This window comes from Lampris incognitus, chromosome 10 (genome assembly GCF_029633865.1).
Source record: "Lampris incognitus isolate fLamInc1 chromosome 10, fLamInc1.hap2, whole genome shotgun sequence".
Lineage (NCBI taxonomy): Eukaryota > Metazoa > Chordata > Actinopteri > Lampriformes > Lampridae > Lampris > Lampris incognitus.
The window spans coordinates 19,101,378-19,173,466 of NC_079220.1; the positions used below are offsets into that span (position 1 = coordinate 19,101,378).

The window sequence follows — 72,089 nt, forward strand, 5'->3', positions numbered from 1 at the left end:
TTCCCTACCGTTGAGTGTTTCTTTTAACAAAGTTACATATGTTTCATTATTTCTCACTTGCAATTGTCCCTAATCGTTGCTTATCTTTTAAATTGTGTATGCATATGGATAGGTTTTCATATGTTTTGTTATTTACCTCTTGCATTTGTTCTCTAATGTTGCTTATGATTTGAATTTCTTCACCCTGGAAAGCGCTTTGTGCATATTGCTTGAAAAGAGCCCTATAAATAAAATTATTATTAATATGATCAGGGGTGGCACAGTGGCACAGTTAGCGCGGTCACCTCACAGCAATGCACAACCTCACAGGTCCTGGGTTCGAGCCCCGGGGTGGTCAAACCTTGGGGGCATCCTCTTTGTGGGGTTTGCATGTTCTCCCTGTGTCTGCAGTGGGTTTCCTCCGGGTGCTCTGTTTTCCTCACCCAGTCCAAAGACATGTAGGTCAGATGACTCGGCCATACTAAATTGTCCCTAGGTGGGAATGTATGTGATGTTTGTGTGTGTCGGCCCTGTGATGATCTGGTGCCCTGTCCAGGGTGTCTCCCAGCCTGCCGCCCAGTGACTGTTGGGATAGGCTCCAACATCCCTGTGACCCTGAGTAAGGATAAGCGGTTTGGATAATGGATGAATGAATGATAATATTATCAGTCATGCCACCTAATTGAAAGGAAAACATTGTCTGGGTTTGACAGTGGTTCCTGTTCCTGTAGTTAGGGGTGTGCCTGGTATTCATGTATTATCCATGCCATCAGCCGGCCTCAGAGAGGGTTATAATAGTAAGTGGTGCTGTGAGCCGGGCTGCAAGGCCACCACATGCCATGCTGCAGCTGTGAAGTGTAGACAGGCAAAGCTTATAGACTTGGATGTGTCTGGACTCACTGGATAAAGAGGGGAACCCACAGACAGACATATATGTAACATGTGTGCGAAAATGTTGGGAAACACACATCTCTCAGAAATGGCCTGTCTTCACAACCTCAAAAATCCATTTGCGTCACCAACAGTAAAAGCTACAGTCACGTAGATTTACATAAAAACAAGTGTTTGTTTAGACACTGCTTTCTATGGGGGATCTATTTAAGACAAAGGTGAATCTACAAATAACCATATCATGAATGTTTCTGTAGCTATTGGTGGTTATGGTAACTGTCAGGCTGGACTTTCCCTGCAACAATGATATGGTGAATGACGTTTTACGTGCACACCGTAGCAGCCAAATGGGGGAAACAAGGCTGAAGAGGTGACATAGTTGTGGCTAGCAAGCAGATGTGGCAGACCTTAACCATCTGGTGACACGGTGGCGCAGTGGTTAACACTGTCGCCTCCCAGCAAGAAGGTCCTGGGTTCAAGCCCTGGAGTTGTCCAACCTTGGGGTTCATCCCACGTCATCCTCTATGTGGAGTTTGCATATTCTCCCCATGTCTGCGGTGGGTTTTCTTCGGGTGCTCCAGTTTCCCCCACCATCAAAAAGACATGCATGTTGGGGTTGGTGCTCCTGTCTGTGCCCTTGACCGAGGCATGGCAAGACAAACTGGAGTTGGTCCCCGAATGCTGCACGGCGGCTGCCCACGGCTCCTAGCTACACAGCTAGGATGGGTTAAATGCAGAGAGGAATTTCCCCACGGAGATTAATATAGTATACCAAAAAAAAAAAATCTTAACCAATAGATAGTATCATTAACTTAAATGACAAAACAAAACCTTGTTTTAATGTTCAGTTGAGAGAAAGGTACTGAAACTTCTCCTGGATCGCCACCTTGGCATGGTAGAGAAGCTTGCATGTACCAATGATACCAAGAGCTATGCTGTCTGGAGCTTGGCTCCTGGTAGGGTCACCCAAAGCGAATAGATCAAGGCGGAGGTTCCAGACGAAGCGCGGTCCAACAAAGACCTCAACGGTGGGGCTGGTGGAAGATGTCTCCAGGTCACAATGGCAGTGAAGGTGGAAGAAGGCTGCAACAGAGGGGTGGTCCCCAATCGTCTTGGTTCTCCATACCATTGGACTCTGGCTACCCCCTTCCAACGACTGCGTGGTGGCTGCAGGTGCATCAGCCTCTCCATGTAAAAAGCTGTCATGTGCAGGCATCCTCGCATTATGTGGCTCCAGCATCGTCCTCTACACCCACCTGAGGACCCAGAGGGAGGAAGGTCATATTCGACCTCGAGTGACCGCCGATGATGATGATGATGATGATGATGATGACTGAAACAAAAGTCTGGGTAACTGTTTCAATTTGAGTTGATCTTTGGGACTTAAAGCGCTCCAACACTCATACTACCACATATACATGTCAGGAAGGGAAGAAAAAATCATTAGATATCTATACCATCATCTTTCAGCGGTGCTGTGTTGGGATGAAATTCGGATATTTTCTCGCCGTGATACATGATTTTCTTTTCTAAAATTTGATAACGAGTCACAAAATTACCTCAAAGTTAGGGCTAAAATATTTGAGGGAGTCTAATTTGAAAACTAGGTTTGGTTTGTTTTTTTTACTTTACCAAATAGTTCAGTGTGAAGAACAGAACCTCAGTTGGATTCTTAAACATATATTGTAGTATATACATATATATCACATAAAATACCCTTTCATTACTGTGATAATAATATTTTCCATCTTGTCCGGCACTACTTCAGCATGTGGCTGAGCTCTATAGGTTGTATCGCTGTATCTCTGCAACATGTTTCTGATGTGTTTTGTAAGAACAAAGCGCTATTGCACAGAGTCTTTGTACATTTTGCATCATATGGTCTAAATGAGAGCTAAATAGAGGAGAGACTGGTATGTGATTATGACAAGACTCTGTCCAAGTCAGTTTTGCCAAGCACTCAGGGTCATGGGGATGCTGGAGCCTATCCCAGCAGTCATTGGGCAGCAGGCGGGGAGACACCCTGGACATATACAGTGCATCCGGAAAGTATTCACACCCCTTCACTTTCCCCACATTTTGTTATGTTACAGCCTTATTCCAAAATGGATTAAATTCCTTTTTTTCCTCATCAATCTACACACAATACCCCATAATGACAAAGTGAAAAAGGTTTTGTAGAAATTTTTGCAAATTTATTAAAAATAAAAAACTGAAATATTGCATGTACATAAGTATTCACACCCTTTGCTATGACACTCAAAATTGAGCTCAGGTTCATCCTGTTTCCACTGATCATCCTTGAGATGTTTCTACATCTTGATTGGAGTCCACCTGTAGTAAATTCAATTGATTGGACATGATTTGGAAAGGCACACACCTGTCTATATAAGGTCCCACTGTTGACAGTGCATGTCAGAGCAGAAACCAAGCCATGAAATCAAAGGAATTGTCTGTGGACCTCCGAGACAGGATTGTATCGAGGCACAGATCTGGGGAAGGGTACAAAAAAATTTCTACAGCTTTGAGGGTCCCGAAGAGCACAGTGGTCTCCATAATTCATAAATGGAAGAAGTTTGGATCCACCAGGACTCTTCCTAGAGCTGGTGGCCCAGCCAAACTGAGCAATCGGGGGAGAAGGGCCTTGGTCAGGGAGGTGACCAAGAACCCGATGGTCACTCTGACAGAGCTCCAGCGTTCCTCTGTGGAGATGGGAGAACCTTCCAGAAGGACAACCATCTCTGCAGCACTCCACCAATCAGGCCTTTATGGTAGAGTGGCCAGACGGAAGCCTCTGCTCAGTAAAAGGCACATGACAGCCCACTTGGAGTTTGCCAGAAAGCACCTAAAGGACTCTCAGACCATGAGAAACAAGATTCTCTGGTCCGATGAAACCAAGATTGAACTCTTTGGCCTGAATGTCAAACGTCACGTCTGGAGGAAACCAGGCACTTCTCATCACCTTCCTTATACCATCCCTACAGTGAAGCATGGTGGTGGCAGCATCATGCTGTGGGGATGTTTTTCAGCGGCAGGAACTGGGAGACTAGTCGGGATCGAGGGAAGGATGAATGGAGCAGAGTACAGAGAGATCCTTGATGAAAACCTGCTCCAGAGCGCTCAGGACCTCAGACTGGGGCGAAGGTTTACCTTTCAACACGACAACGACCCTGAGCACACAGCCAAGACAACGAAGGAGTGGCTTCGGGACAAGTCTGTGAATGTCCTTGAGTGGCCCAGCCAGAGCCCAGAATTGAACCCCATTGAACATCTCTGGAAAGACCTGAAAATAGCTGTGCAGCGACGCTCCCCATCTAACCTTACCGAACTCGAGAGGATCTGCAGAGAAGAATGGGAGAAATACCCCAAATATAGGTGTGCCAAGCTTGTAGCTTCGTACCCAAGAAGACTTGATGCTGTAATCGCTGCCAAGGGTGCTGCAACCAAGTACTGAGTAAAGGGTGTGAATACTTATGTACATGCAATATTTCAGTTTTTTATTTCTAATAAATTTACAAAAATTTCTACAAAACCTTTTTCGCTTTGTCATTATGGGGTATTGTGTGTAGATTAATGAGAAAAAAAGGAATTTAATCCATTTTGGAATAACGCTGTAACATAATAAAATGTGGGGAAAGTGAAGGGGTGTGAATACTTTCCGGATGCACTGTATATACATCTCCCTCTCACCCTTTTTTTGGGTGGCGTGTGTCTTCCTTAAGCTCGGGTCCTTTACTAGAGACCTGGGAGTTTAAGGGTTCTGTGCAGTATCTTAGCTGTTCGTAGGCCTGCACTCTTCTAGACAGAGACCTCAGATGTTGTTCCTGGAATCTGCTGGAGCCACTCTCCCAGTTTGGGGGTTACAGCCCCTAGTGCTCCTATTACCATTGGGACTACTGTGAATTTCACCTTCCACATCCGATCTAGTTCTTCCTTCAGCCCTTGGTATTTCTTTCGCTTCTCATGCTCTCTTTTGCTGATGTTGCCATTGCTCGAGGTTGCTTCGTCGATCACTACTGCTGACTTCTGTTCCTTGCCGACCACCACAATGTCTGGTTGGTTAGCCAGCAACTGCTTGTCAGTCTGGAACTTGAAGTCCCACAGGATCTTAGCTCTGCCATTCCCAACCACCTTTCAGTCAGTCAATCAATCGGATTTTATTTGTATTGCACTTTTCATGCAAACAAATGTGCTTCACATAATAAAACAATAACATGTCCCACCCTCACAAAAAAATAAAAGTACAGGCAAATTTTATAAAAGTACAGACAAGTTTAAAACTGAGTTAGTAAAATAAATAAAAGTGCCATAAACATTGATTAATTAAAAGTAACAACAGAGCAGAATATATGAAAATAAAGTATATAAAACACACTCATACACACACTATGAATGTAGCTGTAGGCTGTTTTAAAAAGTAAAGGTTTTAACCTGCTTTTAAATGTGTCCAGTGTGGGGGCCTCTCCAAGGTCCTCAGGCAGGGCGTTCCATCTACTTGGGACATAAATAGAAAATGCAGCTTCCCCTGCTCTAGACCTAGCACTAGGGATGGTTGAAAGACCACTGCCATTGGACCTGAGAGTTCTTGCTGGTTTGTAAGGAATTAACATGTCTTTTATATAGTGTGGTGCAAGGCCATTTAGCACTTTGTATACATTAACAGAATTTTCAAATCAATTCCAGTTTTGATGGGGAGCCAATGCAGAGATCTAAGAACAGGTGTAATGTGCTCATACTTTTTAGTTCTGGTGAGAACACGTGCTGCTGCATTTTGAATTAACTGTAGTTGGCACACAACTGATATTGGGAGGCCGGTCCATTGCAGTAGTCTCGTCTACTTGTTATAAATGCATGAATTAATTTCTCACAGTCTGACATTGATAGAAAGCCCCTTATTTTTGAAATGATTTCAAGATGGTAGAAGGCTGATCTTGTGAGATGATTGATGTGGCTCTTAAAATTTAGATCACTGTCTATATCTACAACATGATTTCTAGCTTCACTTTTGCACTCCAGTGACAGAGAGCTGAGGTGAGCTGCAATTCTGTCTCTGAGTCTTTGCACCAAAAATAAGTATTTCTGTCTTGTCTTTGTTCAGTTGTAAAAAGTTCTCTGACATCCATAGATTAATATCGTCAATACACTGAATTAGGGAATGTATGGGATCTAGGTCATCAGGGGATAGGGATATGTACAGTTGTGAATCATCTGCATAATTATGGTAATTTATTTTGTGTTTCTGTATAACATGTGCAAATGGGAACATATAGAGATTGAATAGTAGTGGTCCAAGAATCGAACCTTGGGGTACCCCACACATTTTACCCACTTTGTCTGAGGGAAAAGTCTCCGATAGACACAAAGAACTGCCTGTCCTGAAGGTATGTTCTAAACCAGTTGAGAACCGGGCCAGAAAAGCTGACTCATTTTTCTAATCTCTGTAGCAAAATATCATGATCAACAGTGTTGAAGGCGGCACTGAGATCCAGGAGCACAAGAACAGACAATTTATTAGAATCTGTGTTCATATGCAGATTGTTCATAACTTTGATAAGTGCTGTTTCTGTGCTATGGTGAGCCCGCAAACCTGATTGAGAAATGCCTAGAAGGTTGTTAGATATTAAATAGTTATTAACTTGAGAACAAACTGTTTTTTCAAGGGTTTTGCTGAGGAATGGTAAGTTGGAGATGGGCCTGTAGTTGGCAATAGCTGTCGCATCAAGATTAATCTTCTTCAGAAGTGGTTTAATGACAGCTGTCTTAAGTGCTGCAGGAAATATACCTGCCTGAAGAGAGTAGTTAATAATTTCTAAAACATCATGTGCTAAGCAATTAAAATGATTTTTTTTTAAATTGGTAGGGAGAGGATCCAAGCAGCAGATGGAGGACCTGAGCTGCCTAACAATATCGTCTAGACTTTTAAGGTCTAGAGGTCAAAGTGAGACATGGTGCCAGTGATATTTCTGGAGAACTGGAGGGTAGGTTCATTACTGAATCTTGAGGCACTAATGTTATGTCTAATGGAAGTAACACCTTTGGTGGTGCCTCCCATTTGGACTTGGGGACTTTCAGTCTGTATTCAGTACAGAATGACTGCCTTCTCCAAAATGTGCATACTGCTTGGAGAACAATAGCTCCTTGTGTTGTATTATGAAAATGTACAAAATGAACAACAACCACTTCTTTCATCATTCACCAACAACGCAGTCCTTAAAATCTGGCTCCACTATTGATGTACCGTTGGGATTTGATCTGTTTTATTCCAAGCAATTGATCTGTTTTATTCCAAGCAAAGCAAATCACACTCGCCCTCCATCCCCACACTGCTTTTAATGAAAAAATTCTTCTGATATGAAATAAACAGACAACTGTCGCAACAACACGACTGAACCCCTGGTTGTATTTACCAGCCTATTGTACATCTGAAATAAATGACACGGGTAAAAAGGGAGAACTCGTTTTATTTTCAAAATGTGTTTCAAAACCAATAAGGCATTGACATTAACTCTTTCTCGTTTGTTTATGTTTTGGAAATAGAGACAACTTTTGACCATTTTACAGAGGGTTGGGATAAATCCTTGGTCAGGACTACAGCTAAGGCACAGCATGACTCCCACAGAGAGAGAGCGAGAGAGAGAGAGGGGGGGGGGTGGATGGACCAAATGAAAACGGCGAATGAGGTAGAATTAAACAGCACTTGGGGTAAAAACAGACAGGTTTGTCTTTTGTCAAAAAAAAAACAAGAAGAAGAGAGAAAGAATGATAAATAGGTTGATAAACAGTTTGAATAATCTGATAAACGTGGGCATAGAAACTGAAAAGGAGAAAGTTGTAGACGGGAACAAAAGGGGAGCGCGGTCGTAGGAGGCGGCAGGAGCTGACGGTCACTTTGCTCGGGCAACACATTTCCAGAGGAGCAAGGGTAAACCTCTCATCACCGTGTTTTGGTCCCCACGACAAGACTGGGAAAAATACCAAAGCTAACCTAACATAACCTCAACCTAACCATAACCCAACACTTACTGAAACCTAACCTTAACCGATGGCTAACATTACGCTAACACATGGCTAACCCACAACCGCCCTCGGAGTCGCTAAGGCACGACAGCGCAGCAACGTGATTGGTCAGTTGCAACGATAGTCCGTCGTAGGAACAACGCCAACCAACATGGCGATATCAGACACACCGCGGTGGCATTAAACAAACCCGATCTGTGAGCGCACACGTTAGTGAAACAAATCGGGTGCAACCCGGCAGACACTCTTCTCTTCCCGCTGAATCTAAAAACTCTGTCGTCAGACAAGACAGTGACGTCATCAAAACGCCGGAAAAAGGCTCCAGAAAAAAAAACAACAACACGCGACTTGTACTAACACAGCACTGCGTATTATACAAAGAGGTTGACCCTTAAATGTCATTACTTAAATTACAAACTATATATTATCTATAAAGAGACTTTTATTTATTTTACAAAATACCTATTTACACTAATTCTATTGTCTTACTAAAATACTGATTGAACATAAATTGCTTTGTGTGTTTTTTTAAATAGGCAGAAAGGAACAACAGATTTGAAGTGAGCTGAGGTCAAGCAGAAGAAATAATTTAAGTTTGAGCTTGTTTTGTTGAAACAGATGCCTTTCTGTATAGTTTTCTGGGATATGATTTTAAAACGAGATATCAATGCCCTCTGGTAAAATGACTGCTTTCATGGAAGTAAAATTCGTTACTTAATACTGACGTTATTAACATTATTAGTGAGGTGAGAGTCCTGCTTTAACACTTTTTAATACCAACATTTTCATGACATCTAATTATGAATTGTTGTTGTTTTTTTTAAAATTAACATAAATATGGGGGAAGGGCAATTTTAATGTAAAATAAGGTATATTTGAACAGAAAGTCTTTGAATACTCCAGACTGACTGACTGGGTGATTTCAGATCCCCTCACACACCCAATAACCATTATCCCACTACTCACAAGGTAAGAGGTAAGTGGCTAGGTTGGTAGTGAAAACAGCTGGCGAATTTTCAATTTCCACGAGCTAGTCTGGCAAGCTGAATAAAAAGATAAATCCTGACCTGTCTGCTAACTCATGAAAGGATGGACCGGTGATTCAAATTGAACTGTGACCACACTTGTCTCAAAACCTGCATCAAGACCCATTCTGACAAGGCAGTAAAGAAAACCAAGAGCCATATTAACCTTTCTCGTGCAGTAGAATTTTGCACCTGGGGTCCACAGACCAATTATTTTACAAATTGTTTGAAACAGACGGTTGATTTTCATCCCCCCGAGGCCAGCAGACCTACAGATGTATGTGGTCATGGTACAGCAGGATGCTGTGGATAGAGGTATCCGCAGGATGCTACTTGTTCTTTAGCTTTTTAAGATTCCACCACTTTGGTAAATATAGCCCACGACTAACATCCGCATCACGCATTTTCTGTCATTTCAACACCTGTGATCTCAAACTGTACGGCAAATCATAGCGTAAGTCCCATTTTAATATTAAAAGGGTTGTCTTGTAATCTAAAGACTATTCGTAATGCTGCCCTGCCCTACTGAATAGCACACTAAGTCAGCACAATGGTTTGTTCGCAGTTTTACAGCGATGCCAAAGGTAAGAGATGAAGAAACGGCACTGAACTTGGAGATTTTACACGTTAAGTTATCCACTTTACAGTTATTGGAAAACAATTCATTGTACTCATATATCTAGCAGGACCTTTTCCAACCACAATTATGTAAGTGGAGTTGAGGATCCACCTGCCTGGTACAACCTACACCTACGAGCATCTGCAGTGTATGGTCCACGGTGACCCTCTTCTGTGCTTCTCCCATCTGCTCCTCCTTACATCTTAGCTGACGTCTGCTACAGGTGGACAGAGTAGTGAAAGGGGGCTTCACGCAACGACTAAATCGCCACGCAACTCCGTTTTTACTCAGTACCCTCGAGCTTTTACAAACAATGTGCCGCCGGGTTGTTATAAAGCCCAAAATCTAGGGACGACGGTCCGATTTTCAATCCCACTACTGAACATCAATACGTGAGGTGAGGTTTTATGACCACTGTGCTTTGCATCTGAACGCAGGTGTGACTGAAGACACTGAACACGAGTGGAAACCCCGTATGTCTAGAAGGAAAACAGCACTCCTCTGAGAAGCTACTTCAGTACAGTAGTTGTCATCAGTCACTTATCAGCGAGACAAGGCAGAGCGGACACGGAGGACATCACCTACTGATAGACACATGGACAATTAGTCTTGAAGAGGCCTTTGGAAATCAAGGCAGGCGTGTTAACCCCCCCCCCCCCAAAAAAAAATTGCCCGCTGCATCAAAATCAGCATATCAAATATTAGTCACTGACTAAACAAAAATATAATTCGTTAATATATAAACTTCTAAATAAATAGTTGACATAGCAGGTTATTGTAGGCTTTGACACGTACGTCAGTTCCTCCAGTAAAGACCAGACAAGAAGTCATCTTAAAACAACGAGGAAAGAAAGGAGGCGAATCTCTTCGGAGTTTCAGCATAGTTGACTTCTCACAAACTTCAAGTCTCGGGTACTTCGACTGGGCACAGAGAACAGACACACACATGCACGCACACACACACACACACACACACACTCATGCAGTTCCCAACAACATGGGCATGGGGTTAAGAGATACATGAACCAGGACTCGGGGAGTTGATTTCCCTTCGTCTCCAAGCCAGTCCCTCAACTGTTCCTTCCATCGTCCCACATGACTATAAAATAAATAAACAGCCCGCTCAAACACGACACCACCTCATGTTTGACCAGTTATGTATTCCTCCCTCCTAGCTATCATCCGCTCTGTCCATCCAACGTGGCATCCCTCTGTCAGTCTGTCCAATCCATTCGCTACCTAATCCGTCCCTTCTCCCCGGGCGGGGCCAGTTCAGATTTGGGGTCTGGGCTGAGGGCGCTCCAGACGGTGAGGCGGCAGCGCTGCATGACGGGACAGGCGCTGGGGCCTGCTGAGCAGATGTCAGCAGAGGACCAGCGCCCCTCCAGCATTCGGTCTATCCAGAGGCTCAGGGCGGCCCCGGTCAGGCCGGCGTTGGCCTCGGCCTCCTCGACTGCACCCAGGCTCACTGGCAGCCGCAGAACCGGGTTGAGGCCATGGAAACTCTGCTCCATATAAGAGTTGCGGGCTGGACCTCCGTGGAGCCGCCGTGTGTCCTCTGTTTGGGGGGCGGGGGAGAGAAGGAGAGAAAAGAGGAGTAAAGTACCATTTGTATGGAGAGCAGATGCAGCTAAAGCTATATGAGGTCATAACTATGATTTCTTAAATCTTAGATAAACATACACTCACCGGCCACTTTATTAGGCACACCCGTCCAACTGCTCGTTAACGCAAATTTCTAATCAGCCAATCACATGGCAGCAACTCAATGCATTTAGGCATGTAGACATGGTCAAGACGATCTGCTGCAGTTCAAACCGAGCATCAGAATGGGGAAGAAAGGTGATTTAAGTGACTTTGAACGTGGCATGGTTGTTGGTGCCAGACGGGCTGGTCTGAGTATTTCAGAAACTGCTGATCTACTGGGATTTTCACGCACAACCATCTCTAGGGTTTACAGAGAATGGTCCGAAAAAGAGAAAATATCCAGTGAGCGGCAGTTCTGTGGGCGAAAATGCCTTGTTGATGCCAGAGGTCAGAGGAGAATGGCCAGACTGGTTCGAGCTGATAGAAAGGCAACAGTAACTCAAATAACCACTCATTACAACCGAGGTATGCAGAAGAGCATCTCTGAACGCACAACACGTCGAACCTTGAGGCAGATGGGCTACAGCAGCAGAAGACCACACCGGGTGCCACTCCTGTCAGCTAAGAACAGGAAACTGAGGCTACAATTCGCACAGGCTCACCAAAATTGGACAATAGAAGATTGGAAAAACGTTGCCTGGTCTGATGAGTCTCGATTTCTGCTGCGACATTCGGATGGTAGGGTCAGAATTTGGCGTCAACAACATGAAAGCATGGATCCACCCTGCCTTGTATCAACGGTTCAGGCTGGTGGTGGTGGTGTAATGGTGTGGGGGATATTTTCTTGGCACACTTTGGGCCCCTTAGTACCAATTGAGCATCGTGTCAACGCCACAGCCTACCTGAGTATTGTTGCTGACCATGTCCATCCCTTTATGACCACAGTGTTCCCATCTTCTGATGGCTACTTCCAGCAGGATGACGCGCCATGTCATAAAGCTCAAGTCATCTCAGACTGGTTTCTTGAACATGGTAATGAGTTCACTGTATTCAAATGGCCTCCACAATCACCAGATCTCAATCCAATAGAGCACCTTTGGGATGTGGTGGACCGGGAGATTCGCATCATGGATGTGCAGCTGACAAATCTGCAGCAACTGCGTGATGCTATCATGTCAATATGGACCAAACTCTCTGAGGAATGTTTCCAGTACCTTGTTGAATCTATGCCACGAAGGATTAAGGCAGTTCTGAAGGCAAAAGGGGGTCCAACCCGGTACTAGCAAGGTGTACCTAATAAAGTGGCCAGTGAGTGTATATGGAAACAGATGCTAGGACCGTTAGGTTTCATGTCTGGTGAAATTGGTGGTCTGGATACCCGGGATACCTTTTGAACCCGGTTAACTACATTTCGGCAACACAAGCCTGGTAGACAACTGTAAATTGTTGCCTTGGTTCTTTTCTATCACTCTGCTCAGCTGCTGAAAACAAATGATAGTGGTAGCAAACTTAGTTACTATTTGCTACAAACTAAATGGGGGAATTTTTTTGACCCCCCCCCTTTTCTCCCCAATTGCATCCGGCCAATTACCCCACTCTTCCAGGCTGTCCCGGTCACTGCTCCACCCCCCCGCCGATCCGGGGAGGGGCTGCAGACTACCATGTCTCCTCCTCCTCCTCCAGCCGCTTCTTTTCACCTGACAGTAAGGAGTTTCACCAGGGGGATGTGGCGTGGGGGAGGATCATGCTATTCCCCCCAGTTCCCCCTACCCCCTGAACAGGCACCTCAACTGACCAGAGGAGGCGCTGGTGCCACGACCAGGACACATACCCACATCCGGCTTCCCACCTGCAGACACGGCCAATTGTGTCTGTAGGGATGTTCGACCAAGCCGGAGGTAACACGGGGATTCGATCCAGCGATCCCCATGTTGATAGGCAACGGAATAGACCGCTACGCTACCCGGACGCCCAGTGGGGGATTTTAAGTAGCTCTCCCTTTTGTAGGAGGGGGGATTATTTCGGCCTCCCGAGTGCTGTTGTTTTCTCTCCGACACACATAATGTATGTGCTATGTATGTATGTACGGCACCTTCCCTCTTCTCAACACTCGACGTTGATCGCAAATAAATTTTCCCAAAATGGATGAAATCAGGAATCCAGACGGTTGCCCTGAGGACAACCATGTGTATTTTTCATTTGTCCACCCTTACTTACCATCGCCAGTGATGTGGTCGATCGATATGATTTTGAGACAACATCTCAGAATTGGGGTTTATTAGTCACCAAGGCCCAGGCTACCCTTACATAACCTACACCACACGATATAACCCCAAGTCTTTAAACCTGTGCCGTCTAATCACTGACTAAATTCGACATAAAAATCATCCCAGGGTCTGACACTATTACTTATTTCTTGCAAACGCTCTCTGTTTTTCTCTCTCTGTCTCGGTCTATCGTTCACACAGTCATGCACACATTCATTCTATTTACAGGGGGTCATCCAAGTCAAACGGCAACCCGGTGGAGGTTAATTTGGACAGAAGTGACCCACTAAGTTTGTGAGTGTCTGTGTGAGCACAGGTCTATATATATATGTGTTTGTGGGCGAGTGGATACTATAGCTATATATATCAAGGTTGTTGACAGCGGTGTCAGGAGGTCTTCTGCTGTGTGTGTGTTTGTTTGTCCCCATGTGTAATCCGAGTATCCCTATAAGCACTTGTATATTATTTCAACAGGTGTCTTAATACACAAATACAAACACACACTCACACAAACACACTCACAAACCTCCTCCGCTCACCTTGGCGTATGGGCTGCTGTTTGTGGAACTCCAGCGGAGCCACCACGAAGGTGGTCTGGGCTAGGAGATTCCAGTGGTGCAGCACCCTGAGTGTCCACACACCGGGCCTCAGCGGCAGGTTCAGCGGCGGCCGATAGTGGGTGAACTCAGCGGTGGCGTCCACCAGGATGTCATAGGTAGCGGCGATGACATTAGTGGGGTCAATCCACACTATGGTGGCCGTCAGGTTGCTCTGGCCCCGGCTCCAGCGCTGCATGGCCACAGGCTCGTCCTCAGGCCCCAGCAGTCCCCCCCAGTTCCTGAAAATACGTTCCTTGGGATCCCAGTCTGTCCCCACCTGCAGAAAGAGAGAGAAAGGTTGTATTTGATATTTGGACACAATGCCATGGGTGTAGTATGTTTATTTAGCATACTATATATATATTTATATGTGTGTGTGTGTGTGTGTGTGTGTGTGTGTATGAGTGATTGCTTGCATTTGTATGCGTGAATCGGACCTGAATATACTGCAGCCTGTTAGCCGGGTTGGGGGGTGTAGCCAGTGTGAAGTGATCTTTGGGTGTTACCCAGGTCTCAAAGGTTTCCAGCTGCATGGTTGCCAGGTTGGTGGCATGATGACGAACTAGGTACCCCTGGAACTGGTCAGACAGGAAGTAAAGGTGGACTGACACTGGGTGACCCATGGCCATGTACCTGAAAGCACGCACGTACGCAACACACACACACACACACACACACACATGCGCACACATTTAGCTGCTGTTTGGCTAAAGTCACATGCCATGGGGAGAACAGAAAAGCCTCTCTCTCCTATACCGTTCCCATAAGACCTTTCCCCATTACACCCCCCCAACTCCCCAGACACATTTCCCGCATACCCATCCATCCTGCAGCCACACCCCCCTACCTAGACACACATCCCCACCCACACACCAACAAGTCATTCCTTGTGCCTCCTGTGGGTCTCCACCCCAACCCAGCCTCTATCAACACAGACAAATACCCACGTCTGGAAAAATCCAGCCTGCCTGGACACTGAAGCCTGATTGTACCCCAGGACAAGCTAACGTTATCTTCATATTTAATTTGGAATGGCAAACATACACATAAACACACCGATGCTAGGGGGTGTAGTCAGAAAGGCATGTATACATTCCATCTGTTGGCTGTTCACCACCCCTGGACAAGTTGTTGCCAGCAAGCTCAGCAAAAAACCAGCAAGACAAAGTTTACTGGCTGAACAGCCAACTGAATCTAGTTTCCTTTACAAACCCTTCTAATACACATAGTGAATTAAGTTGCTTCTTCACATACTCCCGTGTGACACACATGCGTGTGCACATTCAATGGGAAGCGAAGGAGCTCCAGGAGCAGTCAGGTGATCAAGACTGTCAATCCGAGTTGTAACCATCCGGTAATGGGATGCTCTCTTTAAACAACCACTGTGCTACTTATTCAGAGTGCTACCTGAACACAAAATACACATTTTCAAAAGTGTCTAATTAGACCTTTCTTTTTTGGACCCCCCCCCCCTTTTTTTCTCCCCAATTGTACTTGGCCAATTACCCCACTCTTCCGAGCTGTCCTGGTCACTGCTCCACCCCCATCTGCTGATCCGGGGAGGGCTGCAGACTACCACATGCCACATGTGGAGTCGCCAGTTGCTTTTCACCCGACAGTGAGGAGTTTCACCAGGGGGATGTAGTGCATGGGAGGATCACGCTATTCCCCCCAGTTCCCCCTCCCTCCCGAACAGGCTGACCAGAGGAGGTGCTAGTGCAGCAACCAGGACACATACCCACATCCAGTTTCCCCACCTGCAGACACGGCCAATTGTGTCTGTAGGCATGCCCAACCAAGCCGGAAGTAACACGGGGATTCGATCCAGTGATCTCCGTGTTGGTAGGCAACAGAATAGACCGCCACGCAACCCGGATGTCCTAATTATACCTTCCCGAGGGCCAGTGATATCAAAACACTAACTTAAAAAAACCAACCGACATGTCCGGTTGTTGAAGAGTAGGGTATGCAGGACCTTGTACAGACCAGTAACTCAGCTGTAGCAAATTTTGTTTCAGGGTAGTAAATTGAATCTTTATTACAGGTAGCCGACATGTAGTGATCCGAAATTGAGTATTTTTCAAGACATCTGCTTTTAAAAAGGCAGTTCGTGATGAAAATCTGAATCTCTAGTCACCGTGGGTAGTCAACCATGATGTCGGTGTCATGATCCGGTTATCAGTCTATTTGCCAATGTCAAATTGAGGCTAAATTGGAGGTGTTTGGTTTGCGAAACTGTGCTATAGAATGATTATGTACATTCCCAAGCTTACCAAATGACCCGCTGAAGAACATTATGCACATGACAAATCTACAACATGAACCCAGTTCCTGTGAGTTATCTGTGGACAGCAGGTGAGGAGTGACTGATGAGTCGCTATATTCACTAAGGATGTGATAGGGACAACACGGAAAGCTGGAGATAATGCACAATAGCATGAAAACAGGAGTCTCTGTGGCAGTACAAATGTAAACAGGTCTAGAGTGCCCATCCACTCCCCTGTATTCCTTCATACAAATCCCAAATTCAAACATTTGGGCAGCGGGTATTTTCTAGATGTATTTCTATGAAACACATCAGCATATCAAAACTTGAGGTTGATTCATCACAATTCAAATTTGAATCTTTCAAGGTGATTTTGTTTGATTCATACATTACATCATGGACATCTACCTGATGCTCTTATGCAGAGCATCTGAGGGATGAGTAGGGAGGAATTCAGCATCATGTTCAAGGACACATATTCAGGACAAATGAGCTCTTGCAAATTTTTGGACTTTTTCATCCAGGGGATCTTTTTCTGTCCACCAGGCTACCTAGCCAGTCATTTATCTACCTGCAGCTCTTGTCATTGGGGCGGCCCTGCAGTGAAGTGCCGGCGCGGGACAGGCCCATACGGGCGAAGGCATGATAGTGGCTGAGCAGGGCATCTGATAGGCTGGCGGGGCCATCCGTCTCCTGTTCGTAGATGTTCTCCCAGAAGGCCTGGAGGCCTGGAGTCCCATGGGGATACGATCCAAACAGGAAGGAGTCCAGCTGGTTAATGATTTCCTGGCTTATACTGGCCTCAAACTTCCTGGCAAAGAAGGTGGGCCTGGACGCTTGCTGGGGACGATAGGGAAGACAGAGAGCACAATGTGATAAAAGAGTTTTTTTTTAACAACGATTAATGATTTGGTGTGGGAAAAAATGCATCTAGCTCAGCCTCAAAGAACTCTCAAGAGGAAGGAGGGTTACACCCACACCCACACCCATCACCCTCACACCTATGACAGGCCAAGCACAAATAGAAACTTTACTGTTAACATTTCACCTAAAGCAAATGGTGTTTGAATTCCTTATTCACAGGCAATACGATGGTTTTTTTTTTGGACCCCCCCCCAATCGTATCTGGCCAAATTACTCCACTCTTCCAAGCCATCCCGATCTCTGCTCCACCTCCTCTGCCGACCCGGGAAAGGCTGCAGACTACCACATGCCTCCTCCGATACACGTGGAGTCGCCAGCCGCTTCTTTTCACCTGACAGTGAGGAGTTTCGTCAGGGAGACGTAGCATGTGGGAGGATCATGCTATTCCCCCCAGTTCCCCCTTCCCCCCGAACAGGTGCCCCGACTGACCAGAGGAGGCACTAGTGTGCCTACCAGGACACATACCCACATCTGGCTTCCCACCCGCAGACACGGCTAATCGTGCCTGTAGGGACGCCTGATCAAGCCGGAGGCAACATGGGGATTCGAACCGGCGATCCGTGTTGGTAGACAACGGAATAGACTGCTACACTACCTTGACGCCCACGATGGTATTTGTTATGAGAAGAAGTGAGAGGAGTAGTGATGCAAAAAGAAGATTTTCAGAGAAAACAATGGTTGTTCACCATCATAGTTAGTGTCAGTTGTCCTCTCAATCATAACTGCTCCAGTTAAACAACAGCTCTCTCTGCAGTTCCACACAAGAGTAAAAAACAGGGACCGAATTCAGCAGCTGTATAAGCCTAGCTGTAACCTAAGCATTTACTTAGTCTATATTTACACCACAGCTAATAAGACATGCTTTGCGCCACACTTATTGGTTGTTACGCAGAGATTAGTTATTTCTAACTACTTCACATCTACTAACTGCCAGGTGTGGCCATAGTGTTGATAGTTGCAAGCTAGCTCGTTGCAAAACAAATTATTAGCAATCAGCAGCAATAACAGCAACACAACAGCAACAACACAATCACATGGCCCGCTTAGAACGTTTAAAACAAATATTATTAGAAAACAGAAAAAAATATTTGCATTCAAAGGATTTCACATAATTGTGATAGTCTACAACTCCTGGACATATACGATGCTGAACATCTCTTTCTGATATCGGCTTGTGAGGCCTGTGTGCACTTCTATGTTTACATGGATGAATGGTTTTTGATTGTTTGGCTGTAACTGTGTTTGTTTAGTAGCCAATTTACTCATTACCACAACTCCCATAACTGTAACATTCATTCTGTTTGAGTGGTGCGACCCAAATTAGTAGCACAAGTTTACAATGGACTTATTGACTTAGTGATGTATGACAGGACTTAACAAACTAAAGGATTTATGAATAATCAAACTATTATTCATAAATCCTATGCCAATGTATCTACATGGCAATGTGAGTCCCTACTACAAGCAACATCCCTCCATCCATCCATTGTCTTAACCGCTTATCCTGCTCTCAGGGTCGCGGGGATGCTGGAGCTTATTCCAGCAGTCATTGGGTGGCAGGCGGGGAGGCACCCTGGACAGGCTGCCAGGCCATCACAGGGCCGACACACACACACACACACACACGCCCATTCATTCCTAGGGACAATTTAGTACTGCCATTTCACCTGACTTACATGTCTTTGGGCTGTGGGAAGAAACCGGAGCCCCCGGACGAATCCACGCAGACACGGGGAGAACATGCAAACTCCATACAGAGGACGACCCGGGATGACCCACCAAGGTTGGACTACCCCAGGGCTCGAACTCAGGACCTTCTTGCTTTGAGGCGACTGCGCTAACCACTGCGCCACCATGACTACAAGCAACATTTCTACCAAATTCTTCTCAAACCAAGTTACCACATGGCAACCAGAAAGACATTTAGATACAGCCAAACATTTTGTCAGAGTGAACCTGAGAAACGAGGAGGAAAGAGCAGTCCTCGCCTTTCCTGGAATAGGGCCCTAATCAAATGAAATAGCTTGACTAGATGCGCTGGATGTTTCCTGATAAAGTGATCCAAATGGATCTGGAGAGCAACAGAATTCCCAATAACACACAAGATCAGGCATGGTGGGCGGCACGGTGGTCCAGTGGTTAGCGCTGTCGCCTCACAGCAAGAAGGTCCTGGGTTCGAACCCTGGGGTTGTCCAACCTTGGGGGGGCTCATCCCAGGTCGTCCTCTGTGTGGAGTTTGCATGTTCTCCCCGTGTCTGCGGTGGGTTTTCTCCGGGTGCTCCGGTTTCCCCCACCATCAAAAAGACATACGTGTTAGGGTTAATACTCCTGTCTGTGCCCCTGACCAAGGCATGGCAAGACGAACTGGAGTTGGTCCCTGAGTGCTGCGCGGCGGCTGCCTACTGCTCCTAGCTACACAGCTATGATGGGTTAAATGCAGAGAAAGAATTTTCCCAAGGAGGATTAATAAAGTAGTAAAAAAAAAATACTGGACTAATGGTGGGAAAGAAACAGAGAGATTTAGAAACAGGGAAGGGAATGTGGGAGTCCAGTTTAGCATTATCTATCTTATATTTATAACCACACAACAATACTATTGTCAGCTTGTTGCCATGAGAAACCTCATTATGAACACGAGTGGATCTTCCTTATCTCCACATTTGCAGCTTACCTGACATCCACTTAACGTTTATTCAAATCACACAAGATCCCACTCTCTAACACAAACTGGCAAATCATTAACATGACTTAAATTGCATTCACATATGTAGATGTGTGCTATGTGTGCTAGAGTTATCTGACGTAGCCGGGGCTGGGTGATGAAAGGCACTGGTTAATGATGGTGTTAGAGGGGTGTAGCTGCATCGATTCAAGCAGTTTGTGGGCTACGACAGGGCTAGCAAAACCCCAGCATAATGACTGCCTTCGGGACTTCACAAGCTCCGCATGTCTTTAGTTTTGAGGGCACTGACTGTAAGTGTTTTTACATGTGTGTGTGTGTACGTGGGTGTTCGGCCATGGGTCTGCGCCTATACGTGTACATACTTATGTTTGCACAGCTAACCATTCAGCAATATGAGCGAGTGGCCTTGCTAGCTGGCAACCCCAGCATTATGATAATGACAACCTTCCGAACCTCAGCCGCTACCAGCTCCACAGCTCTAAAAATACACACTGCCTTCCTTCAACCTGTTTCCAAGATCAGTTTCTTTTGGCAGGGCTTCTTAGACAACATCAGTAGCTTGACCACAAACACAGTCCTCAAGTCTTTTGTTAGGTGCAGCAAAGCAACCGCCTGTTGCATGTAAAAGCAGCAGTGCTAATTTGTGAATGCTAAGCTATACTGGTATCTGGCCCACATGACATTTGAAAGGGGGGCTTAGGTCTGATCTTTAGAATTAGCTAGTTTGTGATAACATCTCAAGGCCATTGTCCTTCACAAAACTAACCAGTGGCCATTAAGCTAGCACCTCATAGGTATTCCAGTCAATACGGTTTGCTGGCTGATGTGGTTTTTTTTTGTTTTTTTTTTAATCTGCATGACCGGAATGGAAAGTTAGCCAGTAAGAGCTGGATCTAGGGCTCGGTCAGAGGAAATAATGATGTCGGGGGAATATAGTGGCTTTTTGGGAGTAATTTTGGGCCACGCCACCCTGAAAGTGATGCTTTTACCTCTATGACTCAGATGAAACTACATGTATAGAACAGCCATTAAACCACATACATTGATGAGGTTTGGTCAAAATGAAATAGCCAGTTAAAAAAGAAAGTCCCTCATACTTACATGTGCTTTTGATTACTGTATATAGCTGATCTTGGTATATTATTATCAAGTTATAGATAAACTCTTTTGGCTAAAAACGGACTTAAAATGTAGAGCCAATATATTCCACAAAATGAGCTGGCTCCATTTGGAATGTAAACCAATAAATACGACTCTCCTGATCAACAGCTGATAGGGGGAAAAAACAGCTCTTTTCTTTGGGTCTCACCTGGAATCGGGGCAGGTCAGAGGGCTTGAAGTCATTGGGTGAGCAGCCACACCAGTCCACTATGTGCTTGTACTGGCACTTACAACCCAGTTTCCTGTTCCAGTTGGTGAGCCTCAGGTTGTTGTCCACCATGCTCTCACAATAGGCACTGTTCTCCAGCACTGTGTGGAAGAATGACTGATGGACGAAGAAGACGGAGAGGAAGAGAGAGACAAATAAAGAGAGCCCCACAGACAAATTAAGTGTTTTTACATCATATATCCAGAAAATATTAACAAACTGACTCATTTTTGGCTAATTTATAGTTAAAAACAGCCAAATATTTGGCCGCATGGTTTTGATGCACCTAGAGCAACGATCTTTTGAGTCTTGTTTGAATCTTTATATTATAAAAAATATGTGTGGGTGACGTGTTGCTCACAGAGTAAACTTATGGACATTTTACCTCGGCAGGCAGTAGTGTGTAGGCATAGAAGCGCTTCATGCTGCTGACCAGCTCATCTTTGGAGTTTACCACGTAATCAACAAATGGCCGGTTGAGAAGGAACCAGTCGGAGCCTCCATCCACCGTTATTCCCTCTGGGATCTTCCGGTCCCCGAGCCGCCACATGTGGTTGTCACACTCATAAAAGAGACGGTCCAGCCCTTGCTTGCGAATGAAGCTGTGTGGACACAAAAAACACCCACATACACTCAAGCAAACATCTAATTAACATAAAATGCTCGTGAGTGTACCCTAAAATATAAGAACTGAAAAGCTAGCAAGTAAGAGGGCGTATGGAGGGAAAGACAAAGAGGAAGAAACAGCAAGGAATATAGAGATTCAGACAGACAGAGATTTGTGTTACCGTGCGTTGTCTCTGCCATGAGATTTGATGAAGTTCATGTTGCGGTACTTGGACAGGAAAGCCACCAGGTGCTCATTGGTCCTGAGGGGAGGGAGAGAGAGGTCAATCATCAATATGGCCAGTGATTTTTTTAATATCAGAATCAGAAACACTTTGTCATTTCATTTCATACACTTGCGCACATGAAATGATATGAAACATCGTTTTCCCCAGCCCACAGGCAGCAGTGCAACACAAAGACAAAAACACATGTCCAAAAATAACAAGAACTACAAGAACACATATATCCAAACTAACACATTTATCTAAACTAAAAAAAAAAAAAAAAAATTCACTGTCCATGAGAACGAACGCCAGCCAGGATGACTGTCAGAACTGCCAGTCTGCATGAGCTAGCAGTTAGCTTAGCCTGCCCCGCTTCCGTGTCCTGTCAGACCACCCTTGGTGTTTCCTCTTTGGGCGCAGCTCCGGTCAGGGCTGTGGTCCTTGGGCCCACAGGATGCAGCAGATCAAGCTCCCTAAGCCAATCCAACGCTAGTTATCCCAGCCAGACACCTTTGAGACACCTCCCTGCACTCCACACGATGACACTAAAAACACAGTCAAGGCTAGACGAGGCTGCCGCCAGACCGCCCTCAGCATTATCCGAATTGCCAGTCTGCATGTGCTAGCAGTTAGCTTAGCCTGCCCTGCTTCTGTGTCCTGTGAGACTGCCCTCGGTGTTACCTCCTCAGTCGCAGCTCCAGGTAGGGCCGTGGTCCCTGGGCCCACGGGACGTGGCAGACCAAGCTCTCCCAGCCGATCCAGCGCCAGCTCTCACAGCCATGAAATGAAGACAAACTTAGATGCAGATGTGGACAAAGACACTGCATGGATGGTACTGGGTGAGGCCGCCGCAAATGTGAATTCTCACCACCATCTTCCCACACCGGTACTGGGTGAGGCCACTGCAAACGTGAATTTGCGCCACCATCTTCCTATCCTAAGATAGGATATATCTTCATATCCTAAGAGATCTGACTTAGAGCTCTGATTCACATCCCATGTGCACAGGTAAACACACACGCACGCACGCACGCACGCACGCACGCACGCACGCACACACACACACACACACACACTGCACAGAATGTTCAAACAACCTTCTTACTCCATGAAATTGACTGGCCAAGTAATTCCAGGGTGAGAACAGAGGACACATTTAGATGAAGAGGAGGACGGAAGCATTTAACAGAGATGGATTGAGAAAGAGCATGCAACTCAACAGGGAGAAGGTGGTTCTGATGCTCCCACAGTCCCCTCCAGTAACATTTTAGAGAGCCTACTTCTTTCATTAGAGAAACGCTTTAGTCCCCGGTCCTTGAAGTAATTACACTTGCCTAAAGTCTCTTTAATTAGCTGAACATTAGTTCTTTCATTAAGGTCAACTCACCACTGTTGCCTGGCGCACAGTGCTTACATGCTATACTGCAGCTAGGATCAGTATAATGGCAAGCCTTCAGCCACTCATCTGCCAGCCACAAACATTAAGGCAATTAGGTAGGGTTTAAGCAGTCAGGTGGGGTTAGGAAGGAAGACAAAAAGGAAGGAAAGCAAGAAAAATACCGCAGGGAGAAAAAAGAATGGTTGTTAAGTTACCGTATAGATGAAAAAAAAAACCCTGCTTATGTGGGTTGAAAATTAAATCATATATAATTATTCATCTCTTTTTTTTTTCTCCCCAGTTGTACTTGGGCAATTACCCCACTCTTCCGATCTGTCCCGGTCACTGCTCCACTCCCTCCTCCGATCCGGGGAGGGCTGCAGACTACCACATGCCTCCTCCGATACATGTGGAGTCGCCAGCCGCTTCTTCTCACCTGACAGTGAGGAGTTTCACCAGGGGGACGTAGCACGTGGGAGGATCACGCTATCCCCTCCAGTTCCCCCTCCCCCCTGAACAGGCGCCCCGACCGTCCGACCAGAGGAGGCGCTAGTACACCTACCAGGACACATACCCACATTCGGCTTCCCACCTGCAGACAAGGCCAATTGTGTCTGCAGGGACGCCCAACCAAGCTGGAGGTAACACGGGGCTTCGAACCGGCGATACCCGTGTTGGTAGGCCACGGAATAGACTGCCACACTACCCAGACGCCCCAACTATTCGTCTCTTGAATACTACAGACCATTTCCCCGTCAAGAGTGATTAAAGTTACTAAATCTTAACATTTTTTTATGCAACAGGAGCATTTTGATTAGCCTTAACTTAAAAGCAAGCAAATGAAAAAAAAAAAACAGAAAACAAAAACTAAGCTCTCCTCTGGATGATCATGCAGGCAGCACACACAGACCTCTCCTCTCTTTATGTACCATTCTCTTGTCTAGCATGGGATAAGCCCGGTGGAGGTGTAATGAATAGACAGGGCGGGAGAGGATGAGAGAGACAGCCAGACCTCTGTGATTACCGCTCTTCATTTTAGCTGCTCTGCTCAGCCAGTTGTTAGACAACCAAACCACAAGTGTGCACATGAGCCTTCGTGGGCATGTTCACGTGCTCGTGTAAGCAATTCAAATTAAGTAAGAACGAGACGTTCTTACTTCTTCTTAGTATTGTGTTTCAATGTTGTATTATGTAAATTGTGTGAACACAACATCCATTGCACGCTGTCCGTCTTGGGAGAGAGATCCCTCCTCTGTTGCTCTCCCTGAGGTTTCTTCCTATTTTTTCTCCCTGTCAAAGGGTTTTTTTTAGGGAGTTGTTCCTTATCCGATGAGAGGGTCTGAGGACAGGATGTTGAGTTGCTGTTAAGCCCACTGAGGCAAATTTGTAATTTGTGATATTGGGCTATACAAATAAAATTGATTTGATTTGATAAGTAATCATATGTGACTTGCACATATGTGCATAAGCATGTGCACGCGCACGCGCGCGCGCGCGCACACACACACACACACACACACACACACACACACATACGCCTCCCCATTGACCCACAACCCATGTGCTCTGATGACGTGACAACTATTGACAATGCTGCCCTAATGCAGCTGCTGTTTTATGGATTTTGGCTGGAAGGGTGTTGAAATGGTCAATTTGATGGGAGGACAGAACACAATTAGTGTGTGTGTGTGTGTGTGTGTGTTTGTGTGTGTGTGTACAACCATGTACATGTGCATATCAAACACTATCAAGGTAAGGGGGTTCACTAAATGAATTTCAAACAGTTCTACAGCCTCCGTTTCCCAGCAGCTGTTGAAACCGATGTCATTAGGCACAAATAAGGCAGACTAATTTGTCCACAGCCGCCTCTAAAATGCATTTTCCCCTCCACAAGCCTCTTTTCCTTACTACTGCAGCCTGCGATCTACTACTGTAGATCACAGGTTTGTTTTCCCACTGATCACATGAAAGCGCCCTCCTTTACAACCCATTGTCCTTTATTTATATATTTATATAACCCACTGTCCTTCACGTTACTAAGTAATTGGGCAGCCAGTGAAGGACTCCACTTTAAATTTATAGACTCCCAACCTATTAGGTGTCAATGGGTTTGTGGTCTATTAGTCACGTAACCTGAACCATAAGACCTCCACACAAACTAACCAAGGCCCAAAGGTCCTGCCAGCTATTGGTTAGCAGCTGTTAGCCATCAATCTGGTTTAACCAATCAATATGCTGTGGCAGCAGCTTGACATTATCGGTAAATCTAGACTCCTCTGAGGCTCTGTGGAGAAGGTTACAATGGCAGAAATTATGATTCAATTTTGTGGATTATGTTAAGACTTATCTCTTAACGTTGAAACCCAAGCTAAAATCCAATCTTCAACCATCTGAGTGGCGTGGTAGTCTATTCTGTGCCTACCAACACAGGCATTGCCAATTCGAATTGCCGGTTCGAATCCCCGCATTACCTCCGGCTTAGTCGGGCATCCCTACAGGCACAATTGAATGTCTGCAGGTGGGAAGCTGGATGTGGGTATGTGTCCTGGTCGCTGCACTAGCGCCTCCTCTGGTTGGTTGGGGTGCTAGTTCAGAGGGGAAGGGGAACTGGGGGAACAGCGTGATCCTTGCATGCATTAAGTCCCCCTGGCGAAACTCCATGGTGGACCGGTGGGTGTATTACATGCTTTGGCGTGATACTGGGTTGCACTGTCATGTGAAAAGAAGCGGCTGGCGACTCCACATGTATCGGAGGAGACGTAGTCTGCAGCCCTCCCCGGATCAGCAGAGCGGGTGGAGCAGCGACCGGGATGGCTCAGAAGAGTGGGGTAATTGGCCAAGTACAATTAGGGAGAAAAGGGTGAAAAAAAAAATCAACCTTCATTCAAAGCTCTAATATCTGCTTCCACTAGCTGACTCTACATGCAAGGCCTCACCTGATTGGGTAATCAGCAGCACTGAGGTTAATGAAGAAATCCCATGACCAGTCAGCCATTTTGAGAAGGTCCTCCATGCTGCGCAGATACATACTCAGCAGGCTGGCGCCACCCCAGATAGTAGCCATGCGCCAGGAAGTCACGCGGACATTAGTGTACTGGTGGGCTAGTGCTACCACCTCTCTGTGGAGGTAGTTGGATCGCTGTGAAAAGAAAAGGGAGGGTAGAAAGGAAGGAAATATAGCAGTCCTGGTTAAATCAAATCTGAAAAATGACCCAAAAAGAAGAGAAACTGCATAGTGGCAGATAGGCTGCTGGGGTTGCAAAGGTAAAAACATGCCCATCCTGCTCTCCCGAATTGTATCCAGTCAATTACCCGGCTCTTCCAAGCCTTCCCGGTCACTGCTCCGCCCCTTCTGCTGATCCGGGGAGGGCTGCAGACTACCACATGCCTCCTCCGATACACGTGGAGTCGCCAGCTGCTTCTTTTCACCTGACAGTGAGGTTTTCACCAGGGGGCTGTAGTATGTGGGAGGATCACGCTATTCCCCCCAGTTCCCCCTCCCCCCGACAGGTGCCCCGACCGACCAGAGGAGGTGCTAGTGCAGCGACCATGATACATACCCACATCCGGCTTCCCACCCGCAGACACGGCCAATTGTATCTGTAGGGACCCGACCAAGCCGGAGGTAACATGGGGATTCGAACTGGGATCCCCGTTGGTAGGCAACGGAATAGATTAATATTTCTACCCTGACTGTGCTCCTGATATCACTTTTATGTCCTGTTTGAATGTGTACACGCTCATCAGAAGTGGATTTCTGCATGTGACAGTCACACAAAATGGCACAACAAACAAATTAATATAATTTATCATACTTGCCACAAGTTCTAATCACAGTGTTAAATGAACCTGAGGCTATACTGGTTCCATAATTTTCCTTCAACATGTTTATGAGGATCTAGTATGGTAAACAATCTTCGAGGAGAGAGACAAGTGCAGCGAGGTGGGTGACTGAGAAGCACTTGGCAAATTACATGTGTTACAGTCTATGGCATTCGATGGGGCTTTATGTTGGTCTCACTTGGTCTACGTGGATGTAGTAGTAGTGGGAGGTGTGGTAGATGGCTTTGAAGAGACGCTGAAACTGACGCGAGGCCCGGCCATGGACTACTAGGACGAAGGCGATGCGCACAGGCGTGGCCAGCGAAGCATCTGAGGGGTCCTCATCCCACTGCACATTCACACTGGCCTTTCCTGGGAGAGAGACAATGTTAACTGGTTTAGTGTATCAGAGTGCTACGGACTGTTTAAAGGGTCATTACAGGGCTGGGATTTTGTGGCAGCAGCACCATGATAACTTTCTGATGGGATAACGCAGTATTCAATACAGTACACACACAACAGCTCCTTTTGTCCCTTCACTATTATGTACAGGTCTACTCCAAAACAGCATCCTGTCCTAAACCAGAGCCCTTATGCCTTTATCCAGGTGGCAACACTGTCTGACAGGACTGATAAGAATGAAATGAACGAAAGCCACTTTATTTAACATTGTATTCTTACAACGAACTGTATTCTTACAATGAAATGTGTTCTCTGCATTTAACCCACCCAATTGTATAGGAGCAGGGGGCAGCTGCAGCGCCCGGGAACCAACTCTAGTTCTTCTTTCCATTGCCTTGGTCAGGGGCACAGACAGGAGTATTAACCCTAACATGCATGTTTTTTTGATGGTGGGAGGAAACCCGCGCAGACACGGGGAGAACATGCAAACTCCACACAGAAAGGACCTGGGACGGTCTGGCGTTCGAACCCAGGACCTTCTTGCTGTGAGGCAACAGTGCTAACCACTGGGCCACTGTGCTGCCACCAGTATCACACCACCAGTATCACATGACTGATACAAGTCCTTAATTACGATAAGTTGAAGATTTTGTTCACAGACTACCTTTCTGTTTGCTTTTGGAAAAGCCATGAGTATTATTTGTTGGTGAGAGGTGAGCAGGGTTTGAGTGAGTTTCAGACATGTAGAAGGGATAATACTAATGTAATTTCATCCTGGAGGAGAATTTTTAATCTTTTACTCTTGAGGATCCATGGGAAAGGCCCTGTGAGTAGTCTATTTTCTGTTTTTTTCCCCTCTGAGCATAGGTCTCCAGCTGCTTTGGGACACAACCTCTTATTAACTAACTCAAAGAGACCATCACTTTTTAATCCAGCTCACTCACTCTATCGTTCCATTTAAAGTTCCCTCTTTCCAAGTGATATTCTGTGATCATAAGCTTCCAAATTCAGATTTTGTCATCTCCTTTATGTGGTTGGCTGGGCCACATCTCTTTCTTCATATGTATGTATATATATAAAACCCTTCAACAGCCAGGCAGGCACATGTCTGTCACAGTATTCACCCTAAAGATGGCGTCGGCTGAGGACTTCTGGGAAATGGAAAGGGGCTGTCGTTGGCAGGGTCTAATTAGTAAGCATCCTAGTTTGTGGGGCATGCTGGGATAGATGCTGGAAGAGAAATGACTGTAATCAGCCATCTGAAAGAAACACTGGTGCTCAGACAGAGAAGGAGGGAATGGGAGCAATTGGTGCACACCCATGGAGTGGTCACTGAACAGAAATTCAGACGCACGCACATGAAACTTTTTCTTTTTCAACATGCACTTTCCTTCTTTTCCTCTTGAAAAGACTGAACCCAAGTCAATCAAACTCAGTCGACACCCCAACCCGACCCATAGCCTCCTTCATCACCTATCTAGCCAGGCTTCAGTCTAGCGGTATAATGACTAAGTGCATCAAAGCAGCCTATAATCATATAAATTAAACCCCAAATGGCTCAGGGCAGCTCACAAAGCTCAACTACAACTAAATCATTAGTCAGCCATTCCAAATATAAGCCTACAAGCTTTTCGTCTAATTAGGGTGTAATTATACCATATGAGTAACATCCTTATGGTGAGTAGCATAGCTGTATCCAGTTATGCTGAGAGGCCTGGAATGTATGCTGAAAATAGAGCAGGCACCGACCGGGACGCCTCACTGAGAGCAAACAGGTCCTGTCTGCCTCAGCACGTGCCAGGTTAAAAATGTTTTTTAAAAGGGTAAATTTAGAGGCAATAACCTTTGATATATTGGCGGCAGCATTCTGCCTTTTTCAATCCTTCAATCTACCCGTCAATCTCGCCCTTTCATTTGTTCAGTGGCTCGTTCAGTGATTCCCTCCTCTTTCCTACCGTTCCGTGTCTTTGCTCTTCAAAGAGAAACGGATTAACGTGGGCCTATCCCGACAGCATTCAAAGAACAGGACCAGCGTTCGCAAAGCGCCTTCAAGGATCAGGATCCTAAGATGCTGATAGGGTGTAGGGGTTTGAGTCTGCAGTAAAACATAAACCATTCCCTGAGCCTGGTTCTCCCCCTCCACCATGAAAATAACGTATGACTATCAGTGACATGATGGGTGCTTCATTTTAAACTGGTTTGGCTTTACACAACTTGTCATTGGTTTGGTTTTGGAACGTGGCCTGTGGTGAGGAAGCGGCTGCTACTGTTACGCTCACCTTCAATGGGGCAGTAGCGAGGCACTTTCTCTGGCATGAGCACATTTTCCTTGTGCTTGCAGTAAATCTCCACAATCCACTGTCGACACTCCCTGCTCTTAGCTCTGGACAGAGCTGAAATGGCCTCCTTCCCACTGATCTCACACTGTGGCTGGACCTTCTTCTGCTCTGATCCAGGCGGTGCAGTGGCTGACTTGCTTGACTGGTAGGGGCTGGGGGCTCCTCGGGCCGGCGCCGGGTTGGTTGGAATCTGTGGATGGGGTTTACGGAAGTGGGTGTGGTTGTGGCTATGCTCCGCCCTCTTAGGTTGGATGGCAGGGAACTTGAGGATGTCGTTGGCTGATTTTCCTAGCATGCTTTGCGGCTGGGCTTTCTCCAGCTTGCGCTTGGCGTTGGCGGCCAGCGCTCGTTGGTGTTGGGAATGTGCTCCCAGGTTGCTGTTGCTGTCAATGGTGTCGAAGTCTTTGGGTACAGAGTTTTCATTGTTGTTGCTGTCTGGGTGAATTTTCTCTTTAGGCCGATGGAAATGAAAGCCATCCTAAAGAAAAAGGAAAAAATAATTAACTCAGAAGCTATCACAATTTCACTAGGTCCATATCCTAAAGTCTGCAGTGTGGACATTTCTAGAGGGCCTTTCTCTCTGGAAGACATGTGTTTGTTCATATGTATTCCCTCACACTGTAACTAGCTACATGTTACAGGATGATTAAAATATCTATATGGCTTTATTAATGGAATAAAGTTTAACTTTTAACAACTGAGGTATGCTAAGTACCACAAAGACTGCAGGGTTTTTTCACTGAGAAGGCATTATCTTAAGCTGTGTTTTTGCCGCCTGACCAATGAATGCCATTTTGGGAGTGCTGCAATGGGACAGATGATAACAGGTTCTAACCCCGGGGAGGATTACCTCTCCAATTCCCTTTGATTCAATGCTTACAACCTGCAAACCGCATTTTCCAACATTTCTGGTTGCCCTCTGTAGGACGGGCCATTATATAGAGGTGAACAGAAACAGAGACACTGATGAAAGGACATGAAAATGATGGATTACTATGTCATAAAAGTTTTATGTTCAAAACACACAAATACACTCTTATAATGACCTTTGCCAGCGATCATGTGTGATTTACCATGTGTGTGTCCCCCACATCGCTGCACCCTCTGACTTGACCAATAAGCAAACCTTCCACCAGAGAGGCGAAAACCTCTCTGGTGGAAACCAGCCGGTGGAGTGTTCGGTTGAACACCAGCACACTTCAGACCCTTTTATGAAACTGCTCTACAATACATCAATAGCCAAGCTAGGTTATCCTCATAACGGGCCTGTTTTTAATTATCTTTCTGAATAAACATAACTTGTTCCAAGGCTATGAAAAAAAGCTTCTGACAGACTTTTAGGACGTTATATGACCATACTGAGAACTACTGTGAATCCCATGCATGTTGCATTAAAATAACTGATACACACACACACACACACACACACACACACACACACACACACACACACACACACACACACACACACACACACACACACACACACACACATGCACGGTGCAGGAACAGGGAAAACAGCTTGAGTCAGCAGCATGTCAAGGCATGTTACTGCCAAGACTTGCTGTATCAAACAAAGTGTCATTTATGCCTGTTTTATTGGTAGATTGGAAGCTGGGAACCAGGGGTACAGAAAGACCACAACTGACAGGGAAAACAGGGGGATTGAGATGGAAAAACCTAACAGCAGAGGGGGATGGGGGAGGAAAGCGGGCCCTATGTATTGATGGAGTTTTTTGCGAGACCAGACATTTTGAAACGCTTTGATACATTGGCTCGTTTTCGTGCCTCATATAAGCGTCTGAACTTGCGTGGTTTTTGACAGCTGGTTGTAGAGAACAGGAAGGGCTGAGTAGACATGCTAGGCATCTAAACAGCAAGCCGAGGTTGTATTGATTGAGAGATATCTGTCATTTGGTTCAGTGGCTTGGGACAGGGGACTTGGCAGGGGGATGAGATCATCTGTCACGAAATCCGAGGCCGTTTTTTTTCACATTCAAAAACTCCTGTGCACACAATCAACTCATTAAAACCCATATGAATGGGCATCCAGGTAGCATAGCAGTCTATTCCATTGCCTACCAACACGGGGATCGCCGGTTCGTATCCCCGTGTCACCTCCGGCTTGGTCGGGCATCACGACAGACACAATTGGCTGTGTGTGCGGGTGGGAAGCCGGATGTGGGTATGTGTGCTGCACTAGCGCCTCCTCTGGTCGGTTGGAGCGCCTGTGCGGGGGGGGGGTAGCATGATCCTCCCACGCGCTACGTCCCCCTGGTGAAACTCCTCACTGTCAGGTAAAAAGAAGCAGCTGGTGACTCCATGTGTGTCAGAGGAGGCATGTGGTAGTCTGCAGCCCTCCCCGGACCGGCAGAGGGGGTGGAGCAGCGACCGGGACGGCTCGGAAGAGTGGGGTAATTGGCCGGATACAATTGTGGAGAAAAAGGGGAAAAAACGTATCCAGATGAACTGATTCAACCTTCTTTGATCTCCTATAGAAAGTGATTTAGCTCTAGCTTAAACAAAACATTAACACTTCTTTTTTTGTACAAGCTTGTTAATAACAGGTGTGTATGTGTGAACAAAGGTAACTATGTACAGACAGTGTGTGTGTGTGTGTGGGGGGGGCTCTTTTATTTTCTTGAGGCTGAAAGATAGAGTACCCAAATTACCTGACCTGATCTCCCACAGAGAAACTAATCCAGTCTGAATAAAGGCTCAAGCCACATCAGACCAGGGCCTGAGCAGGGGCCCTGTGTCCTTTGGTGTTGATCCAAACTCAAAAGGACTCAGCTGGACCTAAGACATGGCACATAAGATGTTAAGACGTCGGCCATACAGCTTGGGTCAGAGTTAATAATGCTTTAGAAGTGACTGATGAAGTAAATTTTAGGAGCCAGTGTTAAAAACTGACAAGGAATAACTATATGGACACTGGGGTTGATGTGGGGTATATCAGTTAAAGTCAGAAAAGCTGCATCTTCACCGGCCTGAGACAAGAAAGCTGCAAAAGATTTATACTACGAATTTGTTACGGTCTCTAAGGTTCTACTAGTTTATGGGAATTATTAAGGAAATAAATTACAATTTTTTTTTGGATTCCCCCTTTTCTCCCCAATTGTATCCGGCCAATTACCCCACTCTTCCGAGCCGTTCCAGTCGCTGCTCCACCCTCCTCTGCTGATCCGGGGAGGGCTGCAGACTACCACATGCCTCCTCCGATGCATGTGGAGTCGCCAGCCGCTTCTTTTCACCTGACGGTGAGGAGTTTCACCGGGGGGATGTAGCGTGTGGGAGGACCACGCTATTCCCCCTCCCCCCGAACAACTGCATTAACCGATCAGAGGAGGCGCTAGTGCAGCGACCAGGACACATACCCATATCCGGCTTCCCACCCCTCTGTAGGGATGTCTGACCAAGCCGGAGGCAACACGGGGATTCGATCTGGCGAGCCCCGTGTTAATAGACAACAGAATAGACCACTTCACTACCTGGACGCCCCCATAAATTGCAAATTTTGCATAATTTTATTCTATTCAGAGCAGAAAACAGCAAATATGATTCCTCTGAAAAGAGTTTGCTAAAAGGCACTGAAAAATTAATTTCCATAAAGCCGGTATAAAAATTGAATGGGAGAAAATTCCCATAACTGAACAGAGCTATATATATATATATATATATATATATATATATATATATAAATATAAACAAAGGTAAGAGGAAATGAAAAAATGTTGAAAACATCAAGAGGGGTGCTTAGAAGGATGAATGAAGAGACACGAGAAAGAAAAGAGGAGGAGAAAGTTTTATGGTGTTCAAGAGAACGCTGAGCCCAGAGACACTGTCTCCTTAAACTTGACCCCGGAGTCAGGTGGTGTGTCTGTGATGTGTGTGTATGTCTGTCAACTATTTGATCCTCTGTGTGTGTCTGGGTCTAACTCATTCATGGGGAATGCTGGGGGTTATATGAGCTGTCTGGAAGCCGAATGCTGAGGGGTGTTAGTGTGTGTGTGTGTGTGTGTGTGTGTGTGTGTGTGTGTGTGTGTGTGTGTGTGTGTGTGTGTGTGTGTGTGTGTGTGTGTGTGTGTGTGTGTGTGTGTGTGTTTTACAGTATCAGTATCATCATACAGTACAAGTCCACATTCTATCCTAAATATGTCTAGTCCAGAAGCACTGCGTATGCTTGAGTGTGTTTTGCAAACTATGTAACACCCAAACACAAACATGGATATATACAAAAAGTCAGTCAGTCGTCTCATGCGCATGTGTGCACAGACAAACACTTATATTAAGACACATGTATGCACACAGTGTCTTTGTGAAAGCCAAAGTAGCAGGTCGTCCCACCTGCATGCCAGACAACCTGTCATTATCTCATCTGTAACATCAGCTTAGGAGTACTTATAGGCTGTAAAGTGCTCTGCATCCATCACACGCGCGCGCGCGCACACACACACACACACACACATGCATGCACACACATGTACAAAACACAGTTTGCAGATATTGAAGCCATGTTGCCAATTTAAAATGACACAAATTCAAAGTGTCTGACACACGCAGAGACACTGATCAGTAGGGCTAAAGCCACTTTCCCCATCAGAGACTGGAAACAAAACATCCTCGGTACAACCCTGTATGACTGGGCAACGGGGGAAACTGACCGAGCCTAAGCTCCTTTTTCCCCCACAATGGTCCAAATCAAAGTTGACCAAGCTGCTGCCAGCCATCACAACCTGTTTCCCCTCCCTGAGCACCGTGTGGCCGAGCCATACTTGTTAATGAGGACACAGTAGATCCAAGCTGGTTGAAACATGTGCCCGGGAACATGTGGCAGAATGATCGAGATATTGCCCAATAGGAGAGAACAAGCTCCCAGACTGTGTGAGAGACCCCTACAAGCAGCCTTTGCTTCCAGGCAGAGAAAAATCGAGTCTATTTAGGGAGGTTTACTAAATTTTTGATACCCGTTTAATAGAAACATTAACATTGCAATATGTCATACTGTGTTATCTGGAATATAATGCGACCAGGTAACCAATCACATGCAACAACAGTGTGAGAACATATGACGACTATATTGTATGTGTGTGTGTGTGTGTGTGTGTGTGTGTGTGTGTGTGTGTGTGTGTGTGTGTGTGTGTGTGTGTTAATGGGGACCCCTGTTCACACTGTGCTCAGCTTGGTCAACAAGTCACTGGAAGTCCTTTTCGTTATTTATTCAACCATCAACTATCTAGTGGGCTGAGGAAAAGGTGAACGATGCTCACATTCTGGCAGTCATTGACGTTCAACAGCCAGTAAGATCCTACTTTTGTATATTTTTACGCAGAGTGACGACCATTCAATGAATAATAGTTTCAGCCCCAGCGCAACAAAGGGTGTTTGTTGCTGTATGAGACCAAAGTCTGTAAATCAGGCACGTCCCACAATGCAACAGTGATCAACCCATTGACAACGTTGACGAATGGTAAGACAAAGGGAGAGAGAGAGAGAGAGAGAGAGAGAGAGAGAGAGAGAGAGAGAGAGAGAGAGAGAGAGAGAGAGAGAGAGAGAGAGAGAGAGAGAGCGCGCAAGTAAGAAATCTTAACATAGAAAGCGGTAGAATGTGAGAGAGGAAGTGAAAAGATACAGTTAATATGAAGATACTGGAAGATGAGCAATGAGAATAGGAAGAACTGGTTGCTAAAAAGCCAAATTTCTTTTCCTTTCTCTACATGCAAATGGTTGCCCCCCCCTGCCCCACCCCCTCCCATTCCACAAACTGGTCACATCTAAAATACTTAATTTTTCTTTAACACACTCACACATTGGCATACATGTATACAACATCAAACATGCACGCACGCACCCAAACAATGTGACAGTTGTTCTTCTACTTAAGCTGTTTTCTTGCTAACCTCCATTCTTTTTTATTCTGTTCTTAAAGTCAGGCAGTTACTCTTCCCTCGGGTGATTCAGGGCTGCTGTCAAACCTCCTACCGCTTGCTGAGAAAGAGTCACACAAAGAAGGATGTGAAAAGGAGCTTCCTCTAGGCGCCCGCGGCGAGCGAGGATGAAAAACCTCTCGAGAAAAAAAAAAGGTGTGGGAGGAGAGAAGCTTAGAGTGAGACAGACAGAGGGCTCGGTTATGGGAGACTTGTTGCTTTTGACATCCGTTGTTCTGGCAGTCAGATTTCAGAAATAAAAATCAAGAAAAGTGTAGACGGAAGTGCAGTTTCTCCTGTTAATCTGAAACTAGGTGAAAACAACAAGGATTTGGACAAATTCAGATGCAGTTGTATTTCAGTTTTTGGCTGGACCGCAATAGCGGGGCCAGCCAGCCCTACACATGCGGTTGTCCGCGAGAGAGCGATGGAATTCCCCCATTAGTCGGACGGCCGAGTTCCAGCTAGCTGCGACCAACGACTTTACTGAAGTTACACGATTGGTCGACCGACCAACAACGTCACTGGTAAACACGGAAGTGGGAGTTTCCATATTCACAAGTTTCCTGGGGGGGTCGCTAGGAAACGATTATGGGTAATACTTCCGGTGTTCGACGGAAGCAGTATCACGGACCGGCGGCAGACTTGGCTGAAGAAGTGTTAGCTATTGCTGTATGTCACCTGTCACTGATGCTAGCACCCTTATGATGCCTTATGATAAGATACGTGCAGGTTCTGACTCGGCTCTGTGTCTGCTTTTAGGTAGACAAGGCAGTTTCCAACATCCTTAGATAACACCCCGCCGACTTTATTGCTGTGTAGATATTGATACGCCTCTGAGCTTTTTAAATTGCTCATCGCCTTACCGTAACAGGCAACGGACTCAACAAAATAGCTAAAAATGCTACTGTAAGTGATACGAGGCCACTTATTCGCGTCATATTCCCAACCATCTATTACGGACGGCAAAGTATTCTTATTTCACCCTTTTTGAGCTCCGTGAGGTTGTGTTCCCACATCATTAGCTAATTTGCCTGGTTAGATCTTCATGAATGAATGAAACGCCGTAGAAATCGCTCTAGAAAGAAGGTTAGCGGACCTACCATGGAAAACGCCTGTTCCGGTTCAGTGACAGGACGCGCCGGAAGTTATCATGGGGGATAGGAATAAGGTGGATAGGCCGTGAATCAGCACAGCGGTTCGCAAGCTAACGAACACGATCTATTGCTGCTCTTGGATACAACTGAAACAACTCGTTGCAAGAAAGTCCAATTGACAAACACCAGCGCTAATAGCAGCACGCAGTCAAGAGTGAAAATTATTAGCGTCTTCAGACAGTTGGTGGTGACTGAAGCACGGTCATAACCGGTATCACGCCAAAACTTCCCAGCGATGATGGCAGATTTGTAGCCAGGTAATTATTTCATAAAAAAAATGGCGGCATTTAACTGTATATGTAACCGGGGTTTGAAAACTGCTGTCCAGTACAGCCGCTGTTCACGGAACCGATGTAAAAACAGCCGTTTTTTAAACGTACTCGCGGTCCAGCCGTACACTACTAGGTTTTTAACCTAGTCTTGTTTCTCCAGTTCAGGGGAGATCATTTTATGCCTCTTCATTGATGAAGAGTACTAATTTTCTTTCATTAAAACACCTTTTTCCATTGACAAAGAGGTTTGACATGCAGTTATATCAGCTTAGCTTGTTTTTTTAAAAATTTGTGGCGTCTTTGAAAAGAAGCGGAACAATGTTCAGAATATTCATTTTAAAATTGTAGATTTAAATTTTTTTTAAAACGTGTCCTTGCCTTCAGAATACATCTATGACAGGCCAAAGGTACTTCAGCATGTTACTGAGAGCCTGAATAATATTACATGAGCGACAGCACCTTTAAATAAAACAAGGAAACTTTATTTTTAAATTTTTTTTTTTTACATATTTTGGTGTGCAACATCATTGGGGCTGGCAATGGATGTGTGTGTCCAGGCAACTGTGTGGGTACACACTTAGGCTGTAATCTGTACTCAAATCTGTGTGTGTACGCCTACACAAACTGCTGTCTCTGTGGGACTACCTATACATTTTCCACGCTTAAGTTTTGTTTTATTTTGTACACTGAACAAAAGTTACAGCTAACCATCTCATTCTCTGTAGTGTGTTTCGTCTGCTCACCAACTACGACGCAGCAACACCTGGCTAACCCCTGGGCATTGGAGGAGGCCCTGTGGACATCTATTTGGGTTGTGCATGGGGATATTCACAAGTTTCCTGTGGTGCCAGAGGAAATTAGACTCCCAAGAGCAAGAAGCAGAGAATAAAGTCCCCAGTAAGATTGGCGTGTGTTCAGAAAATAGATGACAGAACCCACAGGGCAGTGCTAATGACATGCAGGTATGTTTCACGCTGCGCTCAGCAGGGAAGTCATCACAAATGAGCTTGGACCAGAGAAACAGCAGGAGGCAAGTTCTCGTGTGCTGGCATCCATGTAAAGTCGAGACAGCTGAATGACGTCTCACTGCTCCAACTAGGGAGTGTACACACCCACATCCAAGATGAGGATAGCAAGGTAAATATCATTGATGTTACTTATTGGTATTATAAGATATTTCATATAACGTACTAGCATGTCCTATATTCTATATATATATATGTATGTATATTTGTGTGTGTGTGTCAATACAATTAGGTTTTTATGTGTAGGTCTTATATATTCATATTCAGGGTCAGCCTTGGGGTAGGCCTAGATTTTCTGTGAAAGACTAGAGTTTTATGTAATTCACCTTTTCAGAAGTTGTGATTGACTGTCGTAACGAGCAATGAACAAATCCAAAGTATAAGTAAAGAGGTGACTGCCAAGAGATTTCTTAAACATTTTGTGCTTACACTTCACCGATAGTATGTGTATATATAATCCAGTGAGTCAAGTAAATTCTTTATGAGACAGTACAAGCCTGTTTCATGCCATAAGCAATCATCAGCTGTCAATAAAGCAACTCGGGGAAAGGACATACCATTTACTGCTTCGTCATGCACATCACGTGCACAACGTCCAATGGGAAAGTGCTCAACAAACAAGGAGCAAAATAATCCAGTGATTCAAGTAATTCCTTAATTGACAGTACAAGCCTGTTTCATGCCATAAGCAATAATCAGGTGTCAATAAAGCTACATGGGAAAGAACATCCGATTTAAATATAGTGTATGTATATGGACAGCTGTGTGAAGCCTCATACTGTTTACACTTTGCCTCATTGGTCCATTGGCTCGTCAAATGGCTTTTCAGTTTGACTCTACCTTTCACAAACACACACACACACACACACACACACCATTCTGCAGAATTATGAGTGTCTCTGCTAAAATTTCACACGATCCTTCACATCAGTGGGCTACTAATGATTTTCACTCGAACACTGCGCGAGCATGATAATACCCTATGTTATCTTGGAATTGTTTTGAGTCATCTACTAGTTTATCAAATCCCAGAATCCTCCCTCTCCTCATTCTTCAAAGGACATCTATGGGAAAGGTACTGTTATAAGTAGCGTTGCTCCATTAAGGAATAGGGGGATTGACCGGCGGGAAGAGTCATGTCGAGTCCATTGGATGTTTTCGTTAGGGCAGGATTGGCATCGGAGACGGAGAGCAAAATTCAAAATGAGAATGAGGACACGAGAGGGTTTGAAAATAAGAAAAGGAAGAGGTATACATCGAATTGCTCAAGCGATTCTAGTCAGTCATTGGGAATGGAGAAGTGATGATAGCCGCGACAAGAGAAGATGGGATTTTGAAGGACTCGCATGAGGTCGGAAAGTTTGTAGGGGGAAAACTTGGAGACGTATGATCGATTAGGATAACTAGAAGTGGGATGGTGTCCATTGTTTTATTTCAAAGTGTAACAGAGACAGAGCCCTTAAGATCATGGTATTTAGAAGTCTCTGTGTGACTTGCTTCCCACTCAGGTTAAGAGCAAAGAAGAAGGGTGACGTGCCACTGTCAGTAGAGGCTGAGTCATTTTGGGATGTTGCAGGTGTGTGTGAGGCAAGAAGAATGACTAGATTCCGAGAAGGGGAGAAGGAGGACAGTAATTCTGTGTTTGAATTTTGAAGGGGAGTTGCAAGAAAGAGTGTACCTTGATTATGTGAGTTACAGGGTGAGGCCATATGAGAGAGCTCCTCTCAGATGTTTTTGCTGTCAGAAATCTGGACATGTTGCTTAAGTATGTAATGGAGTCAGAAGATGTGGGTGATGTGGGACGGACAACTGAAATGTAGAGAAAGCACAAGGAAAGTGCCTGCACTGCAAGGGAAATCATGATGGGGTCAGCACAGTGTCCAAAAAGAATTAAGGAAGTGAAGTGAATAAGATGAGAGCAGAAAAGGGATTGTCATATGCTGAAGCTGCTAAAAGAATTGAGAAACAATGAGAATGATGTGAGACAAGAACCTAAGGAGGACAAGTCAGTCAAAAAGCATGCTTAGTTTTGCCATTTTAAGGACCTGATGAAGTTTTTGGCCTTTTTGGCAATGGTAATTGACTGTACTACTGGAGTAGAAAGAAAATCGGAGAGAACTGACATAATTGTAGATGCAGGAAGGTAATTTCTGGGTGTTGTAGGAGTTTCTGGAGAAGGTGTGCAGAAGCTGCTCAGAGAGGCTTTTAGTCCCTCTCAGAAACCTGTGAAATTGAGAAGACATGAGTTTTTTTTCTCAAGTAAATAGACATTTTAATCAACTCTCCATTACAGTTGGTGGCAGTAATGCACCAAATCGTTATTTGCCATCTGCCAATATGAAGTAAGGTATAGAGCAGCGCGTTATGTGTGCGCATAGCGTGTTTTTGATGGAGCAAGTGTGAGAGCGAGTGGCAGAAAAGTGATGGTGAATGCGAGCGGAGTAGAGGAAAAGGTTAGCAGTAAGTTGTCAGTTGAGCAGTAAATGTACAGTATAGGCTAAAGTGTGTCAGTTAATAAATACTGCAGCTTCTCAAGACTAAGAAAAGTCTAGTCTGTCGTTTCCCCAACTGCTGGAAAAGTGAAGGGGGTTAGTATTTAAGTCCCCAATATAGCACTTCTCAGACGCCATGTTTTCTTCATTGGGAGCTAAAGCACTTGTGTGCTAGTTGGTTTGAGTGTTAGTGTGCATTTTCTTTTTATTTGCATCTGAATGTGTGTAATTCAGCGGCTCATGTGGAAGCTGCTGTAGAATGTTCAGGCATTTTTTTTCTCTGTAGATTTTCTGTTTGGACTGTTTCAGTGGTTATTTTCAGTTCTTTTTTTTTACATTTCATATTGTATAGACCTTGTTACGTTTGTTAGATTAGCAATATGTGTTTTCCATTTTGAAAATAACTACTGAAACAGTCCCCAACAACATACAAAACTTAAAAACTACTAGAACGACCATGGGCGGTCAAAATGACTGCCCATGGTTTTTAAACTCTTATATTCTGTCAAGATAAATACCCAATTTGTATATGTTAGTATGTCTGTTGAGAAACGACTGACACCAAAATTAACATTTTAAAAACTTTAATACTATCTTTCAAACAATTTAAAATCGCTGCTACTAAATTGTTAATTATTAATCATTAGGCTGTACTAATTTGTCACTAGGTGTGTGTGTGTGTGTGTGTGTGTGTGTGGGCCCTGTGATGGCCTGGCAGCCTGTCCAGGGTGTCTCCAAGCCTGCTGCCCAATGACTACTGGGATAGGCTCCAGCATCCCCGTGATCCTGAGGGCAGGATAAGCGGTTTGGATAATGGATGGATTGTTATTGGAATACTAAATTTGCTTTCACTCTCACACACACACACACACACACACACACACACACACACACACACACACACACACACACACACACACGGAGTTAGTTTAGAGACCTACATTTATTTTGACAGGCTGTTATGTTACGAAGACTATCGGACATTCGCACACATTAAATTTTTTGTCGGGCTTCACATAGGCTTAAATTTGAAATTATATGCGGGGCTACACTCAAAACCTTCGGGGCTTAAGCACCAGCAAAATGACCTGGCGACGCTGATGGTATCACCTGCTCGTGGACATAGAGTGCCCACAACAGCACCGTTGAAAAAAACTCTAGGGGAAATACTGTTACATTCCGGATAACACAGTACGAGTTGAAATGTATTTTTTATTTATTTTACTACTTTATTGATCCCCGTGGGGAAATTCTTCTTTTGCATTTAACCCATCCTAGCTATGTAGCTAGGAGCAGTGGGCAGCCACCGTGCAGTGCCCGGGGACCAACTCCAGTTCGTCTTGCCATGCCTCGGTCAGGGGCACAGACCCTAACATGGTGGGGGGTCTTTTTGATGGTGGGGGAAACCGAAGCACCCAGAGAAAACCCACGCAGACAGGGTGAGAACACGCAAACTCCACACAAAAAGGACCTGGGATGACCCCCAAGGTTGGACAACCCCGGAGTTCGAACCTAGGACCTTCTTGCTGTGAGGCGGCAGTGCTAACCACTGCGCCACCGTGCCGCACCGTGCCATTGCCATGTATTGCAATGTTAATATTTCAATTAAACGGGTATCAAAAATTTAGTAACCCCCCCTAAATAGGATGGATTTTTCCCTGCCTGGAAGCAGAGGCTGCTTCTAGGGGTCTTTGACACAATCTGGGAGAGCTGTGACCCCCTCACTACCCTGTCAATAGCTTGTAGTGGTCATTTTGATTGACAGTGCTACAACAAACTACCAAGGCATGCTGTGAAGAAGTACTTTATTTATTTAAACTATGTTTTTTCCAGCAACTGCTCTCAAAAGGTGTGGCAGAGAGTGACAAGTGTACTGTTCAGATTCAGACTTTTTTGGCAGAACAGTAATGAATGGGGAGGAGAATGCAAACAAACCAGAGGCACAAAAATATATTAGTACATTTAATGAGGTCTCAAGAGGCCCAAATTGGCCTTCTCTTTCTACGGCTCCCTCAAATGTCAACACCAGTCGTGCAGCGTCGTCAAATACTTCTTTAGCTAGCATTAGTGTTTGTTGCTAACTCCATGACCAACCAGTTACAGACGTGTAATTTTTTAGAAAGACCGGGAGGAGACAATTAGGCAAGGCGTTTAGTGTTTTGAACACAATATTCATCCATCCCCACCCCCTCGACTTTTTTTGTGTGGCATTTTTGTAGTATTGTGGATTGAGTCAAGTATTCAATGCAGGTTTTGACCCCTAGTGGCGCCATAAGCATAGTTAAAAAAGTGGGTCCCTGTATTTTTTGTATCACATTTTCTTCTAGTATACGCACAAGGATGCATATGCACGCTACATGCACCTGTGGGCACAAGACAAAAAAACAAAAACAAAAAACAACTGACTGTAACAAAGAAAACAAAAGCCATGTCAGGTCAATTTTATTTGTATAGCCCAGTATCACAAATTACAAATTTTCCTCAGGGGGCTTTACAGCAACACAACATCCTGTCCTTAGACCCTCGCATCGAAATAAGGAACAACTCCCTAAAAAAACCCCAAACCCTCTAACAGAAAGACAAAGAGATATATTCAGCCGAAGTATTGCTGAGGTAATTCAACATGGTGGCAGTAACGCACCATATCCGCCAAGAAGATGACAAGCCAATGTAAACAACACAACTTTCAAAACATACCAGCAAAAGGCTCTGCAAAAGCTTTATGAGGTAGGAAATGCATTCAACATGTTTGATCGGCCTTAGAGACATGCACAATGTGTTGTTTTTATGTAAACAAAACCAAGTTTTCCACATGGAAAAACTCCATTTGATACGTACCTTTAAGGTACAAACAAATCGCTTTCAATGTCCTTGTTTCCACAGCTTGACTAGAATCTACCTGTGGGATTTCTACTGATTGTACGTGACTGAGAACAGACTTGTATATGATGCTGTGTAGTATTGGAGCAGAAACTAAGATGAAATGCAAGTAAAGCTCAGAGACAGAACTGTGAGGAGGCTTTGACTAGGGGAGAAGTATTAAAAAATTTTTTTGTTTAAACTGTTGAGAACCGAGGAGACCATGATAAGTTCAATCATAAGAGAAATGGATAAAAACTGGATCTTGCCAGACTGCTCTTAAAGTTAGATGCCCAACTAAACTGTGCAGCAAGTGCAAAAGAGCTATTGGTCAGGGCGGCAACCATGAACCACAGAGCTCCACGGTGGCATATATGGAGATCCAGCCACGTCATTGCGGTGCCTCGTATATCTGGGCTATATCGGTCAAGGCAGACAGAAGGCATGCAACCTCTTGTGAGAAAAGGCACATTTAAAGCATGCATATGAAGGGACTCCATAAATGAGAAATGAGGATGGTGGAAACCCTGGCACAGCTCTACATCCATCTAACACCATCCCTAATACAGAGCTGTGGGTTTGGTGGGACTACATCGACAGGAGAGTTAAATGTGTGCTGAGAGGAGGCTTCTAAGCTATATGTGGTAGAAGAAAAGTCGTGTGCTACCTGTCTTGTCTACAGGTGTACGCCATATCAAAATAATGAGCGCCATCATAATCTAGGTAGGGGCAGCGATAATTTTCTAAGAGGAACTGATTTTCATGCACTATTACAACACAAACTCAAAATCAATTGAACCTAATTTTCTCTGAACTGCTGAACTCTGTGTATGAGATATACCTACAAGTGTACAACTGATAAAATGATTTAGAGTTTAATTTCAAAAAGACATTGTTGTATTTCATTTCGTTTTCAGCAGACTTGCAAAATCTTTTTCCTGCATTTTCATTGTCACACAGTTGTTATTTGTGCAATGAAATGTGTAATGTAGCGTGTAATGAAAGGGATTTGTGTGCCTGCTTCCTGTGTTTCTGCATTCAACAGGGGATCAAAAATCTCCTTATAACTAAGGATGCAACCAATATCACTTTTTCACTGTACCATCGAGTCGACCAATACAGATTACTGATCCCATCCATCCAGACACTGCAGACTTAGATCATTGGTTTGGGATCAGTGAGCAAAATAACTGCGATAGAATGAGGTTTTTCCTATTATTGAAGAAATGCAAACTTCAGTGTGCCAAACAAATGTACAAAATCAATACAGCTACTCAAGGCTTTTGGTTTTAGTCTCTGGTAAAATCTCAGATACCAGGCATCTGGGTAGCATAGCAGTCTATTCCGTTGACTACCAACACAGGGATCTCGGGTTTGAATCCCGTGTTTTCGGGCAGGAAGCCAGATGTGGGTATGTGTCCTGGTTGCTGCACTAGCACCTCCTCTGGTTGGTTGGGGCACCTGTTCAGGGGGGAGGGGGAACTGGGGGGGAATAGCGTGATCCTCCCACGTGCTACGTCCCCAAGGCAAAACTCCTCACTGTCAGGTGAAAAGAAGCGGCTGGGGACTCCACATGTATTGGAGGAGGCATGTGGTAGTCTACAGCCCTCCCCGGATCGGCAGAGGGGGTGGAGCAGCGACCGGGATGGCTCGGAAGAGTGGGGTAATTAGCCAAGTGCAATTGGGGAGAAAAAAGGGGGGGAAATCCCCCCCCCCCCAAAAAAAATCTCAGATACCGATACTGCATTTTAGCCTGCTATCGACCCCATATCCGAGACTAGTATCGGTACTGGGGCATCCCTATTGTTAACCCCCGGTCTAGGATGTTTTTCTGGCCCTTGTGTCGCTTGTTGTGCCACGGATTGGTGGCCGTGGGGTCGAGACAGTCTATTCAATTTTCAACCTCATTTTCTCATTTTTAATCTTAATCAATCTTTCTGGCTGACTCATTCTATTATTCCTAATGTTGTCTTTCTCACATTCTTTCTCCTAAAGTGAAACAGGAAAGACAAGAGAAGAGGGGCGAGACTTGCAGATTGATGGGGGCTTTTCTCGGCATACTTTGCTCAGCGTGAAAGGTAAAAAAAAGAAGTACCGTATTTACTCTTTTTAAGTGGCACATTTAAATCAAGAGATAAATAGGCCTTTCACCTGGGTGTGTGTGACTTTGTGGGGCCCAGGCAATCCATTGATCAAACAACACAGCAGTGTGTTAATGTGTGTGTGTGTGTGTGTTCGTTGTGTACACATGAACGAATGTGTGAACATTCAGCGGAGTCTATAATATCGCTCGCTGCTAATACCGGGCCAAACATACCCCCCTCTGCATGTGTGTGTTTACCAAAAGTAAACCAGCCTCGCTGCCACCAGTCCCATGGCGTCACATGGCATAAAATCCCCCATTCAAACACGCGCTTCTCTATCATCCCCCGGGGGCAGACTAGCCCCCAAATCCCACCATTTACCCCTCTCCACTGAGAAACACACATTCTTCCCCAATTCCCCAATATCAATTCTTCTCGTACTCGCTGCCTTTTGTCACCAGTCTCCATGTGTTTTGTTCCTCATGACACGCCCGAGACGCCACCCGGTGCCCCTCGCACCCACGGGTAGGAACATATCAAGAAAGGCATGGTGTCGTGAATTAGACGCAAGGCTGTAGAAATATGAATTTACCGGTGAATAAAGTGGAACAAAGTTAAATGTGAATCTGCGAAATCGATCGGTGACTCCAAGAGGAGCCGGGGAGACGAGAACAAGGATGAACTACTAAGCAAGGGAACTTTAAATACTTCCGTTTATGTCCTCAAACCCATTGTTATGACAGTACTTATTATTTCCTCATGAGGAGGCAGCAAAAATAGGGGGAGGCAGGGAGACAAAGGAGACGGGGCACGGTGGCGCAGTGGTTAGCGTTGTCGCCTCACAGCAAGAAGGTCTTGGGTTCAAACCCCGGGGTTGTTCAACCCTTGGGGGTCATCCAAGGTCGTCCTCTGTGTGGAGTTTGCATGTACTGGGGTTTCTCCGGGTGCTCCGGTTTCCCCCACCATCAAAAAGACATGCATGTTAGGGTTAATACTCCTTCCTGTCTGTGCCCTTGACCAAAGCATATCAAGACGAACTGGAGTTGGTCCCTGGGTGCGCTGCATGGCGGCTGCCCACTACTCTTAGCTGCACAGCTAGGATGGGTTAAGTGCAGAGCGTAATCCCCCCCCCCCACCACCATGGGGATCAATGAAGTATCTCAAAAAAAAAAAAAATCAAAAAATCATGGGAGTGCAAGAAGCAAGGGGGAGGAATCACCATTTAAAAATAAATACCAGTTGTGGGTCTGAAAAATGAAATGGTGGAACCCCCCGCAGAAGTATCAAATCTCCGAGAGAGAGGAGAGGAAGAGCTAGACAAAGGAAAAAATAGAGACAGATGGGCAGAAAGATGGCTAAATGGACTATAAGGGTTAGCCCCACTGTGAAACCTGGTCAAAGTAGCCCTCGCACCCGTGGATGCCGGGGATTACGCTGGGATTTAAATCTATCTATGCCGGGTTTAGGGAGGATCAGCTGAAGAAAGAAAATAACATAAACCAGCTTTCCAGTCTTAAAACAAGTGTACTTGACCGCTAACAGAGAGGGACGCTCCAATATAATGTCTCTTTGAATGGACGGCTGCCATATTTTACAGGCGGGGATTATCTCCCACCGCTTGACCTTTTGAGATGGAGCGATACGGACTTGACCCCACTGTTTAAACTGAAAGCGCTTGCCATGCTGCTGCTTAACGAGAGATTTCAAAACAACATCAGGCGAGGTTACAAATCAATCAGGCCTCCTTAGTGAGAGGTCTTCGACAAAATCGCTAGTCGTCCACAATCTGCGGTTTTGTGCTTGCTGAGGAGCTAATGGACATGAAAAGCTGGGCGGAGACGTGGGATGAAGGGCGACGTCAGGGACTGACCCAGAACATGCAGGGATTATGACTATGAGATGGCCGTGATACCCCCCCACCCCCCCACCCCACAAGGAGCGGGAGGAATTTGATGTTAAAAAGGCACGTCGGCTGCCATCCTGGTCCACGATCTGTAACCAGCGCAGCGGCCTAGACAGCTGTTAGCTCGATTAGGGCAAGGACACGTGGGTTACCCTGCCATCCATCATCCATTATCCCCGAAGCTAGCAGCACCACCGTCACCCCCAGAGGACTATTGGCACAAAGACTGTGTGTGTGTGTGTGTGTGTGTGTGTGTGTGTGTGTGTGTGTGTGTGTGTGTGTGTGTGTGTGTGTGTGTGTGTGTGTGTGTGTGTGTGTGTGTGTGTGTGTAAGGATGTGCATTTTGACCTGATTTCCCTGTTTGAGTGCTTATAAAAAGTTATTAACGATTATTTTACTACCCGGTACCTTAATTGATGCACATGTTATGCAAATGAGCCACTCTCACCGCAGGTAAGTCTTACCCATTTGAGGTTGTCCATTTCATGAATCAGCAACATGAAAATAATCAAACACAACTATTTTATGGACTATTAGCTGGTTATCGTGAGCCACTGTTAGGTGCTGGGCAGTCCTGACCAACAATGAGATGTGGGGTTGTTTTTCATCGTCTTGTATTTGGAAATGGTAAAATGGTAAATGGTAGCATGGCGGTCTATTCCGTGGCCTACCAACACGGGGATCGCCGGTTCGAATCCCCATGTTACCTCCGGCTTGGTCGGGCGTCCCTACAGACACAATTGGCTGTGTCTGCAGGTGGGAAGCCAGATGGGGGTATGTGTCCAGATCGCTGCACTAGCGCCTCCTCTGGTCGGTTGGGGCGCCTGTTCGGGGGTGGGGGGGTGGGGGGAATAGCGTGATCCTCCCACATGCTACGTCCCCCTGGTGAAACTCCTCACTGTCAGGTGAAAAAAAGCGGCTGGTGACTCCACATGTATCGGAGGAGGCATGTGGTAGTCTGCAGCCCTCCCTGGATCGGCAGAGGGGGTGAAGCAGCGACCGGGACGGCTCGGCAGAGTGGGGTAAATGGCTGGGTACAATTGGGGAGAAAAAGGGGGAAAATCCAAAAAAGAAAAAGTAAATGGACTGCATTTACTGTGCTGTTCCAGTCTACCGACCACTCATAGTGCTTTACAGTGCATGCTTCACATCCACCCATCACACACATTCATACACTGATGGTGGAGGCTGCCATGCAAGGCACCAGCCTGCTCATCAGGAGCAGTTAGTGGTTCAGTGTCTTGCTCAAGGACACTTCGACACGCTCTCTGGAGGAGCCGGGGTTCAAACCAGCAACCTTCTGAGGAGACGACTTGCTCTACCTCCTGAGCCATGCTGCCCCATTGTCTTTACCCGTGACTCGCAGGCGGTTCATCACAGAGCCGGTGTGCTTATGATAGTTAAAGCTGCAATTCGCCGGCCGGCCGTCCACCCTACCTCTGCTGGTGTTTTGGTCACATTTCGTTAACGTTGTTCGCTTTATTACTTGCGAATGAGAAACCCAGCTAATGCCGCATCACTTTCAATCCATTTTGAGGCTTTCAGTCGTCTCCATTTCTCCCACCAAATTCGCAGCGTTGACCCAACGGGGAGATATGTCATGTTGCTTGTTGTCAGCGGGGCGCTGGTGTTGATGCGGTGCTCCACATGGCCGTGGTGCATGCCATTACAGATGGCCCCTCTAAGTTTGACATTGCATATATTGCAACGATCGGCCGATCCATCGATTAGTTCAAAACATCTCTGCTGGGTGGGTGCCGTTGTGTGCGAGTGGTGTGGCGTGACTGATCCATAACTATTAGTCCCATTGAAAGTAATTCGGCATGTTTTATTAGTATTTTAAAGATGTATCTATTAATGTTTAATAACATTTTAATCATTGAATTAATCAATCTCAAATATATATGCATATTTTAGTGCAAGCACACCGTACATTTTGGAATACTACTTTCGCTCCAGTACGCGGGTGCTGATGGCCATCTCTGCAGCACACGAGTGGATATTCTGAACTGTGTATGTGTGAGTATCAGTAGGAAAGTCAATAGCAGCACATTATATGGGGGTGCAGGACTATATATAGCCCACAGGACTGGACCCCTAGCCTGGCCGAGGGCCCACTGGTGAGGTGACATTTAGCCGCAAGGAGCGTCTGCGTAAAGGCAGACTGGTGGGTTGAAGAACTTCAGAATCAGAAATCAGGAACACTTAATTTGTCGTTTCATTTCATGCACTTGCGCACATAAAATTAAATGAAACATCCTTTTCCTCAGCCCACAGCAGTACAACACAAAAACAAAAACACATAGACAAGAACACATACCAAACTAACTCATATATCACACATATATCTAAACCGAAACAAACGCCAGCCAGGATGACTGTCGGAACTGCCGGTCTGCATGGGCTAGCAGTTAGCTTAGCCTGCCCCGCTTCCGTGTCCTGTCAGACCGCCCTCGGTGTTAGCTCTTCAGTTACAGCACCAAGCAGGGCCGTGGTCCCTGGGCCCACAGGACGAGGCAGACCAAGCTCTCTGAGCCAATCCAGTGCCAGCTCTCCCAGCCATCAAACGAAGACAAACTTAGACGTGGACAAAGACGCTGCATGGACGGTACTGGCTGAGGCCGCCGCAAACACGAATTTGTGCCGCCGTCTTCCCACACTGGAAGCGGGTGAGATTCAGCAGAGGAAGAAAGAAAAAACCAAATTGATGACGTACACCTTTTGACTAACCATGCACACACCCCTGTGCATGTTCACCGAGTGTGTTTAACTTTTGAGAACCATGGCAGTACAAGAAACTGTCGATCATCTTACCACACACACACACACACACACACAAACAGGTTTAGGGATTATTGCATGATCTGAACTAGATTAGAGATTACAAATCACATTAGAGTAGACTGGCTCAATTCCATAATCTGATAATGCGGCGCTAACCTGGCATCAGGGCATGGACATGAAACGAGTCTGATACATATCTGGTTACCCCCCCCCCCGTGTTGTGTGTGTGCAACTAGTGTGCATCAGTCTGGGTGGGTCCATGACTGCGTGAAGGTGTGTAAAGCAAGGCAGATGAATGTACGGGCTGTGTAAACTGGCCCCATCCACCGCCACTGTAAATACATTTAGTCAGCATAAATGTTCCATCTGCTACGATGTTGAAGGGCCTGTGCGAGTGAGACGGAGTACACGCCAGGACACACACACATACACACATACACACACACCTTTGTAAGCATTCCTTTCCTGTGCCGGTTTCCTGGAACACAGCACACTGCTTGTACTGTAATTTTGCAAATTTGGTGAATATGTCTACTGTGGTAGCTGCTGCAACGGCAGTAACCGTTAGATGGACATGTTAAACTTGTCGCTACTTGTGGTACTTTACACACACTTACACACACACACACACACACACACACACACACACACTTATACACACACACATTCGAATGCATGCATACAAACAGACGTGATTCCAGAGGCGTTTGGGGTGCATGCATCTGCAGTGAATTGCATGCAAACACTAGCAAAGCACACGGCCCGAAGATCACTGGCAGTGTAATTTCCCCAACACCCCACCTCCCAGTGAGGGGGGTCACGGACAATCACCTGTGATTCAGTTTTCATCAAAATACCGTAAAAAAACCTCATTTGACCATTTTATTGGAAAAGGCAGGCAAATCTTCCTTCAGGGGGGAAAAAGCACTGAACCTCCTCCTCCTCCATTCTCTCTTCACAACACAAACTGTGGTTTTAACACGTTTCTGTGTGCCACAGACACAACCTGTATTCTCACTCTCTCCCATGTGTGTGCGCGCGCACACACACACATACACACACACACAGTACTCAGTCATGTATGTACTTTAACTTAGTGAACGCTCAAATGTTTTTCTATCAAGATTACTTTTTATTTTATTCTTTTCTAGTCTCTCTCTCCTCCTCTCTGTCTCTCTCCTCACCTCTTCTCTCTCCTCCTCTCCCTCTCTCTCCTCACCTCTTCTCTCTCTCCTCTCCCTGTCTCCTCTCTATTTCTCCTCTCCCGCCTCAACTCTTCTGTCTCTCCTCTCCTCTTCCTCTCTCTCCTCGCCTCTCCCCCCCCCCCTCTCTGTTTCTCTCTCTCCCTCCACCTGTCGCCCCTTTCTCCTCTGTTTTGCCACCACACCCCTGCCCGGCCAATAAAAAAATTGCAGGGATGTATCACTCTTGTTTAAAGGCCCATAAATGTCAGACATATAACCTCACACGCACACACGCACACACACACACGCGCGCACACACACATGCATGCACGCACGTGCACACACACACACACACACACACACACACACACACACACACACACACACACACACACGCACAGCCACAGATCCATGGATGGAAGATGACAACAAGGTATGAACCATGCATCTGCTTCTCTGTAATGAGAGGCCACAGAATGGATTCAGAAATTCCAGCTTCCCGAATACACACCACCCATATCTTCGTGTGTGTGTGTGTATGTGTGTGTGTGTGTCTGTGTCTGTGTCTAGGGCACTAGCAAGAACACCTGGATCGAAGGCGAGGAAGACACACTATTATTGTGTGAACCCAGTGGAATCTCTGTTAGATCCCAGCTAGTGTGGCACCAGTGTGTGTGTGTCCGTGTGGTGCTGTGTCATGTGCACGTAACACACATGCACACCAAGGTATTATAGTTCACTAAACCTGAGCTAACAACTAAAACTAGGTGTGGAAAAACATTTGAGTTACCTGAAATAAACATGAAAAATAGACTTTAGAAAAAAAAAGAAAACTAACTGAAACTACATTGTGTACCTAGAACACTAACTAAAATAAAGTGATGACATACAGAAGGAAGTGTGTTTAGTCTTAGTCTTTGTGGATTCGGTCAAACTTGTCAACACAACCAGCATGAGGAGGCGTGGATGCATCTGTTTATTCAGACCGGCGGGTCTGCAGGACTGTGAGTCACAGTGCTGTGTTTGTATTGTGATAATGACAACAACAACAACTACAATAATAATGACCACAATAATAAGAAACTTTATCTATATAGCACTGAACTTCTTAAATCTTGCTCATGACAACTACCCCCCCCATGTTATAATAATAACAAATAAAAAAATAAATAAAACTAATACTGCAACACTTCTAAACAGTAACAACTAAAATGAAACGTGCAAAGCCACTCTGGGAAGTAACTGAAACTAAAGCGAACTGAAAATAGAAACTAATGAAAAATACAAAAATATAACAACTCTGATGTGCACACACGCCGTGCACAGTGGAAGGTTGGAGAGGGTGACGTAGGTGACAGGTATGAATTATAAATAGGGTGTGTGTGTGTGTGTGTGTGTTATATGCCCGGTGTGAGTCGACTGTGAGCCGAAGGGCCATGGAAAATGAATCAACACACCCGTAGCCTGAACTTCAGCTTTTCAGAAACAAGCTGTGCACACATTTTCTCCATATCCACTGTTAAGTGTTACTGTGGGTGGACGTCCATTAATTCGGTGTCTTCTTTGTCTGTCCCTGCCAAGTAAGCCCCTTTTAGTTTCACATAAGAAACAGGCATTTTGTGTGGAGATAACAGCGTTTGAGTTAGTCATGGCAAAAAAATTCAAGCGTTTTGTTTCTCCTGACCTCCATTAACAATGGACCCAGGCCACCTCTGGGTTTTATACCAACACAGTTATCGAAATTATTTTAAAAATACCCGATCTGTGTAGAGCTGGACTATACCAATTATCACAACATCTTTTATGATGTTGATGATGATGATGATGATGATACGCAGCAGAGAAGTGTGGGTCATGATGGTTGTCTATGTGGATCAGGTGTTGGCTGTTGGTGTCCCCTCAGCTAAAACAGTCTGGACAAGTTCACAGAACTGTACCACACCGCCTTTAAGACCAGCGAATGACAACACGCAAGTTTTATCCCGACATAACGACAACCAGAATCCCAGACGACAGCTAGGTTCATATCACCATATCATTAATATAACTGTTGTAGCTCAATATTCGTTTGGGGGAAATGCCACAAACAAGACACACGAACTGCTGCCTATCCCTTCACATCCTCGCTCCGCGGCTCACCACGCGGTTCCACTGTGGGAACCAATCCCGCATTTTCCAGCCGATTAAAAGCTGGCATGATCCAATTAGAAACGTAAAGGCGATAATAGCCCAGTGTCTCCCCCCGGTTCCCTCTTAATTCGCTATGGATGAACAAAAGCCGGGTTGACGCTTACCGCCTGCAGCTTGTGGCGCACTGCCGCCTTGCCGAGCGGCGGCGGCGGGTCGCCTCTCCTCTGCTGCCCGCTCCGAGGGGGCTCCTCGCCCTGGGCTTTGTTGACCCCCGCCCCGACCCGGTCTCTCTTCCCTCGGTTTCTGCCGGCTCCGTCTCCCCCTCTTCCTCCCCCTCCTCCTCTCCCATCCTCCCCCAAGTCGAAGGAGCTGAAGTTCCACACGATGAGCGTCTGGATCAACAGGACGGTGAGAGCGGCGAGCAGCGCCGAGCTGGAGCGCCGGGCCAGCCTGCGGCCACACGGCGGGCCGACCACCATCTTCTGCCCCCCGCACACGCAGACGCACGCACAGCGCCTCAAGCTGAGAGTCACGCCGCTCCGCTGAATACCGACGGCGGCTATGAGAGCCTCCTCTGCTCCGTCTGTTACGTGCTGCCGGCAGTCTGATAGAGAGCAGAGGGAGGAGGAGGAGGTGGTGGTGGAGGAGGAGGGAATTTGGCAGCGGCTTAAAATGAGGAGAGCGGTTTGGAAGCTGGAGAGAGAGCGAGAGAGAGCGAGTGACTGACAGAGGAGAGAGAGAGAGAGAGAGAGAGAGAGAGAGAGAGAGAGAGAGAGAGAGAGAGAGAGAGAGAGAGAGAGAGCGCGCGCGAGAGAGGGGGAGGACGCAGACGCTCTCTGGTGGCCATTAGTAAAATAGCAATTTTTAAAGCGCACAGCTTTTTAAATAAGAATGAAGTATGAAGGCATCTACAAAGGCATTAATAGGTATGATTCAAGATTCAAAGGTTAATTTGTCACATACTTAACGCCCAAGCACAGTGAGCAGTGAAATGCTTTTACTCCCATGGTGAACTCCCAAAGTGGCCGTTGTCCTACAGAAACGGTGAGAAGCCCATCTTTTCTGTTTAGTCAGGACTAAAATAAACGCAAAAAGCCAAAAGGACTCACTTTCTTTAAATTTTCAGTTAGGGTTGTGGTCAGTGATGTACTGGAGGTTGAAGTTCAAAGTTTATCTGTCACATAGTTGTACTGGTGCAACATTATAGTGAAATGCTAGATGGCATTTCCCAAATGACTGTGCAAGGCGTAGCAAAGCGAGAAGAAAAAACGATGTAAGAATAAGGAAATCTAAGAGAAAGCACAATCTAAAAAGGAAATCGAGAAATAAAATAATCTAAATCCAACAAACTAGTCCAAATTAGTCCCAAGTTACTGTAAACCGTCATATACAATGTGAAGTGTGCAGTGTGCGTACCCATGTGCATAATTTGCAAACAGATATTGTTATATACAGACGGGTGACAAAACTAAAGGAAAACCTGAATGCTTGACCCCTACAGTGAGGGGGTCTGGGGTCCCTGTTATGCTGTGGGGGGCATTTTCCCGGCATGGTTTGGGTCCCCTTGTCCCCTCAGAGGGAAGGGTCACTGCAAATCAATACAAAGAGTAATCACCTTTGTCCTATGATGAGACATTTCTATCCTGATAGGAGTGGTCTCTTCCAGGATGACAATCAATCAATCAATCAAGTTGCATTTTTATAGTGCTTTTCTAGTTGCAACAGCCACTCAAAGCGCTTTACAATTAATTCACACACACACATATAAAACATTGTGACAATGCCCCCATTCACAGGGCACGAGGGCTCACTGAATGGTTTGATGAGTATGAAAATGATGTAAATCATATGCTACGTATGGCCTTCACACTCACCAGATCTCAACCCAGTTGAACACCTATGGGAGATTTGGACCGACGTGTTGGACAGTGCTCTCTACCACCATCGTCAAAACACCAAATGAGGGAATATCTTTTGGAGGAATGGTGTCCATCCCTCCAGTAGAGTTCAGAGACTTGTAGAATCTATGACCAGGGGCACCGAAGCTGTTCTGGAGGCTCCTGGTGGACCAACACCTTACTGACACACTTTATGTTGGGTGTTTCCTTTCATTTGTCACCTGGTCTGTACCTTATATACAGAAGTACATTAGACTAGAATGTACTGATATACAATATTAAACCAAGTGCAAATCCATACGCAATGTAGGTTGTACTGATGGCATGAAATATATACAGGCAACTGCAGAAGTACTTGGCAAATGCACACGTGTACAGGACGATATGCAGGAAGGAAATTGGACAAGTCACGTGCTCTCCTATAGGGGAAGGTGGAGGCATTCTGAGTGGGATGGAAGAGAAGATGGATCAGAGGTCAGAATATGCCAGCATTTATATTCACCACAGCTCTCACATCATTGCAATTTCCACCCTATCATGTCTGCTCGTGGTGTAATTCAGAGAACTGCTTTTTCATTTTTCTATTGTGTACTGTCTTAACAGTCTGACACAATCAAAAATTTTTTTTCATTTTGTTAAGCCTGGTTGATAAGTAGGATTCAGGGAAGCCACGTGAACAAAATCGTAACCGTTTCTCATTCTCGGATGCCTCATCTGAGTCACGATTGCAGTGGATCCTATGCAGCTGACAGAAAGTCAAACTGTGTTTCAGGAAGAAAGGATGATTACATTTATGTATTCTTGCACAGCCAAAGACAAATGCACAAGCCCCTTCATTTGACCCAAGGAGATTATTATTACTATCATCGGTCTCCAACCATGCAGTAAGCATTATACATTTTGCAATGCAATAAAGCGGCCCGCTGTTCCATGGCGTCTCACCCTCTAATGCACTTTCAACCGGATTACTTTGATTTCATGCATATTGCAGAGAAGTGCCAGTGATCTTATTGAATGAACTTCTAAAATTAGAGGAGATGAGATTTCATTAGCCCTCACTCTTCCGCTACGTCTTCCTCTATTTTTTTTCTTTCTTCAAAGCTATAATCCTGAAGATTTGCCGCTTCACCGACACATATGCATTTACACTGCCGGTGTGATTGCAATGGTGTGTTGGAGCAATCCATACCCTGGAGAGCCATTTGAAATGGAGCAGAGTCCACGGTGCAGTAAAATCCACATCTCCCCCATCGCCAAACAAAGACACCCACGGCTGAACCTGAGGTTTAGTTGTTGATGTTGTGGTGCAAGTTTCCTCTGCCAGAATCCACGTGTGAGCCATAACAACCTCACTTCTTGGCTGGTATGGTGACGATATAAACCATCAAAAAAGTGTTTCGTTTTTCCCGTGAAAGTCCTACCTGACAGTAACCACTGAAACTAGCAACTACAAAATGTTCATGATGTGAATATTCGGTATTAGCTATAATCTTATATATGCCGGTGATAGAAAGTATCAGAACCAGAATCCGGTTTATTGGCCATGTAGGTTTGCACACACATGGAATTTGACTCTGGTTTCATTGCTCTCACAGTGTACGAAACCAGAGTCAAATTCCAAGTGTGGGGCATCCAGGTAGTGTAGCGGTCCATTCTGTTGCCTACCAACACGGGAATTGCCAGTTTGAATTCCCAAGTTACCTCTGGCTTGTTTGGGCATCCCTACAGACACAATTGGCCATGCCTGTGGGTGGGAAGCTGGGTGTGGGTGTGTCCTGGTCGCTGCACTAGCGCCTCCTCTGGTCGGTCGGGGTGCCTGTTCAGGGGGGAGGGGGAACTGGGGAGAATAGTGTGATTCTCCCACGCGCTACAGCCCCCTGGCGAAACTCCTCACTGTCAGTTGAAAAGAAGCGGCTGGTGACTCCACATGTATCGGAGGAGGCATGTGGTAGTCTGCAGCCCTCCCTGGATCGGCAGAGGGGGGTGGAGCATCGACTGGGACGGCTCGGAAGAGTGGGGTAATTGGCCGGATACAGTTGGGGAGAAAAAGGGGGGAAATTAAAAAAAAAAAAGATAAAATTCCAGGTGTGTGCAAACCTACATAGCCAATAAACCTGATTCTGATTCAATGTTTGTTTGCAGAGGAATGTTCAGGATGGCAGCTCTAATACTTTTTATTTTGAGTGCATTTCAAATTGTGCCAGACGGCATCATTAATTTTTAATCACCATCTTTGGAACAAGTTAGCACAAGTGTGTTTGGTGTTTTTGCCCAGCGGCTCTGTTGCAGCATTGCATGTTGTCCACATTGTGGATTGAACTAAATTCCACGTTTGGCTTCCAAGAGGTTCTTATTTGCCTTGTGCAAAGTGGAGCTGTTTAGTACTTCCATTAAGTGTTTTATTATTTCATTCACAATCTGTCACCTCATTTTTTGCCAAGTCTACTCTGCACATGTACAGCATGCCTATTCATAACGGAGAAGGGATCCTTCCCTTTGATGCACTTGCTGAGGCCCTTGGTATGAATGTGAATGGATTATTGCATGTGTTGGATGCTGAATGCATTGTCGATCCATTATTCAAGCCGCTTATCCCAATCGGGGTCGCGGGAAGCAGGAGCCTATCCCAGCAGTCATTGGGCGGTAGGTGGGGAGACACCCTGGACAGGCCGCCAGGCCATCACAGCCCCCCCCACACACACACACACATTCACACCTAGGGACAATTTAGTACAGCTGATTCACCTGATCTACATGTCTTTGGACTGTGGGAGGAAACCAGAGCACCCGGAGGAAACCCACGCAGACACGGGGAGAACATGCAAACTCCACACAGAGGATGACCTGGGATAACCCCCAAGGTTGGATAACCCCGGGGTTCGAACCCCGGACCCTCTTGCTGTGAGGGACCGTGCTAACCCCTGCACCACCGTGCCGCTAAATGTATTGTTTCAGGCTTTATTTGTGCAGCTATGGTTTGGCTCACCAAACAAATACTACACTCTTAAGCTGTACCTTGCATGAATCTGCCATAGACCAGCGGGATCAGGTTTCCCCACTCCTCTCTTACCTTTCCTGGTTTATTCACTTGGGTATAACCTCCTGCATTTCTACATTCATTAGATGTTACTCTGGAATCTCCTTCCCTTCTTTCTCAATTGCCTTCCTCCTTTTCCCACCCTCTCTGGGGCTCTCCATGGTGGCTCTACTCATCTGCGTAGGCAAGAAGAGACTCGACGCCTTTTCAAGCTCCACAGCTAAATTAATGATGCTGGGCCTTTGAAAAAAAAAACTGAGATAATATCTGGCAAAACGTTCTGCGATTTAAAAATCACTAGAGGGGAGTGGGGGTTCACTAGTTTGAGATTTTCACATTAAAAACTGGAGATTAACGATCACACCAGACAGATGCTTATGCATCATCGTCTTTGGATGAGACATTGCAGAGTGAAGTCGGCGTTCAAATGTGTTTTCTTGTGGCGTTAAAACACCATCTCCAGAGGAGACGGGGCGGTGAGGTAAATGTGATAATGGTGATGGATTGCACGGCAAGGAACAGAGAGGCCAGTGGTCTTTGGTCATTTCAAGGCCATTGCCACAACCTCTTGAGTTTGAATTGGCACTCCGTCCGTAGGTAGCTGCTGGTCACCACACACTCACATTCCCGGAGGAGCTGGTGTTAATGAATGGAGGGTAGAGGGGACCGAAACGCAAGCTTGCTTTTTATGAGTTATCCGTCATCGTGAAGCTTGACAGACGTGATAAATAATTGAAACTGTATTCCTGCAGATAGATGTTGTTCATAGATATAAAACTGAAGAAGGTGCAAGAGAGGGCAGAGGAATGAATGAAGGGGCATGGTGAATAGTGGTGAGCAATAAACATTGCTGTCCTGGGGCGGGCATGATCCTGGAGGGGAAACCCAGGAATAGCTAAGACTTGTAGCAGCGGCTGGTGCACTGAGGCTGATGTAGGTAGCTTAGATGTAAGATTCATCCATCCATCCATTATCAAAACCGCTTATCCTGCTCTCAGGGTCACAGGGATGCTGGAGCCTATCCCAGCAGTCATTGGGTGGCAGGCGGGGGGGCCCCCCGGACAGGCCACCAGTCCATCAAAGGTCTGACAAAAACACACACACACAGAGCCCCCGAAGGAAACCCACGCAGACACGGGGAGAACATGCAAACTCCACACAGATGACAACCCGGGACGCCTCCCAAGGTTAGACTACCCCAGGGCTCGAACCCAGGACCTTCTTGCTGTGACGCGACAATGCTAACCACTGCGCCACTGTACCACCAGACGTAGACAGAGGATACCAGATAGATGTGCCAATGTGTATGTAAAAACTGTTGCGAGGGTGTCCAGGTAGTGTAGTGGTCTATTCCGTTGCCTACCAACATGGGAATCGGCAGTTCGAATCCCCATGTTACCTCCAGCTTGGTCAGGTGTCCCTACAGGCACGATTGGCAGTGTCTGCGGGTGAGAATCCGGATGCAGGTATGTGTCTTGGTCGCTGAACTAGCGCCTCCTCTGGTCAGTCGGGGCGCCTGTTCGGGGGGGGGCGGGAACTGGGGGGAATAACGTGATCCTCCCACGTGCTACGTCCCCCTGGTGAAACTCCTCACTGTCAGGAGAAAAGAAGCAGCTGGTGATGTCACATGTATCAGAGGAGGCATGTGGTAGTCTGTAGCCCTCCCCGGATCGGCAGAGGGGGTGGAGCAGCGACCGGGATGGCTCGGAAGAGTGGGGTAATTGGCCGGATACAATTGGGGAGAAAAAGGGGGAAAAATCCCCCTCAACCCCCCATCCAAAAAAACCCATTTTAAAATTACCGTATTAATATCATTAAGATAACACAAAGTAATGAAATTTAGAAAAAGGCTTGGACAGAATGACAATTTACTCAGACATGCTAATGACACAGGGCTATGGTGCTAATGTTGTTTCTGCTGAAAATTACAGCAATTGTGATTGAGGAGGGGTATGGGGGCTACAATGGTCAGATATTTGGTGGTGTTTCTCCACACACACATAGACACGTAACTGCATGCACATACAATGCTCGCACACACACACACACACAAACACACACACACACACACACACACACACACACACACACACACATGGACTCCCTCATTAATCAACAATCCTTTGGTGTATGATAAACTAGCTAATTTCTTCAGTTGGCTCCCCACCTGACTGGCCAACAGAGGCAGGCTTGGGATCAACTGGCTCATTTGTTACTACGCCCCTTATTTTGAGAAAAACTGTTTAGAGCAGCTTCAGTCAACCATTCAAATGCTTACTGACCCCTTTTAGGGGCAAGAATAGATAAAACAAAGAAGGTTTTGTGTGTGTGTGTGTGTGTGTGTGTGTGTGTGTGTGTGTATGTGTGTGTGTGTGTGTGTGTGTGTGTATGTGTGTGTGTGTGTATGTGTGTGTGCACAGTATGCTCTGTGTGCGACAGTGCACAGTATGCGGGGTTGTGTTTGTATTTCTGTGTTTTCTGATTTTGCCACAATGCACGACAACCATTGCCTAGGGATGATTAAATTATAGCTGTTATTTTCCATCCTTGCCAACATTTTATTTATGCTTTGATTAATCAGTTTCCAGATGCTGTCTGCTCTCAGTGTAGTGCAACCTTCTCCCTGGTAATTTCAGCCTTCTCCCTTTGAATTGTAAGGATTGGGGACATAAACTGAAATCAGTTTTATCTTTTTTTCCCATTTAACTGTTTTTGTGCGAGCCAAACCATTTTATACTCTACATAAAAAAGTGATGTGTGTGTGTGTGTGTGTGTGTGTGTGTGTGTGTGTGTTTGTGTGTGTTCTGGCTGTCAGTGCTCTAATGCATGATTAACCAGTTATTTAATCATAAGCTGAATGACAGAGTTTGACAATGCTCAGTGCACCTTGAGATTGCGGATTTGCACTGCTAAGTTATGCACTCAGAACCAACCCATCTGCTTTAGAAATTAGCATAAAATGAGCATAATGTGAGGTTTGACGTTTTCCCCTTCATAATGTCTTGCATTGTTCAGAACAAAGTTATGCTCTATTTTCCTTTTATAAGCCTGAGACATCATCTCAGCTGAGTGTGGCATTTACAGATTCAGACAATGTTTGCACAAATGTGATAGCTTGCGAGGGAAATAATGTGCATTCAAGTCCATAGCAGCCTCATCTCCTTAGTGTTTAAACCACTAAGAGCCAAATGTAATGTTCTCTAGATGTGTATCTGTTCATCTCCTGGATTGCCACCTTGTCATGGTGGAGAAGCTCGCATGTACCAATGATCCCAAGAACTATGCCATCCTGAGCTTGACTCCTGGTAGGGTCAAGGGGGAGGTTCCAGACAAAGCGCGATCCAAGAAAGACCTCAACGGCGGAACTGGCAGAAAATGTCTCCAGCTCACGAAGGCAGCGAAGGCGGATGAAGGCTGTAACAGAGGGTGGCCCCCAATTGTCTTAGTTCTCCATGCCATTGGATGCGGGCCACCCCCTGCCAAGGACCATGTGGTGGCTGCAGGGGCATCAGCCACTCCACATAAAAAGCTGTCACGCACAGGCATCCTCTCATTATGCAGCTCCAGGATCAGCCCCTACAACCACCTGAGGACCCAGAGGGAGGACAGTCATACTCGACCGCAGATGTGACTGCCGATGATCTGTTAAAGTATTTTTGTTTAAAATATCCATAGCTTCCTAACTGAAAAAACACAATACAGTCTCAGTGGCTACTTCATTAGGTATACCTACTAGTATTATTAGTACCGGGTAGGACCTCCTTTTACATGCAGAAAAAGCCTGAATTCTTCATGGCATGGATTCAACAAGGGATTTTGTTCCAGTGCTGATTTAATAGCATCACATGGTGCCTGCACTTATATCATCCTTCTGTTCTTGCTGCAAACTCCCCATCCCACCTCTACTGGATTGAGATCAGGAGACTTTGCAGGCCATTGGAGTACACTGAAGTCACAGTCATGTTTGTGGAGCCAGTTTGGAGGAATAAGTGCTTCGTGACATGGCACGTTATCCTGCTGGAAATAGCCATTGGGAAGTGGGTAGTGTGTGGCCATAAAGGGATGCACAATGCTCAGGTGCATTGTGGCCTTCAAAAAAATGCTTATTCTGGATTAAAGGTACCAAATGGAATTTTCCTTTGAAAAGCCTTTTATAGAATATTTTGAAATCTGCATTTTTTACATTGGCTTATCCTCTCCTTTTCTTCTCTTATTGGTGGATATGATTCACCAACTGTTGAATTACAAGAAACCAAGTGAAACTAATATAAAATGTCATTTAGTTGTTCTCGACCCTTGATTTGATTTACATGGCAATCTTTTGAGGTAAACCCGCTTTTCGTCTTACCTACCTATCAGGTATGAAATCCTTCTCCAACTGCAGCTTTTTCCACGTAGGAAGAGTATCACCAGTATTTATGGAATTTCTTTCTTAGTCCCATTGTCTTCTCCATTCAACATGGTCAGGTTTACATATCTTTGCTTTTGTTGCAGCTGCTTCGCTTCCTCCGGTTGACATGTCTTTTTTTGCGTTTTATGCCTGTTGAAATTGGTAATACGTCACCCCTGTACTTGTGATGTGAATGTGTGTCCTTGTGTTTGTGCTGGAAGTACATGTGATGCAAACTATAGTCTCACTAGTGGTCAAAAACAGATACCTTTTAGGAGCCTTATGTGTGCAGAAAACATTACACTACCAACACCAACCTGTACCATTGAAAAATAACAGGATGGATTCATGCTTTCATTCCAAATTCTGACCCTACCATTTGCATGTCACAGCAGAAGCCAAGATTAGGCAGACCAGGCAACATTTTTTTCAATCTTGAATCATCCAGATTTGGTGATCCCCTGCCCACTTGAGCCTCATCTTCCTGTCTATAAAAATGACAGAAATTAAACTTGCTGTTGCAGCCCCTCTGCTTCAAGGCTCAACATTTTGTGTATTCAGAGATGTTGCTCTACACAGCACTGTTGTAATGAGTGGTTGAGTATTTGCGGCCTTCTTGTCAGCTTGAAGAAGTCCGGCCATTCTCCTGACCACTCATTAACAATGTTTTTTTTACCCACTGAACTACCACTAACTGGATGTTTCGTTTTTTTGTATCATTCTTTCTAAACTCCAGAGACTAGTGTGTGAAAATCTCAGGAGGTCAGTAGTTTCTGAGGTACTTGTACCACCACATCTGGCACCATAAATTATTCCACAGGATTAGCTAGCCTGCAAGCCAGCAACGCTAGCTCAGATTTCGCGTTTTTACCTTTTCATCAGTTTTCACAACAATGGCATATACACTTGCACAACTTCTGTGCCTTCAGAACCACCACTTTCAACCTACAAGAGAAGCCCTAACCTGCTGTTGTGTGCTTGGGGTCTTGCACTACAGTTGGCGTTACAGACACGGGCTCCTGCCGGGGTTTTGACCTGAATGCCGCAACCACAACAACACTACATGTCATCATTGGTAACACTGTGAGACCACGGAGGTTACAAGACCGAAAATGTGGAGTGGATTTTATAGCACTATGACTTAGTATCATCAAATACTTTATTCATCCCCAAGGGGAAATTGGGTTCTATTACAGACACTCACGCTCTAATAACTAAAAACTAACAAAATACAAGATAAGAAAATAGAAACAAATAGAGACAAGAAAAACAGAAAAAAGTAGAAATAAAAGATAAACTAAGAAATAGAAATAAGAACAAAATATATCAACAAGCATGGTGCACATTACACCCCATCTATACTGCACTACCGCAGCACAAAACAAGCAGCACAAACAAAACCTGACAGGGCCAGTCCAATGACCATTAACTCCGAGTGTCTGACAGTCTGAGTCTAAAGGAGGACTTGTAAAGTTTGATGGCCACAGGCAGGAATGACCTGCTGTAGTGCTCTGTGGTGCTTTTCGGCAGAATGAGTCTATGACTCAAAGTACTCCTGTGCCCAACCAGCACGGCATGGAGTGGGTGGGAGACATTGTCCATGATGGCACATAATTTCAACAGCGTCCTCCTCTCAGAAACCACACCAGAGAATCCAGTTCCACCCCCACAACGTCACCAGCCTTGCGGATCAGTTTATCGAGCCTGTTTGCATCCACTACCCTCAACCTGCTTCCCCAACACACAACAGCAAACAGGAGAGCACTGGCCACCACAAACTCATACCACATCCTGAGCATTGTCTGGCAGATGTTGAAGGACCTAAGCCTCCTTAAAAAGTTGAGATGGCTCTGTCCCTTCTTGTAGAGAGCATCAGTGTTCTTAGCCCAGTCCACTTTATTGTCTATATACACCCCCAGGTACTTGTAGTATTCCACAGTGTCCACACTGACCCCCTGGATGGAAACGGGGGTCACTGGTGTCATGTTCCTCCTCAGATCAACAACCAGCTCCTTTGTCTTAGTCATGTTGAGCTGCAGATTGTTCCATTCACACCATGTGACAAAGTTTCCCACTACAGCCCTGTACTCAGCCTCCTTGCCCTTACTGATGCATCTGACTATAGCAGAATCATCAGAGAATTTCTGAAGATGGCAGGACTCTGTGTGGTAGTTGAAGTCCGTGGTGTAGAGGGTGAAAAGCAAGGGAGACAGGACTGTCCCCTGTGGAGCCCCAGTGTTGCTGACTACTCTGTCCGACACACAGTGTTGCAAGCATACATACTGTGGTTTACCAGTAAGGTAGTCAACAATCCAGGACACAAGGGGGGCATCTACCTGCATTGCTGTCAGCTTCTCACCCAGTAGAGCTGACCGGATGGTGTTAAAAGCACTAGAAAAGTCAAAGAACATGACCCTCACAATGCTTGCTGGCTTATCCAGGTGGGCATAGGCACGGTTAAGCAGGAAAATGATGGCATCCTCAACTCCCAGTTGGGGTTGGTAGGCGAATTGGAGGGGGTCTAAGTGTGGCTTGACCATGGGCCGAAGCTGCTCCAGGATGAATCTTTCCAGAGTCTTCATGATATGTGAAGTCAATGCTACCGGTCTGTAGTCCTTGGAGTCCCTGGGATGTGGCGTTTTAGGCACAGGAACAAAGCAGGACGTCTTCCACAGCACGGGGACCCTTTGAAGTCTAAGGCTCATGTTGAAGACATGGTGAAGCACTCCACATAACTGGGGGGCACAGGCTTATACAGAGACTTGCTGTAGACCCGACTCCATCAAACGCTCCACTGCCTATCAGCATGGAATTCCTGTGCACACAGTCTCTCCCTAACAAATCCCTCCTGCTTCATGACCACATCTTGGACAAAAGTCTTGACATAATGTGCCTAACCAAAACCTGGCATCAGCCTTGGTAGGCAATGGAATAGACCACTACGCTACCCGGACGCCCAGTTGGTAGCTTTATCATAAAAGTAAAACCAAGTCAAATCACTGACAATGTGAACATTCGAAAGTTATAAAACCATTTGATAGGAACCGTTAGCATAGCATGCTAGCATTATGGTAACAATTTTGCTCTAACATAGCAAGAAGGCACACATCAAGATCAGGAAAATATACAAATGTTAACAAGTACAGCTTAGCCTGATGAAAGAAGAGCTCAGCCTTACAAAGTAGAGCTGAGAAGCGAAGATGTCCTGAAAGAGCCGTTGTACACTTGATTGTTTGACTATTTGCCTTAATGAGCAAATGAACCTGATAATGTGGCCACTGAGTACAACAGGTTCTAAAAAAATGAAGAGGACAAGTCCTCAAAGGAATCTATATCCAGTTGCTATATCCAGTTGCCCAATATAAAGGGCAGCAAGACTGGACTACAGAACTGAAGGAACTGGTCCAATGTTGACATTCAAAAGCCAGGAGTGACAAATTTGGTCAAGGGGTTTTGAGAATTACCATGTAGCCTGGTGGTAGGGAGCAGTTCTGGAATAACCTGTGATACCGCATTTAGAACATTGGTGACGTGGTCCCTACATGATTCCCCAATTTCCCTGCACCTGAACTCAGATTTAAGAGAGCAGAAGTGATCCGAGAACAGGCAAGTTTCCTCAGTTCATTTAATCTGAGAGTAAGAAACCCAGAAATGGCTGCATGGAAGTACTTTGGATCAGTTCAGTTGAAACACCCTGTCAGAGGAAGAGCTATACACCATCAAGTAGAAAAGAAGGCAAGGACTTTTCATTTTACATGGACAGCAATAATTTAAGACCCATCAATTGAACGGGTGTTGAGACATCTCCAATGTAGGGAGACCTAAAGAGCAAATGTTTTAACTAAGTCAGTTTAAACATTAAAGCGGTTCAAGGTAACTTTTTTGCTTTAATATTGTGGCGAATTCTACTGGAGTGTTCCTGCTCGAAGTCAGGGGGTTCATTTGCATATTACCCATGATGCAACTAAAGAGTGTTAATGTTTTGGTTATGTTGTGGGATACTGAACATGTTAAAAACGGGCATATCTGTTACAGATAGCGGGGACGTGGTGTAAGGAAATGGGGACATTATGAGAGAAGTTGTATTAGACAGCATGCTATTTCCCACCATGAGTGTAAAGAGTAGGCAAATAGGTAAGGTCGGTTCTGTGGCCAAGAAAAGATGATAAGCTGAGACCAATACTAACTTGTGTCTGTTATGACTGGCTTGTCTTACGGTCATTAAAAGCCTGCTGGTTAACTCTAAAAGGTTGGCTGGTTAACTCTGAAAGGTTGGTTGAGAAGTCCATTATTTGACCATGTCACATTGGTGTCAGAAGTGGGATACTTCGGCATTATCAAAACTCTGCGGCGGCTGCAGGAAAGATTCTACTGGGGGTGGTGAAGGCGAGACGTGGAGCGGTTCTGCCGTAACTGCAACACCTGCAATGCAAAGAAGGGGCCTGCTGGGCATCCCATGACCCCCTGCAGTAATACAGGATGGGGGCGCCCATGGAAAGAATTGGAGTGGATGTGGTTGGGCCATTCCCCGTGACAGAGGATGGTAATCGTTACATCCTCACAGTGAAGGATTATTTCACCAAGTGGCCCGAGGCCTATGTCATCCCTGACCAATCTACAAGCACAGTGGTAGACTGCCTTATTGAGGGGATGTTTACCTGGTTTGGAGTGCCAGAGGAGTTACACAGTGACCAGGGGCACAATTTTGAATCCCAGGTGTTTGGGGAGGTGTGTCGGCGCCTTGGGGTGCGGAAGACCAGGAACACTCCCCTACACCCTCAAAGTGATGGCCTGGTTGAACGGTTCAATTGGACCTTGGTCACACAACTAGCCATGCTCACGGCGAGGCATCAAAGGGATTGGGACCGCCATCTGCCCCTGGTACTCATGGCATACCGGTTGGCCACTCAGGAGTCTACGGGGTGCACCCCAGCTGCACTAATGTTTGGTCGGGAGCTACGGATGCCTGTGGATCTGGTCTTTGGCAAGCCACCAAACTCACCAGTACAAGGGCCGCCAGGCCAGGACTATGTAGACGCACTACAGGACCGGATGGAGGCTACTCATCAGCTGGCTCGAGAGAATATGGCTTCTGCAGGGGAAAGGCAGAAGAGAGCCTATGATGTACGTTGCCACCGCAAAGAGTACAAGCAGGGGGACAACGTATGGATGTATAACCCACGGCGAAAGAAGGGATGGTCCCCAAAGTTGGACAGCAACTGGGAGGGGCTCTGCCTCATCCTGAAGAGGATCTCAGAGGTTACCTATAGAGTGAAGCTGCACAGCCGCCCTCAGATAGTCATCCTTCACTAAGATCGCCTCGCACCTTACTTCAGCCGGGACAGCGACCAAGCCGGGACTGAAAGTGTGGTGGGAGGAGGTGGGGTGCCAGACTCCTCTTCCTCTGTAGACCAGGCTACCGGGGTCCAGGGAGGGGGTAAGGACACTGCTGAATCAGAGCCAACCTCCCTGGATGTCAGCAAGGAGCTACCATCAGAGCACCTTGTTTTGGGCCAGGGAGGGGGTGGGGGCACTGGGTTTACAGAGCTGCCCTCCCTGGCCAGGAATGGAAACAGCGATGACGTCAAGGGTGGGGGCTTGGACCCAGTGGATACAGAGCCGCCACCGTCATCCATCAGCAGCCCGCGCCAAGGAGCAGCCCGGAATGGGAGAGGTGCTTGGCGGAAGAAACCCTCATGGTGGATGGACCTATCCACATGGGATTTGGGTTAGGCCAACGGGACGTTTGTTTTTCAAGGAAGGGGGCAGTGTGGCGAATTCTACTGGAGTGTTCCTGCTCGAAGTCAGGGGGTTCATTTGCATATTACTCATGATGCAACTGAAGAGTGTTAATGTTTTGGTTATGTTGTGGGATATTGAACATGTTAAAAACGGGCATATCTGTTACAGATAGCGGGGACATGGTGTAAGGTAATGGGGACGTTATGAGAGAAGTTGTATTAGACGGCATGCATTTCCCACCATGAATGTAAAGAGTAGGCAAATAGGTAAGGTCGGTTCTGTGGCCAAGAAAAGATGATAAGCTGAGACCAATACTAATTTGTGTCCGTTATGACTGGCTTGGCTTACAGTCATTAAAAGCTTGCTGGGTAACTCTGAAAGGTTGGTTGAGAAGTCCATTATTTGACCACGGCACAATATCAAATTCATTTTGGTCACATAGTGTGATGTCTATGTGAAAATGACACAATCACTGTTCAGATCAGTTCCTTAGAAGCCTTGTTTTTGCAATAGTTTGTGTGCCATGTGGCACAAAACCCCCTGTGAAATGTAGGGCTTTGTGGCACATATATCAGTATAGCAATTTTATTTTAGCTCGTCTGTAGCTCCCCTCCTTCAGTGATACTCTTTTAAGCGATGGCTTAAAGGGTTAAACAAATGCTACTGTATGATGCAAAAGCAAAAAAGCATCACATTCGGGCCAAAATTCAAAGTCATGTTGTGCCTCTTTAAGCAACTGCTGATTAAACCATTTGTATAGACTGCATAAGCCTTACCTGGCATTAAACATTGATGCTTGCCATTGCCACTTGAAAACTACGTCTTGCAAACTGCAGATCGGCAGCAATAATGAATTGAGACTCAAGTTCACCCTTCAGAAGGAACAAAGGCAATCACTGCCTGGGGCAAAGCAGGGTAAAGGCTACAGCTAAGACAGTCCAACACTGGTTGAGGGCAAGAGTCATCCTGAAGCTGTTGGGGGAACCTTTTGGGGCACATAGCTAGCCATCTGGGGCATGTGTGACTGCTGGCCCCACCACAGTCAATTTCTTTTCTTTTTCGTTTTTTTTTTGTACAAACTAACCTGGCAATTAAAAACCAGTGGTGGAAAGAGTATTCAACTCTTTTTTTCCAAGTAAAAGTAGCAATACAATAGTGTAAAAATACGCCATTACTAGTAAAAGTTCTGCATTCAAGATTTGATTTATTTAAAAGTAATGAAGTATTAGCAGGGCGGCATGGTGGCGCAGTGGTTAGCGCGGTCACGTCACCGTAAGAAGGTCCTGGGTTCGAGCCCCGGGGTAGTCCAACCTAGGGGGTCGTCCCGGGTCGTCCTGTGTGGAGTTTGCATGTTCTCCCCGTGTCTGCGTGGGTTTCCTCCAGGGGCTCCAGTTTCCTCCCACCGTCCAAAGACATGCAGGTCAGGTGAATCGGCCATACTAAATTGTCCCTAGGTATGAATGAATGTGTGTGTGTGTGTGTGTGTGTGTGTGTGTGTGTGTGTGTGTGTGTGTGTGTGTGTGTGTGTGTGTGTGTGTGTGTGTGTGTGTGCCCTGTGTGATAGTCTGGCAGCCTGCCGAGGGTGTATCCCTGCCTGCCGCCCAATGACTGCTGGGATAGGCTCCAGCAGTCCTGAGAGCAGGATAAGCGGTTTGGAAAATGGATGGATGGATGGAAGTATTAGCAGTAAAATGTACTTAAGTATCCAAAATTAATCTACTCATTCTGAAAAATGATCCCGTTCATAGTGTTAAATTATTTGTTAACTGTCAGCAGTATTTTAATGTTATAGCTGGTCTAACTGTACTGTTGGTTAGTTTAAACTCTTAATGCATCATATTTCATGCACTTATATGTTGTGCATATAAAACCTTTTTCTGCAAAGAAACTACAGCTGTCAGATAAATACAGCAGGGTAAAAAGTACAATATTTCTCTGTGAAATATAGTGGAGTAAAAGTGGAGTAAAAGTGTAAGTCTCACAAAATGGCAATACTCAAATAAAGCACCAGTACGTTAGAACTGTACTTAAGTACAGTACTTGAGTACTTTGCTACTTTCCACCTCTGATAAACACCAATTGAAAAACTAATTTAGTACATGAAATATGAATTAAAAGGTGCGTGTGTAAAGGGCGTCCGGGCGGTGTAGCAGTCTATTCCATTGCCTACCAACACGGGGATCGCCGGTTCGAATCCTCGTGTTACCTCCAGCTTGGTCGGGCGTCCCTACCGACACAACAGCCTGGGTGTGTAAGATGGCGTCTTTCGACTTCCGACGTAGGAGTATTTGCACAAGAACTTCCGGTCTGGTTTGTTGAGAGAAGAGATGGCTTTGTTTTACACTCGTTGTTTGCAGGACCTCTCTAAAATCACAGTCAACAATGTACATCGCATCGAGAGTGCTTCCTCGGTAGCTCAGACGAGCAAAAAAGACAAGGCGTTTAAGATGTATATTTCGAGCTACATTGACAACTACAAGGGTGAGTAATGGCATCATTAGACGGCTCGATCAAGCGCCAGAAGCACATGAAATGCTCATAGGTAGCAAACCTTAGGACACAAGCCATAATACATGACATGGTAGTTTTACATTCTATCTTCTGTACAGTTGTTAAAGTACAGCCCAGTACTTATTGCAATCGACTACGTGTGTGTGTGTGTGTGTGTGTGTGTGAGAGAGAGAGAGAGAAAGAGAGAGAGAGAGGCATGGTGGGGGGGGGGTGGAGAGACTGAACAGGTGAGTTAATTTGGTAGGGGCAATTAAATGAAATGATACAAATCAGACATACCTGGTGTAAAACCGAACGTCCTCGTCGGAACCTGCAAATCTCCTCAGGCTGAATTTGGACTGTAGCAGGACGATCTCTAGTTATTTCTGGAGCACTTCTATTTGTTTCCTCATTGACTCGTGTTGGGCCAGGGCATCGTCCAAAGCGGAAGGTTTAGGAGCCACTCTATAGTGATGCTCTTGCAGGCAGCTGCTGACATCCATCTCATTATCAGAGGAGTCCAGAGCTGGCAGAGGGGCGACAGCAGGACGCTCCCGGAGCTCCCACACACCTAGCCTGGGTGCGGGTTTGGAGTACTCATTCCATGCAAAGAGCATGGGGACAGCTTCTTTCTTGAGCCTCCTTAGCACACCTGTAGCTGGCACAGCGAAATCACCCGGTTAAAAATGCAGACTACACACTTTTGTACTCTTGG

At 45.7% G+C, this 72,089-nt stretch overlaps 1 protein-coding gene across 1 annotated transcript; it reads right to left on the reverse strand.

Moving 5' to 3' along the window:
* Positions 1-10,078: 10,078 nt before the first annotated feature.
* On the reverse strand, positions 10,079-58,913 carry LOC130119757 (xylosyltransferase 1-like). Its single transcript, XM_056288360.1, has 12 exons — positions 58,846-58,913; positions 53,982-54,483; positions 29,941-30,478; positions 27,459-27,631; positions 26,374-26,576; positions 22,015-22,095; positions 21,612-21,828; positions 21,167-21,343; positions 16,822-17,090; positions 14,422-14,617; positions 13,925-14,261; positions 10,079-11,089 (listed from the first exon to the last, which is right to left on the reverse strand). The coding sequence occupies exons 1-12, from the start codon at positions 58,911-58,913 to the stop codon at positions 10,767-10,769; spliced, it is 3,084 nt and encodes a 1,027-aa protein (XP_056144335.1). The 3' UTR covers positions 10,079-10,766.
* Positions 58,914-72,089: the final 13,176 nt, after the last annotated feature.

Excerpts from the sequence above, each read along its gene's own strand:
- LOC130119757 (XM_056288360.1), bottom strand. The coding sequence starts at position 58,913 with ATGGAGAGCCCCAGAGAGGGTGGGAAAAGGAGGAAGGCAATTGAGAAA. Across the intron at positions 14,262-14,421 it reads ACAGGCTGCAGTATATTCAG|GTGGGGACAGACTGGGATCC; the intron begins GTCCGATTCACG and ends CTCTTTCTGCAG. Across the intron at positions 11,090-13,924 it reads ACAGCAGCCCATACGCCAAG|AGGACACACGGCGGCTCCAC; the intron begins GTGAGCGGAGGA and ends CCCCCCAAACAG.